At 43.2% G+C, this 62,343-nt stretch overlaps 1 protein-coding gene across 1 annotated transcript; it reads right to left on the bottom strand.

Moving 5' to 3' along the window:
- Positions 1-18,998: 18,998 nt before the first annotated feature.
- LOC113159992 (retinal guanylyl cyclase 2-like) lies at positions 18,999-61,862 on the bottom strand (the record flags this gene model as incomplete). Its single annotated transcript, XM_026356996.1, has 21 exons — positions 18,999-19,130; positions 19,271-19,356; positions 20,336-20,421; positions 20,562-20,660; positions 25,484-25,658; positions 33,780-33,848; positions 33,929-34,052; positions 43,789-43,952; positions 45,953-46,101; positions 46,182-46,325; positions 46,543-46,696; positions 47,065-47,241; positions 50,544-50,627; positions 50,716-50,832; positions 50,926-51,010; positions 51,090-51,165; positions 51,248-51,467; positions 58,730-58,879; positions 60,902-61,057; positions 61,278-61,420; positions 61,649-61,862. Coding segments are annotated over 21 exons (2,760 nt in total), but the record flags the coding sequence as incomplete, so codon positions are not given.
- Between the last annotated feature and the right edge of the window lie 481 nt (positions 61,863-62,343).

The raw sequence follows: 62,343 nt of genomic DNA, 5'->3' as shown, positions 1-62,343 counted from the left end.
TAACCCGAACCCGAACCCGAACCCGAACCCGAACCCTAACCCGAACCCACGAACCCTAACCCTCACCCCGAACCCCAACCCTAACCCTAACCCCTAACCCCAACCCAACCCCTAACCCCAACCCTAACCCGGACCCAACCCCTAACCCTACCCAACCCCTAACCTAAACCCAACCCCTAACCCTAACCCCTAACCCCAACCCCTAACCCTAACCTAACCCCTAACCCTAACCCCAACCCCCTAACCCTAACCCAACCCCTAACCCTAATCCCAACCCCTAACCCTAACCCCAACCCTAAACCTAACCACAACCTTGGCCCTAACCCTAACCCTAACCCCAACCCCTAACCCTAACCACAAACCCTGGCCCTAAACCCAACCCTAAACCTAACCTTAACCACAACCTTGGCCCTAAACCCAACCCCTAACCCCAACCCCTAACCCTAACCACAACCCTGGCCCTAAACCCAACCCTAAACCTACCTTAACCACAACCCTGGCCCTAACCCTAACCCCAACCCTAAACCTAACCACAACCTTGGCCCTAAACCCAACCCCTACCCAACCCCTAACCCCAACCCTAAACCCAACCCTAAACCCTAACCCTAACCCTAAACCCAACCCCTAACCCCAACCCTAAAACCCAACCCTTAATCCTAACCCTAACCACAACCCCCAATCCTAAGATAAAACTAAATAAAAAAATAATAATATAAAATAATAAAATAATAATGTAAACAATAAAATAATATAATAACATAATGTTACTAAAATAACTATAGGAAACTGGGGTATAAGAAAAACAATTTGGCATTTATAGGGTAATGAAAACTAAATTTACTTTATTTAGAAAAACGAATGAGGAAAGGAAAATAAAGTGGGAGGGTATAAAAAGGATTGAATTAACAAAGCCGGTTCATTTCGACTCTGACTTTTGAAGGAACAACATCTCTGCCTGCCTGAGGTCACTATATTTTATTGTATTGTTTGTGCCCTTGCCTGAGGAAGACCGTTCAGGTCGAAACGTTGCGACGGGCACACATTTAGTTTGTTGTTTGTAATTTTTGGAGTTTTTTTATATTTTTTTTAAAAAACCTAAATTCATTTCATTTTTAATATTTTATTTTTGGATATAAAAATAACACAATTGGATACAGAAAATTTCATTTTATTTTTATTAAAAACATTTTAAAAACATTTATTATAGTTTTCCTGGAAACAGGGCCTACATGGAGTGGACGGAGGTCCACAACAAGAGACGGGGACAGCGTCCCCGTTACATTTCAGGGTCTGGGCCTGGGGATAGGCCAACAGCGGGATTCCTGGGAGGGCCCGTGCATTCCCGGTCCCTCGTGAGGGGGGAACGGCTCTTCCCTTTGTTTCTAACCGGCCTGTGCCTCCCTGGGTTTATTCTGCTTCTGTTCGTCCTCTGATGCCGTCAAGATATTCTGGACCCCAAACACGGTCATACGCGGATTGTCCGTCCGGCATCTAACCCTCAACGTTTTTGGAGGCAGTGTTTATGGTTTTCAATACCAAGGGGGTGCAAGTCTGCGAAATGGACGTCCTCCAGCAGCTGGACGGCAGCAGTTTCCACCTACTGATCCCAAGTTTGCGACATTGGTGCGTTCCCTTTACAAGGTTATCAAGATGGTGCATCATCTTCAGAATGTTCACTCCAGAACCAGATCAAGCGGGTCCGCGGATGATTGCTCGTATGGTGGACATTCTGGCCTCTATGATCAAACCTGCTGTTCCGACCCAAACTACGGTGGATATGATAGCAGGGAATGCTAAGAACTGGGGCTACACCACCTTGCTTATTTTGCAGGATCATTACAAGGATGGGCTGGAGACCATGTTGAAGGAGTTGGACAAGCAGTTGGACTCCAACTGGAAGGCTGCGTTTGAGGTGGCTACGAGATGGGCCAGGAGAAATTTGGCCAGGATAACACAGGAGGTCTTGGATCATGCGGAGGCCTTGATTACGTCTTGTGAGAAGGCTGAGGGGGGACATCATGGGGACCAGGTACACTCAGTGGACACTCCACAACAAGAAGGAGTGCAACAATTGCGTAGGGGCCGTGGAGCAGTTCTCCCAGAGTCCCAGACACAGTTTCTGGAGGAGATAACAGCTGTTACCCCGGGATCCTATTCTGGTCTCTCCAAGACAGACAGCTCGTCCACGGATTGAGACGAATGTACAGCGTACATCAACAAAGGGGGTAGTTCATGTGGAGTGGTGGAGAGTCCTACTCCACGTTCAGAGTTGCCAGTGCCACGGGTTACATGCACAGTGGCCACAATGACTGTGCAGGACATTGGAAGCCCAGTGCAAGGGGAGGATACAGTTGATGGGGAGCAGGATGAGGATTCCCTGCCGTGTGGACAGGGCGCGCCGAAGTCACAGCGAGTTCCACGGGAATTTCGGATTCGGGCTTTGCAGATTGACCCCTGCTTGACTTTGGGAACGGATGTGGAACAGTCAGAGGGGGTGGTAGAGGAACCCCCATTGTTGGAACAGGATCACTTGATAGATCTGGACAAAACCCCTCCGCTGAGGCCCCAAGTCCAATTGCATGTGGCTCAGGTGCATAGAGATGGGGGATCGTTGTTGGACTTCTTGGATGATCTGCAGGATCCACGGACTCAGGGTTTGACAGGAAGTCATGTTTCCACTCCCAAACCTCAGGTCTACAAGCCAACCAGACATATTGCTACAGATCGAAAGATGGAGGATTGGACTCTTACAGTCATGAAGAAATGGGTCATTATTGGAGATTCCAATTTATCCCGGTTTCCAACACACTCCATTGCCAGTTTGCAGATCGACAGTTACCCTGGTGCTAATTTTCGACATGCGGAGGCCATTATGGCGAAGGCGACCAGCCAGGTTATGGTGGAGAAGGTGGTTTTGGCATTTGGGTTGAATAGCCGAGCACAGAAGGCAAAGCTACGGCGATTAAGCAACTGCAAACGGCGGTAAGGATGGCAAAAAGACAGTTCCCTTATGCTGAGATCTGGGTCCCGGTGATCAATTTTTCATCGGCCTTGCCTCCTCAGCAACTGGAGACTCTTCGCACATTGAATGGGTATATTGTTAAGAACATGCCGTTCATCAGTGCCCTAGAAAGGCTGACTTCCGGACGGAGAGTGACAATCTACACTGGTCTAAGGAAACAGCTCAGGTTATGCTTGATCATTGGGTCTCATTTTTAAACTTGACAAGCCCCATAAGCCTCCTGGAGGAGGGGCAGAGGGTTCCTCAGCCCCTTTCTTCACAAAATGTTCTTATAGTAGCAAAGAATTTCCATCCGACTAGAGCACACTTGACCCTTTTAAATAAGGGTTTAACATTTATACCTTCAATGAACATAGGTAAGAATCAAAAGAATCAGTTGCAGTTGGATATTCAAACTTATCATAGGAGGATAAACTAGCAGTTTATTTTAAGGATAAAGTGATGATGGGGACGAATTGGTTCCATTTATGCCGAAATCATTTTGGACACCACCGGAAGATAAATTACCTGAGGAAATTAGGTTGTTAGAGGCCAAAGATCGGGAAGATTTCCAGAAGGGGTTTAGATTTAATAAGAGCAGTTGAATTTGACACAAGAAGAAGTTGGGGCACTCAAAGATTTACGGAATAATAAACATATTGTAATTAAGCCGGCAGATAAAGGTAGTACGGTGGTGATAATGGGGCGGGATCAATATATTTTTGAAGTGAAACGTCAATTACAGGATACAATTTATTATAAAAAGTTAAAAGAACCAATTTATTTAGAAACGGTACCGTTAGTTCATTCAATTATAGATACTTTAAAGGACAAGGGGTTCATCAATAGCAAACAAAAACAATATTTAAAAGGGATAGGGAACCCAGGGAACGTAGATTTCTATTTTACCCAAAATTCATAAGGATCCTAAAAAGTGGACGGTTGCCACATGATATACCCCCGGGGAGGCCGATTGTCTCTGACTGTGGGTCTGAAACATATCAAACGGCGGAGTTTATAGACTATCACCTTAATCCATTGTCTGTTCTTCATCCTTCATATGTAAAGGATACATATCATTTCATTGACATAGTTAAAAATCTTAGTATTCCGGAACAATCTATGTTTTTTAGTTTGGATGTGGATAGTTTATATACAAACATAGACATTAAGTCAGGGTTGGCTACAGTTAAAAGATTTTTGAGAGATACCCAGACCCAACAGGCCAGATGAAGAGGTTTTACAGTTATTGGAAATTAATTTGACCAGGAATGATTTCTTGTTTGATGGCGAATATTATTTACAAATCAAAGGGACGGCAATGGGCAAGAGGTTTGCCCCGGCGTATGCCAATATATTTATGGCAACTGGGAAGAGGAAGTTCTCGCCAAGTGTTCTAAGAAACCGCTTCATTATTTACGGTACTTGGATGATATCTGGGGTGTCTGGGGTCATTCAGAGGATGATTTTATGGAGTTTATGGACATTCTTAATAGTCATGATCCTTCAATTAAGTTGAAACATACAACACATTATCAATCTATTGATTTTTGGATACCACGGTATACAAGGGACCAGGATTTGAGGTTAACAGAAGTTGGATGTTAAGGTTTTCTTTAAGGAGACGGATACCCATGCTTTGTTGTTTAAGACCAGTTTTCACCCGAAACATACGTTCAGAGGTTAGTTAAGTCACAATTGTTACGTTTTCATAGGATATGTACACAAACAAGTTGTTTTTGGGAAGCAGTCAGGATTTTATTTGGGGCCTTGAGAAAACGAGGTTATTCGAGGTCATTTTTGAGACAATGCCTTAAAACATTTAAGGATGTTAAGGTTATGTCAGATAAGGACATTATTCCTTTAGTTACACAATATTCATCTATGAGTTCATTTGTCAATAGTAAGTTAAAAACCAATTATGCAACTTTTATCAGCGATACCGAGTTTGGATAATTACCATGTTATTTCAGCATACAAGAAAAATAATAATTTGAAGGACTATTTGGTTCGGGCCAAACTGGAACCTGTTCAGAGGGCCAATCCGGGAATCAGCGTTGTTCATTTTCAGTTTTAAAATATGTTAGAAATAGACTGAATAAAACATATATAAGATTGATCAAGCATTTACGCCACAAACTCAAAATGTGTTTATATTATTTATTGTGAAAAATGCGGTTTACAATATGTTGGAGAAACAAAAATTCAATAGAACACGGATGTGGCAACACAGATACAATATTGGACATAAAAAGGAGGCAAATACTCCCTTGGTAAAACATTTTATTTTACACGGTCTACAATCACTTAGAGTGGCAGGAATACAGAGCAATTCATGTTGGACAGACAAACAACGGAAAGTCATGAGAGGAGATGGATTTACAGGTTACACACGAAAGAACCAACTGGTTAAATGTTAAGAATTGTTAAGCAGTGGGATGTAATTTCATATTTAGTAGAAATCCATCATCAAAATCTTAGTAGGAGTCAGAGCATAGATGACGGCGGGGATGACGGTTATTCTATTGGGGGGTTAACTAACTCTAGTCCCTAACCCTAACCCAACCCCTAACCCCAACCCTAACCCTAACCCAACCCCTAAACCCACCCCTAACCCCCACCCTACACCCAACCCCTAACCCCAACCCAACCCCTAACCCAAACCCTAACCCTGACCACAACCCCTAACCCTAAACCCAACCCCTAACCCTAACCCCTAACCCCAACCCCTAATCCTAACCCTAACCCCTAACCCTAACCCCAACCCCTAATCCTAACCCCAACCCCTAACCCTAATCCAACCCCTAACCCTAACCCCAACCCTAACCTAACCACAACCCTTGGCCCTAAACCCAACCCCTAACCCCAACCCCTAACCCTAACCACAACCCTGGCCCTAAACCCAACCCTAACCTAACCTTAACCACAACCTTGGCCCCTAAACCCAACCCCTAACCCCAACCCCTAACCCTAACCCCAACCCTGGCCCTAAACCCAACCTACTAAACCTAACCTTAACCACAACCCTGGCCCTACCCTAACCCAACCCTAAACCTACCACAACCTTGGCCCTAAACCCAACCCTTAACCCAACCCCTGACCCCAACCCCTAAACCAACCCTAACCCTAACCTAACCCACCCTAACCCAACCCTAACCCTAGCCTTAAACCTACCTTAACCTAACCTTAACCCAACCCCTACACCTGACCCCTAATCCCAACCCCTAACCCTAACTCTAACACCTAATTCTAAGAGAAAAACTAAATCAAAAATAACACAAATAATATATCAATATAATAATATAATTGTACTACACTAGCTATAGGAAAGTGGGGAATGAGAAAAACTAATTGGCATTTATAGGGTTAATGAAACTAAACTAAACTTAACTTACTCAGGAAAAACGAATCAGGGAAAGAAAAAGAAAAATAAGTGGGAGGGTATAAAAAGATGGAATTGACAAAGCCTGTTCATTTCGCTTCTGACTCTTGAGGAGAAAACATCTCTACCTGCCTGTGGACTATTATAAATTATTATTTTAAACTTTGTGCCCTTGCCTGAAGAAGACCGCTAAGGTTGAAACGTCGCGACGGGCACACATTAAGTTTTTTATATTTTTCTGGGGAGTTTTTTGTTTTTATATTTTTTTATTTTTTATTTTTTATTTTTATTTTTTTTTTTTTAAAAACAGACACAAGGACAATTTAATTTCATTTTTTATTGACAATACCACATTTACACATACATACAATTTCATTTTTTATTACAACACATTTAAAACCATTTCATTTCATTTTCCTGGAAACAGGGCTTACATGGAGTGGACGGAGGTCCACAACAAGAGACGGGGACAGCGTCCCCGTTACATTTCAGGATCTGGGCCTGGGGATAGGCCAACAGCAGGATTCCTGGGGAGGGCCCGTGCGTTCCCGGTCCCTCGTGAGGGGGGAACGGCTCTTCCCTTTGTTTCTAACCGGCCTGTGCCTCCCTGGGTTTATTCTGCTTCTGTTCGTCCCCTGATGCCGTCAAGATATTCTGGACCCCAAACACGGTCATACGCGGATGTCGTCCGGCAATCTAACCCTCAACATTTTGGAGGCCGTGTTTACGGTTTTCAATACCAAGGGGGTGCAAGTCTGCGAAATGGACGTCCTCCAGCGGCTGGACGGCAGCAGTTTCCACCTACTGATCCCAAGTTTGCGACATTGGTGCGTTCCCTTTACAAGGTTATCAAGATGGTGCATCATCTTCAGAATGTCACTCCAGAACCGGATCAAGCGGGTCCGCGGATGATTGCTCGTATGGTGGACATTCTGGCCTCTATGATCAAACCTGCTGTTCCGACCCAAACTACGGTGGATATGATAGCAGGGAATGCTAAGAACTGGGGCTACACCACCTTGCTCATTTTGCAGGATCATTACAAGGATGGGCTGGTGACCATGTTGAAGGAGTTGGACAAGCAGTTGGACCCCAACTGGAAGGCTGCGTTTGAGGTGGCTACGAGATGGGCCAGGAGAAATTTGGCCAGGATGACACAGGAGGTCTTGGATCATGCGGAGGCCTTGATTACGTCTTGTGAGAAGGCTGAAGGGGGACATCATGGGGACAAGGTACACTCAATGGACACTCCACAACAAGAAGGAGTGCAACAATTGCGTAGGGGCCGTGGAGCAGTTCTCCCAGAGTCCCAGACACAGTTTCTGGAGGAGATAACAGCTGTTACCCCGGATCCTATTCTGGTCTCTCCAAGACAGACAGCTCGTCCACGGATTGAGACGAATGTACAGTGTACATCAACAAAGGGGGTAGTTCATGTTGGAGTGGTGGAGAGTCCTACTCCACGTTCAGAGTTGCCAGTGCCACGGGTTACATGCACAGTGGCCACAATGACTGTGCAGGACATTGGAAGCCCAGTGCAAGGGGAGGATACAGTTGATGGGGAGCAGGATGAGGATTCCCTGCCGTGTGGACAGGGCTCGCCGAAGTCACAGCGAGTTCCACGGGAATTTCGGATTCGGGCTTTGCAGATTGACCCCTGCTTGGCTTTGGGAACGGATATGGTACAATCAGAGGAGGTGGTAGAGGAACCCCCATTGTTGGAACAGGATCACTTGATAGATCTGGACAAAACCCCTCCGCTGAGGCCCCAAGTCCAATTGCATGTGGCTCAGGTGCATAGAGATGGGGGATCGTTGTTGGACTTCTTGGATGATCTGCAGGATCCACGGACTCAGGGTTTGACAGGAAGTCATGTTTCCACTCCCAAACCTCAGGTCTACAAGCCAACCAGACATATTGCTACAGATCGAAAGATGGAGGATTGGACTCTTACTGTCATGAAGAAATGGGTCATTATTGGAGATTCCAATTTATCCCGGTTTCCAACACACTCCATTGCCAGTTTGCAGATCGACAGTTACCCTGGTGCTAATTTTCGACATGCGGAAGCCATTATGGCGAAGGCGACCAGCCAGGTTATGGTGGAGAAGGTGGTTTTGGCATTTGGGTTGAATAGCCGAGCACAGAAGGCCAAAGCTACGGCGATAAAGCAACTGCAAACGGCGGTAAGGATGGCAAAAAGACAGTTCCCTTATGCTGAGATCTGGGTCCCGGTGATCAATTTTTCATCGGCCTTGCCTCCTCAGCAACGGGAGACTCTTCGCACATTGAATGGGTATATTGTTAAGAACATGCCGTTCATCAGTGCCCTAGAAAAGGCTGACTTCCGGACGGAGAGTGACAATCTACACTGGTCTAAGGAAACAGCTCAGGTTATGTTTGATCATTGGGTCTCATTTTTAAACTTGACAGCCCCATAAGCCTCCTGGAGGAGGGGCAGAGGGGTTCTCAGCCCCTTTCTTCACAAAATGTTCTTATATTAGCAAAGAATTTCCATCCGACTAGAGCACACTTGACCCTTTTAAACAAGGGTTTAACATTTATACCTTCAATGAACATAGGTAAGAATCAAAAGAATCAGTTGCAGTTGGATATTCAAACTTATCATAGGAGGATAAAACTAGCAGTTTATTTTAAGGATAAAAGTAATGATGGGGACGAATTGGTTCCATTTATGCCGAAATCATTTTGGACACCACCGGAAGATAAATTACCTTAGGAAATTAGGTTGTTAGAGGCCAAAGATCGGGAAGATTTCCAGAAGGGGTTTAGATTTAATAAGGAGCAGTTGAATTTGACACAAGAAGAAGTTAGGGCACTCAAAGATTTACGGAATAATAAACATATTGTAATTAAGCCGGCAGATAAAGGTAGTACGGTGGTGATAATGGGGCGGGATCAATATATTTTTGAAGTAAAACGTCAATTACAGGATACAATTTATTATAAAAAGTTAAAAGAACCAATTTATTTAGAAACGGTACCGTTAGTTCATTCAATTATAGATACTTTAAAGGACAAGGGGTTCATCAATAGCAAACAAAAACAATATTTAAAAGGGGATAGGGAACCCAGGGAACGTAGATTTTATATTTTACCCAAAATTCATAAGGATCCTAAAAAGTGGACGGTGCCACATGATATACCCCCGGGGAGGCCGATTGTCTCTGACTGTGGGTCTGAAACATATCAAACGGCGGAGTTTATAGACTATCACCTTAATCCATTGTCTGTTCTTCATCCTTCATATGTAAAGGATACATATCATTTCATTGACATAGTTAAAAATCTTAGTATTCCGGAACAATCTATGTTTTTTAGTTTGGATGTGGATAGTTTATATACAAACATAGACATTAAGTCAGGATTGGCTACAGTTAAAAAGATTTTTGAGAGATACCCAGACCCCAACAGGCCAGATGAAGAGGTTTTACAGTTATTGGAAATTAATTTGACCAGGAATGATTTCTTGTTTGATGGCGAATATTATTTACAAATCAAAGGGACGGCAATGGGCAAGAGGTTTGCCCCTGCGTATGCCAATATATTTATGGCAAACTGGGAAGAGGAAGTTCTCGCCAAGTGTTCTAAGAAACCTCTTCATTATTTACGGTACTTGGATGATATCTGGGGTGTCTGGGGTCATTCAGAGGATGATTTTATGGAGTTTATGGACATTCTTAATAGTCATGATCCTTCAATTAAGTTGAAACATACAACACATTATCAATCTATTGATTTTTTGGATACCACGGTATACAAGGGACCAGGATTTGAGGTTAACAAGAAGTTGGATGTTAAGGTTTTCTTTAAGGAGACGGATACCCATGCTTTGTTGTTTAAGACCAGTTTTCACCCGAAACATACGTTTAGAGGTTTAGTGAAGTCACAATTGTTACGTTTTCATAGGATATGTACACAAACAAGTTGTTTTTGGGAAGCAGTCAGGATTTTATTTGGGGCCTTGAGAAAACGGGGTTATTCGAGGTCATTTTTGAGACAATGCCTAAAAACATTTAAGGATGTTAAGGTTATGTCAGATAAGGACATTATTCCTTTAGTTACACAATATTCATCTATGAGTTCATTTGTCAATAGTAAGTTAAAAACCAATTATGCAACTTTTATCAGCGATACCGGAGTTTTGGATGATTACCATGTTATTTCAGCATACAAGAAAAATAATAATTTGAAGGACTATTTGGTTCGGGCCAAACTGGAACCTGTTCAGAGGGCCAATCCGGGAATCAGCGTTAGTTCATTTTCAGTTTTAAAATATGTTAGAAATAGACTGAATAAAACAATATACAAGATTGATCAAGCATTTACGCCACAAACTCAAAATTGTGTTTATATTATTTATTGTGAAAAATGTGGTTTACAATATGTTGGAGAAACCAAAAATTCAATTAGAACACGTATGTGGCAACACAGATACAATATTGGACATAAAAAAGAGGCAAATACTCCCTTGGTGAAACATTTTATTTTGCACGGTCTACAGGCACTTAGAGTGGCAGGAATACAGAGCAATTCAGGTTGGACAGACAAACAACGGAAAAGTCATGAGAGGAGATGGATTTACAGATTACAAACGAAAGAACCAACTGGTTTAAATGTTAAGAATAATTGACAAATGGGATGCAATTTCATATTTATGGGAAGTCCAATCAAAACCTTAGTAGGAGTCAGAACATAAATGACAGCAGGGATAACAGTTATTCTATTTAGAGGTTATCTAAACCCAACCCCTAAATCCAAACCCTAACCCTAACCCTAACCCTAACCCTAACCCTAAACCCAACCCCTAACCCCAACCACAACCCTGGCCCTAAACCCAACCCCTAACCCTAACCCCTAACCCTAACCCCAACCCTGGCCCTAAACCCAACCCCTAACCCTAACCCTAACCCTAACCCCAACCCCAATCCTTGCCCTAAACCTAACCCCTAACCCCAACCCTGGCCCTAAACCCAACCCCTAACCCCAACCCTGGCCCTTAACCTAACCCCAACCCCTAACCCCAACCCTAAACCCAACCCCTAACCCCAACCCTAAACCCAACCCCCGACCCTAACCCTAACCCTAACCCCAACCCTAACCCCAACCACACCCCTAACCCCAACCCTAAACCCAACCCCTAACCCCAACCCTAAACCTAACCCCAACCACAACCCTTGCCCTAAACCTAACCCCTAACCCCAACCCTGGCCCTAAACCCAACCCCTAACCCCAACCCTAAACCCAACCCCTAACCCCAACCCTAAACCCAACCCCCAACCCTAACCCTAACCCTAACCCCAACCCTAACCCCAACCACACCCCTAACCCCAACCCTAAACCCAACCCCTAACCCTAGCCTTAACCCTAACCTTAACCCTAACCTTAACCCAACCCCTACACCTGACCCCTAATCCCAACCCCTAACCCTAACCCTAACACCTAATTCTAAGAGAAAAACTAAATCAAAAATAACACAAATAATATATCAATATAATAATATAATTGTACTACACTAGCTATAGGAAAGTGGGGAATGAGAAAAACTAATTGGCATTTATAGGGTTAATGAAAACTAAACTAAACTTAACTTACTCAGGAAAAACGAATCAGGGAAAGAAAAAGAAAAATAAGTGGGAGGGTATAAAAGGATTGAATCGACAAAGCCTGTTCATTTCGCTTCTGACTCTAGAGGAGAGAACATCTCTACCTGCCTGTGGACTATTATAAATTATTATTTTAAACTTTGTGCCCTTGCCTGAAGAAGACCGCTAAGGTTGAAACGTCGCGACGGGCACACATTAAGTTTTTTATATTTTTCTGGGGAGTTTTTTGTTTTTATATTTTTTTATTTTTTATTTTTTATTTTTTATTTTTTTTTTTTAAAAACAGACACAAGGACAATTTAATTTCATTTTTTATTGACAATAACACATTTACACATACATACAATTTCATTTTTTATTACAACACATTTAAAACCATTTCATTTCATTTTCCTGGAAACAGGGCTTACATGGAGTGGACGGAGGTCCACAACAAGAGACGGGGACAGCGTCCCCGTTACATTTCAGGATCTGGGCCTGGGGATAGGCCAACAGCAGGATTCCTGGGGAGGGCCCGTGCGTTCCCGGTCCCTCGTGAGGGGGGAACGGCTCTTCCCTTTGTTCCTAACCCTAACCCTAACCCTAACCCCTAACCCTAACCCTAACCCCCCTAACCCTAACCCTAACCCCTAAACCCAACCCCTAACCCTACCCCAACCCTAAACCCAACCCCTAAACCTAACCCTAAACCCAACCCCAACCCCTAAACTTAACCCTAACCCCAACCCCAACCCCTAAACCTAACCCCAACCCTCTAATCCTAATCCTAACCTAACCCTCTAACCCCAACCCTAACCCCAACCCCTAACCCTAACCCTAACCCCTAACCCTAACCTCAACCCTAAACCCAACCCCCAACTCCTAACCCTAAACCCAACCCCTAACCCCAACCCTAAACCCAACCCCTAACCCCAACCCTAACCCTAACCCCTAACCCCAACCCCTAACCCTAACCCTAAACCCAACCCCTAACCCCAACCCCTAAACCTAACCCTAACCCCAACCCCTAACCTAACCCTAAACCCAACCCCTAAACCCAACCCCTAAACCTAACCCTAACCCCAACCCCTAACCTAACCCTAAACCCAACCCCTAACCCCAACCCTAACCCCAACCCCTAACCCCAACCCCTAACCCTAACCCCTAAACCTAACCTTAAACCCCTAAACCCAACCCTAATCCTAAAGAACATAAAAATATAAAAAATATTAAAAAATTGATAAAGATAATTAATTATAATAATAGTAATTTAATAAATACAAATACGTATATTGATAGTGATGTAATAGGGAATTAGGAATTAAAGGGTTAAAAAGTATTTACAGGGTTAAAATCTAATCGGGCTTAATTCATTTCATAGGGATAATTTAAACTCTAAGGTAAAAAGACAAAACAATTCATGTTGGAAGTTAAAGTTAAAAACAGACGATTTTAAGTTACATAATAAATAAGTGGGCATATAAAAAGGGAAACACAGGGAGAAGCTCATTTCTGGTTGGAGCATCGAAGTGAGAACATGTCCCTTTCGATAGCTGTTCTTAGCAAGCCATACTTAGTTTTTCAGTGTGCCTTGACCTGAAGAAGACCGCTTAAGGTCGAAACGTTGTCTTTTTTTTGTTGGCACATCTTCCTTTGTTGTTTATTAATTTCATTTCATTGAATTTCATTTTTTAAAAAAATACAGTATTTTATCCTTTCCTTTTCTTTGGAAAGTGTTTTTTGTTAAAAATAAATATTTTTACAAAGAAAAAAAAGAAGACTTACCTTTTTTTTTGGGGTCTACGCCATGGAGGACGGCTGGACCGTGGTGCGCTATGGCCGGAGGCGCCAGCGTGACCGTTTTTCTTGGGACGGGTACAGGGGGCCCATGGGAGGGATGGACCGTGCACGTCCCTTCCCCTTTGGGAGAAGGGTTCAGTTCCCTCCTCCTAACCCTAACCCTAACCCCTAACCCTAACCCTAACCCCTAACCCTAACCCTAACCCTAACCCCTAACCCTAACCCTAAACCCTAACCCTAACCCTAACCTCCCCCCCTCCTTCTCCTAAACCCAACCCCTAACCCTCCTTGCCTAACCTCAACCTCTCCCCCTCCTTCTCCTAAACCCAACCCCTAACCCTCCTTTCCTAACCTTAACCTCCTCCTCTCCCTCTCCTAAACCCAACCCCTACCCCTCCTTTCCTAACCTCAACCTCCCCCCCTCCTTCTCCTAAACCCAACCCCTACCCCTCCTTTCCTAAACTTAACCTCCTCCCCTCCTTCTCCTAAACCCAACCCCTACCTTTCCTTTCCTAACCTTAACCCCTCCCCCCCTCCTTCTCCTAAACCCAACCCCTACCCCTCCTTTCCTAAACTTAACCTCCTCCCCTCCCTCTCCTATAACCCAACCCCTACCCCTCCTTTCCTAACCTCAACCTCCCCCCCTCCCTCTCCTAAACCCAACCCCTACCCCTCTTTTCCTAACCTTAACCTCTTTCTTCCTTAATTCTAACCCCAACTCTCCCCCTCCCTCTTCTATATTTATTTTCTTTTATATGGATACCTACGTTCAGGTATGATATCAGGTTCAGGGATATAGCTCATTGGGATAAGCACTTACCTGTGAATCCTGAAGACCGGTTCGATTCCTCGTCCCTCTTGAGTCCTACACAGGACCCGGTAAAGACACATAATAACTTCGACAAGAAACCAGACTTGCTTTTATTGTCCATCCACTCCACTTTAGGACTTTTTATTGTCTTAATTGCTTCACCCTTTGTATGTCTTTTAAATTCATTAAAAAGTTGAAAGACTTGATGGGCTGAGATATAGCTCTATGGGATAAGCAGCCGGCCTGGAACTCCAAGCTCACGGGTTCGATCCCCGCACCATGCGGGGAAGCTCATCAAGTGTCATCTCAGAACCGTAGAGCTGCCCATACACAGAATGAATGCCCAAGTTGAAATAGATCTGGGAGATGATTTTCTTGTAAATATAATATGGGTTGCATGTGATTTTATGAAATGGAAATTCTTATTTATGTATTGATATTATGACCTTGCATGTTTTATTTCCAACTAATATGGCGTGGTTTTATGTGATTTTTTAACATTTAGCACTTACATTAAGCACTTTTTTATACTATAATATTATTTATTGTATATAATTATTGTAATTTTATTATGTATTTATTATTCATAAGTGGTAAGATTACCAATGATCGGTTTTATGAGCATTAGCATATTTTATTTATTTATTTTATTCTATACCATCTCCCTTCCTGGAACCCATCTTGACTGGACATAAGTGATTTTTCGGCCTTCATCCTTTTATCCCTTTAAAAAGAACACATACATACTCCTACGAAAACATTAAAATACAATGTTATATGGAATAGCAATTTAAATATCACCTCTTTTTAAATTACACAAATGGTATTTTATGGGAGTTATAGTTTTAACAATTGGTATATAATATATATCCACACAGATCATTTTATACTTACCTCTTATACTTACCTTTTCAGCAGCAGGAGAAGGAGGGGGTCTGGCAATCTTGTGCAGACCCCTGATGCCAGTGCACTTTGGCCATAAACATGGAAAAATTAAAAATCAAACTCTCTTTACCTAACCCTAACCCCCTAACCCTAACCCTAACCCTATTCATTGATGAAGTTAATAATCAATGTATGGGAAATCTTGTAGTTGTTATTCTCTTTTCATTTTATAACCTTTTATGATATTTGTGGAGGTGTGATCGGCCTTTTTATCAGGGGTATATATATGTGTGTGCGGGTGTATATATGTGTGTGTGGGCAAATGCGCATGTGCTTATGTATATGTATTTATGCGCGCGTATATATGCACGTATGTGCATATATATATGCGTGTGTACATATATATTTATTTATGTATATCCCCCCCCCCCCCCCCCCCACAAAAAAAAGCAAAGTAGAGTCCGCTCCTCTTGAGGTTTCATGGATTTTATTTACAAACTTAGAATACACAATAACATATAAGAGACATCTCAAATTGAGATCAATACATGCAATATGTGGACATGTGAGTGACAGTGTGATTGTATGTCAGTGCGCGCGTACGTGTGTGTGTGTGTGTGTGTAGGTGTGTGTATAGGCATGTGCGTGTGTATATATATATATATGAGGGGAGAAGAAAATGAGCGTCCGCTCATATCCCTGATTGCCAGTGCAATTTGAACCATTTCATGGTCCGCTTTTTAAATTAATTTAATTTAACCTACCCTAACCCCCTAACCTAACCCTAAACCCTAACCCCCTAACCCTAACCGCAATCTGCGCAAGCTGTGGCGGGGAGAGTCATTTGAGAAAAAATAATTTAACCCTAACCCTCAAATGTACAGATTGTTGAGTTTCCTATGTAATTTTCTATACAATTATACTATATATACTGTCTTAAACTTTTCACTGTAAAGTGCCTTGAGATGACTTCTGTTGTGAGTTGGTGCTATACAAAAAAAGTTAATTAAAAAGTGTATATTGTATGACTTTATTTATGAAGAATTTGCATTTGTTAATACAGAGGAGAAAAATAAAATCACACGTCGCAGATCAACCTGAATAAAATAATACATTCTAAAACACTTTCAGTAAAACAATTATCATCAGAAACTGATGAGTGAAGCTCTTGTTAGTCAACGTCTTAAAAAGTAAAATATACAAATTACCACATCATTCATTCACTCACACATTTTTAACCCTAACCCTAACCTTTTTGTCATAGGAAAGTCAGAAGCCTTACCCAGCATGCTATGAAAAATATAGAACATAAATACGTGATCTTTCAAAGATAATCCTGGTTCATCATAATATAATATATTTCACAAATCTTTGTGGGTTGCTATTTAAGTCCAGGAGTGGAGTGAAACCAAACCTGGAGCACAAATTTTTGGGCTCCAACCTACTACAGTGAGGGAAAAAATTATTTGAACCCCAGCTGATTTTGTAAGTTTGCCCACTAACAAAGAAATGATCAGTCTATAATTTCAATGGTAGGTGTATTTGAACAGTGAGACACAACAATGACAAAAAAAATCCAGAAAAATGCGTTTCAAAAAGAATTATAAATTAATTTGCATTTCCACGAAGGAAAGAAGTATTTGATCCCTTCGAAAAACGTGCTTTAGTACTTGGTGGCAAAACCTTTGTTGGCAATCACAGAGGTCAGCCGTTTCTTGTAGTTGGCCACAAGGTTTGCACACATCTCAGGGGGGATTTTGGCCCACTCCTCTTTGCAGATCCTCTCCAATGTTTGGCAACTCGAACCTCCAGCTCCCTCCACAGATTTTCTATGGGATTAAGGTCTGGAGACTGACTAGGCCACTCCATGACCTTAATATGCTTCTTCTTGAGCCAGTGATTTGTTGCCTTAGCCGTGTGTTTTGGATCATTGTCATGCTGGAGTACCCAACCACGACCCTTTTCAATGCCCTGACTGAGGGAAGGAGGTTCTCACCCAACATTTGACGGTACATGGCCCCATCCATCCTCCCTTTGATGCGGTGCAATTGTCCTGTCCCCTTGGCAGAAAAACACCCCCAAAGCATAATGTTTCCACCTCCATATTTGACAGTGGGGATAGTGTTTTTGGAGTCATAGGCAGCCTTCCTCCTCCTCCAAACACAGCGAGTTGAGTTGATGCCAAAGAGCTCGATTTTGGTCTTATCTGACCACAACACTTTCACCCAGTCTTCCTCTGAATCAGTCAGATGTTCAGTGGCAAACTTCAAACGGGCCTGTAGATGGGCTTTCTTGAGCAGGGGGACCTTGCGGGCACAGCAGGATTTCAGTCCTTCACGGCGTAGTGTGTTACCAACTGTTTTTTTGGTGACTATGGTCCCAGCTGCCTTGAGATCATTGACAAGTTCCTCCCGAGTGGTTCTTGGCTGATTCCTCACCGTTCTCATTATCATTGAAACTCCACGAGGTGAGATCTTGCATGGAGCTCCAGACCAAGGGAGATTGGCAGTTAATTTATGTTTCTTCCATTTGCGAATAATTGCACCAACTGTTGTCACCTTCTCACCCAGCTGCTTGGCGATGGTCTTGTAGCCCATTCCAGCCTTGTGTAGGTCCACAATCTTGTCCCTGACATCCTTGGAAAGCTCTTTGGTCTTGGCCATGGTGAAGAGTTTGGAATCTGGATTGATTGATTGCTTCTGTGGACAGGTCTCTTTTATACAGGTAACGAGCTGAGAGGGCTGCCAATGTCAGCTCGTTACCTGTATAAGATCCACCTGGGAGCTAGAGATCTTGCTGACGGATAGGGGATCAAATACTTATTTCCTTCATGGAAATGCAAATTAATTTATAACTCTTTTTGAAACGCATTTTTCTGGATTTTTTTTGTCATTGTTGTGTCTCACTGTTCAAATAAACCTACCATTGAAATTATAGCCTGATCATTTCTTTGTTAGTGGGCAAACTTACAAAATCAGCTGGGGTTCAAATAATTTTTTCCCTCACTGTATCTTCAGATTTAAGAAGCTACTTGATGAGTAATGAAATGTTTCAATCTAACAAGAAGGAAGTCCAGTTACCAGGACTTAACTTCCACCTGGACGACTGAGAATCTTCACTTACAGTGAAGTAGGCTACAGTAGGCTTAAGGTACAATTACTATACAAAACCATACTTACTGTAAAAATATACAGTGCAATTACTATATAAACATTATGTACGGTAAGTATCGTGTGTCAGGCACCAAAATGGACCGTTTAATTTAAATGTAATGAAGAGACATTGGTAACCAGTCAGAGCTCGGTGTCCTCTGGAATGAAAAACAAAGTCTCTTCATTCAGATTTCACTGGCATCCATGGAGAACTTCAGATTTCACAGCCTTTAGGAAACTTCAGGACATCTGTTGATTCCACAGGTTTCAGGATTTGGCTAAAAATGTATCACAGTCCATGAGGTAGTGTGTATTTTTAAAATCATGAGTGTATTTATGTCGTGTTGTTCAACTGTCTTGCTGCGTTAATAAATGTGTGTGTACATGTTTTAATGACTGTTGGCATCATTTCTTCATCTTTTTCTGTCGATCCAGAAACTTCTGTCTTCGCTCAACTGGGATCTCGTCCAGACTGATGCCATGGTTACTGGCCCTGAGAAAGACAGACAAGTGGAAAAAAGACAGACAAAGATGAAACTGACCGAGACACACTAGAATAAACCCAGTCCTCCTTGGTCCCATCTCTCATGTCACATAATAATTTGTGACAACTTTATAATGATTTGTTCTTACCCTCCGCTGAGGTCTGGAGGAACAGGAAGAGGTTTAGTGAAACCATCTTGACCCATCAACCAGTATGTGTCCTCTGAGCCCTTTACCTACAATAATGAACCAGTGTTACCAACTTGGCGACTTTCCAAATCCCCTTGGTGGGCTTTTTTGTCAAAAGGAACTAGCAAAAAATCTAGCAACTTTTTTCTGATGTTACTGGAGACATGAAAGCACGTATCGTTCTGCAGTTACTGTCCTCACCAAGCAGTGGGTGCTGCTGGCTCCCCCTCCCCCATCTTAAAGCAGTGGCCTTGCTAAACTTTAGTCAGAGCAGAGAGGAGATCCACACCACACTGCGCCAACTGCAAATGGATCATGTGTGCGCAAAGAGATTGCTGCGCCCGGCCTGGCTACAGGGCAGGGTGTACAGATGATGGTACCCTTAACTTAATATTTTGTTGCACAACCTTTTGAGGAGATTTCTGTCTTCTCATAGAAGGCCACTTTAGAATAGTCCAATGTTTTGCTTTTATCTATTTTTGGTGTTTTAAGCTGTTTTGGGCCATTGTCCTGTTGGAGGACTATGACCTATGACAAAGACCAAGCTTTCTGACACTGGGCGGCAGGTTTTGCTCTAGAATGCCTTAAACGCCTTGACATTTCATTGAACCCTGCACAAATTTAACAAAACCCTGTGCCACATGGAGAAAATCGGTCCCAGAATATTACTTCCATGTTTCACAGTAGGTACTGTGTCCCTTTCCTTGTAGGCTTCATTTTTGCATCTGTGAACATGGAGCGGATGTGACTGAAATTTCCAGTTTTGTCTCATCTGTCAAAGAAGCTTTGTGGTTTGTCAATATGCATTTTCTTTTTTTTTCTTTTTTTATTTGCTTTCAACAGTGGTGTCCATATTCGTCTCATTTCTTCATGATGGATTTCACTGAACTCTGGGGGATTCTAAGTTCCTTGAATCATAAAATGGGATTATGACAGTGTGTACCAATGTTAACATTAACAGTATTATTTTAATTTAAACTATTACTGTTTGGTGCAGCTGAAAAACAACATCTGAACAGGTCGTACCTGTGCCTTCCGAGTCTCTATATGGTATCCAAGTTTAAGACTGGTAAGGACCTTCACAGTGCTTAGACTGATGTGGATCCTGTAGGCTGGAGACAAACCGAAACATTCTAGAGCTTGATAGTACAACAATAATACAAACAGTAACAAAGCAGAAAGCTCAGATCAGGTGGATAAATTATTTCCCGTAGAATTACATTCTAAAAGGGTTCTATTGTTTTCCACATACGCAGTCCGCTGGACTCCATGAGTGATGCTGTGGTCACAGTGTCTCCAAACAGACAGTACCTGGGCATCATGAGACCCACTACTCCTGCTACTACTGGACCTGGGGACAGACACAGAACGAGAGAAAGGTAGAGAGACATGTCCAGTCTGTGTTAAATTACCTTTTAAAACAAAAAATGGCACAAAAAATATATTTTTTTACTATGGTCATTTCAAAAAGTGCAACTTCTTTACAAAGTGATGAGGTGTTTACTGCAGCTGCTGATTGTGAGTCTTTCTGTCAGGGTTCCTGCCTCATCCCCATCCTGTTGGGGTTTTTTGTCTCCTCCTGGTGTTTCCCTGGTCTCCCTTCCTCCATTCTCCTTGACTCCTAATTGACTGACTCATTTCACCTGTGTGTCCCTTTTGTTTTATAAGCTCCCCTCAGGCTTCTGTTCAGTGCTGGTTTGTTGTCCACCACATGCAGCACTACACCCTCCATCACTCCGGTTCGTTCGTTCGTTCGTTCGTTCGTTCGTCTGTCTGTCTGTCAAGGATCGTCTTGGGTTGTTTTATGGACTTGGCCTCTGTTCGTGTTGGATTTCATGTCATTTGGAAGTAAGTGTCTTGCCTGCCATTGCAGTGCCTTTTTGTTGTCACTTTGTATTGTTTGCGTTTGCCTGCCTTTGCCAGTGATTTTTGTTTGTTACTTTGTATTATCAGTAAGTTTGTTTGTGTTCCATTAGCGTTTGTGCCTCATGCTTTGTTTTGTGATAGTTTGTTGGTTAATAGTTGGTTAGTAGTTTTGTGCATTGCTTGTTTAGTTTGAGTTCATATCTTTGCCTGCATTACTGCAGTATTTTCAGTTGGTACTTTGTATGTCTGGTTAATGGTTTTGTTTGGATTTTTCCACCGTGTTTTCGGGTCTTTTTACGTTGATACTTTGTTTGGCTATGTTTGTGCTTGTTTTGTTTTCCCTTGTTTTGTTGGTTCCCTGTGTCCTCTGTAATTTGGACCAGGTTGAATAACTTACGTTTTTTTGTACTCCAGTTTGTCCCTGTACGTCCATACCCTCACAATTTCTGGCTTCAGTTTTGTCTTTAGTAATTGAAAAGCTGCTCTTGGATCAAGTGACTGACTTGGCCATTGAAGAATGTCACATTACTTGGCCTTGAAAAACCCTAATATAGTTTTTGCTGTATGATTTGGGTCATTATGCATTTTGAGGCAGCTTCCAACAAGTTTTTCAGCATTTGGCTGAATGTGAGCAGAGAAAATAACCCTATACATCTCAGGATTCATCCTGATACTTCTGTCAGAAGTCACATTATCAGTAAACATCGTTCCATTTGCAGTCATACATGCCCATATAACACTGCCTCCACTATGTGACACATAATGTGGTTGCTTTGGATGAGCTGTTCCTTTCCATCTCTCATTCTGTTACAAGCTCTGTTTTTCATTAGTCCAAATAAACTGATTCCAGAACATGGGAGGCTTTTTAGTTGTTTTCTGGCAAAGTGGAATCTCGCTTTCCCATTCTAGAGCATTACAAGTAAATGGTCTGCACTTATATAGCGCTTTTCTACCTAGCTGGTACTCAAAGCGCTTTACATTGCGTTTCATTCACCCATTCACACACACAAGCGCGCGCACACACACACCGATGGCAGAGCTGCTATGCAGCTGACCTGACTCACCGGGGGCAACTAAGGGTTCAGTATCTTGCCCAAGGACACTTTGGCATGTGACACGGCAGCCGGGAACTGAACCACCAATCCTGTGATTGGCAGTCAACTGCTCTACCTATTGAGCCACAGCCACCCCCTAGTGTGTTTTACACCTTGTTGAGAAACCTCTGTACTTACGTTCATAAAGTGTCTCGAGTGTGACAAGGACACGTCTACCTCCTCAATAGTGTTTTTAACTTGTGGTCATCAAGTTGAGTTTTCATTCGTGGTCTTCAAGGCCTTTTGCTGTTGCTGAGCAGTCGGTTAATTCTCTCGTTTTAAGAATGATCCAAATTGTTGTATTGACCATTGTCCTAGTGTTTTTTCTCTAGGTTGGTTTTATTGTGTTCTTTTAGTCTCATCACTTAATTAGATACGTTATGTTGACATTTCCAGTGAACAGCTACCAAATGCAAATGTAATACTCAGAACTACCTCTAGGCCTTTTATGTACTTAAGATAAAATAAGGTAAACTTTAATAAACCACAAAGGGAAATTCACATGGATAGTAAAAGTAGTTACTAATCATCTGCTGTTGGCTTGGTTGTTGGTCGTGGGGATGAAGTATCTCCTGTATCTATCAGTCCTGCAATGCAGTGAGTTGAGTCATCCACTGCAGCTCCTTCTTTGGTCTATAAGGATGTTGGGTAGATGATGGTCGGTGTTCTGTGGAATAGTCTGTGTGCACTTGCTACTGTAGTTTGATAAAACATTTGTAGCATCATGTAGCAAATGGAGGACCTAAGCTGCTTTTTTTGCTTTTTTATATTTGATTGGTCATGGAATAACGAGGGAATAGGTCACACTTGACAAAATGCCTGCATCCCTGAAACCAGTCAAGCTTCAGTGATCATTCTTTAATTATCACTTATCTAAGTTGAGACTTGGTTACCAAACAGAGCTTTATCAGTAATCTCCCAGAGTTATCAGCTTTGATTGGATCACCATCTGACCATACAGAACTAGACCATGCGACTGTATATTTAGAGTCCTCATTCTGTTATATCTTAGATAATGTAGCTCCAGTTAAAAGAAAAGTCATAAGAGAAAAGAACTTGCTCCCTGGTATAATGATAACACGCTAATATTATAAAACAGACCACTCAAAAATTAGAACGTAAATTGTATCAAACTAAATTGTTAGTATTTCAGATAGCATGGAAGGAGAGCATCCTGAACTATAAAACAGCTCTTAGTGCAGCTAGATCAACGTATCTCTCCACTCTTATAGAAAACAACAAAAATAACCCTAGATTTTTATTTAATACAGTAGCCAAATTAACTAGAAATAAGACCACTGCAGATATCTTCACAACAATGTTGTGCAGTACATGCAGGACTTCATGACATTTTTCAATAACAAAATTGTAAATATTAGGCAAAAAATTCAGGCTTTTAAACCAGAAAATTTAATTTACGCAGATGATAAACTCCTCGCTTAAATCCTATTTGACTGATGGTTACAGTATGTAGATCTAAATGCCGATTACTCACATGCTCTCTGGTGGAGTTTGGTGTTCCACAGGGTTCAGTTTTAGGCCCACTGCTTTTTCCCCCTCTACATGCTTCCTCTAGGCAACATAATCCATAAGGATGGTATTAGCTTTCATTGCTATGCTGACGACACACAGTTATATGTTTCATCAAAACCAGATGAGATCAAACAGCTTAATAAAGTTGAGCAATGTGTAAAGGATATACGAGACTGGATGCTAATTAACTTCCTTCTGCTAAATCCTGATAAGACAGAAGTACTAGTTATAGGACCACATGCCACTAAAAGCAAGATTTTAGATCACACTGTAACTCTAGATGGCCTTTCTGTTCCATCTAGTGCAACAGCAAAAGACCTTGGTGTGATTTTAGATTCCAGTCTTTCATTTGAAGCTCATGTAGATAATATCACCAGGATGGCAGCAGCAAGAGTCCTCACTAGAACCAATAGATAGGAGCACATCACCCCTGTCTTATCTACACTTCATTGGCTCCCTGTGAAATTTTGCATTGATTTTAAAATACTACTTTTGACATTTAAAGCATTAAATGGTCTCGCGCCAAATGATCTAAGTAAACTGCTAGTTCCTTATGATCCGCTACGCCTACTTCGATCAAAGGATGCAGGCTGCCTGTCAGTACCTCGTATCATGAAAACTACAGCTGGGGGCAGAGCTTTTTCTTACAAAGCCCCAAAGTTATGGAATAGCCTTCCAATTAGCGTTCGGGACTCAGACACAGTCTCAGTATTTAAGTTTAGGCTGAAAACCTATTTATTTAGTCAAGCATTGTAGTAAATAGATTTGGGAAGGACTCATGGACGTAGAGCACTATGGTGAACTGGTATGTTTAGATGCTGTCTTCCCCACTCTCACTGATCACTCAGGTTTGTTGATGGTGAAGTGATTGGTTGCTCTACATCCCAGGGAGCCCTCATGTCTGTGTTTCCTTCTGGCTCTGCTTTTTAGTTAAGCTGTCATTGTTAGTCCTGCCGGAGTCCCTGCTGCACTCTACACGAAGTATGCATTCACCTCATACATTATCTGACTGTGATCACACTAACTGTTATCTCTCCTCTTCTGCTCTCTTTCCCTCTTCCTGTCTCTCTGTTGAGCTACATGTCGTTCCACCCTTTGCCTTCCGGTCCTGTGTGACTCGTCCTTGTGTACTGCTTCTGGTTGGAGATTTTGTCGCTTGGATGCCGCATGTGGTCTGTGTGGGATGTGTGTGGTGACTGAGGATGGCTCTAGTTTACCATGAAGACAGTCCTGGCCTCAGTTTATGTTGACAGCGGTTTCTCTGGGGTCTTGACTCAACATTAGTCGCTCTATAGTCAGGACTGGAATTTCCTACAAGTCTACCTGAGCCTCCAATAACTAACTGGACTCCACCATTAACTTAATGAAATCAACTGAACTGCTTGCTGCCTAACACACAGTATGTACACTCCTTGCTTTCTGTTATCACCCAAATGAGGATGGGTTCCCTGATGAGTCTGGTTCCTCTCAAGCTTTCTTCCTGTTGCTTTCTCAGGGAGTTTTGCCTTGACACTGTTGCCCTCGGCTTGCTCATCAGGGACAATCAGATTCATACACTTCCACTGTTCTCATAGTTTCTTTAAATTGAAGTTTAAGGGTTAATTTTGGAACTGAGTTTAGATTAGCATTAGTATCATGTCATTAAGAATCCTAACAACTGTAGAGAGATGAGTTTGTGTACCTGAATGCAATCCAATGCGTATTTTAACCTTCATTTCAGGCATGTGTCTGATCTTAAAGGCTGCAATTGAGTGCAGGATGTCCAGAGACATGTTGGCCACTTCAGCAGCATGTCGATTCCCATTTCTGTTAGGAACACCTGAAGCCACCATGTAGGCATCTCCAATTGTTTCTACCTGCAAACCATACAAATCACAGCAGGCTGATTGCGACATTACATCATAATACGTTTGACATTCAGTATCAATGAATGATCAAAACTACAACCTCAGTTTTCGTGAAGTTGAGTCATGGCAACTGAATTTCCTTTGTTAGATTGAAACATTTCACTACTCATCCAAGTAGTTTCTTTAGTCTGTGAAAAGTTAGTAGATATAAGGCTTTTGTTTTAGACCCAAAAATACACAGACAACCAAGGTTTCATTTTGACTGTTTTATTTGTTAAAAATAAAAAGAGTTGTGATGTTTTGACAGGTTGAAATTCTGCGAGTCTCTCTAAGTTGGAGGTCCCCTCTAACGGCGGGCACAAAATCCATTTCCTCTTTACTAAATAAATGAAATGTCCTCTTCAAAAAACAGAAAATTCTCTACATTTAGCAGACAATTATATCTAAAGTGACTTAGAAGGTACAAAGGCAAGGTAAGCGTAAGTGTAAGGAGGTCTTGCTGAAGAACCCCTACTGGAGGTGGACCATAGCTGGAACTCAAACCCCGGTCTCCAACGTAGAGAGCAGCAATCTTACCATTACACAATCACTAGCCAGACACTATTTAAAAAGAATGCACTCATCTTCATTAACAGAAAATACTTGAGATCAAATTAATGATTTTCAGTCTAGAAAACAAAAAGCTTGAGATGATCTATTGCCATTGTGAAGGTATTACAGCGGAAATTGCAGCAGCTCAATGTCAAACTGGGTCGGTGCACTGTTTGGATGCATTTGTACATGTCTTTTTTTTTTTTTGTTTCGTGTACAGTCGGGTGAACAATATCTACAGCCGACACAATCTACTTATATCACCCTTTTAGCTTGGCACCAGGCCAAGCTAAAAGGAGAAGAAGAAGATTTCCCTCACTTCTCCACCTCACTCTCCCTCTGGACTCCACCCACCGGGTGGAGTCCACTCACTCTCCCTCTGCTCACAGCAATCAGATGAACATTGGACTCACCTGTGTCCCCTTCTCCCTACAAAACTCTCCTCAGCCCTTTCCCTCTCAGTTTGTCGTCATTCTCCAACCTGTCTCCAGCCTGTGTTTCCCATGCCTGCTTAACCCTGCCTGTTCCTGCTCATCCTCCTCAGCCCTGTCTGCTTCCCTCCTGGACTCTCTGGACTCTGTTCCCCCCTCTGAACTCTTGGACCTGATTTTCCGTAAGTGTTTTCTTGCCTCTGAGCAGTGGTTTTTGTTTTGTGCTTTGGTTCCTGATATGTTACTTTGTTCCATGACGTTTTGGTAGTTCTCTGTTGTTACTTAGTGTTACCTAATAAATCGTGTTTTCTGTTCAGCCCTTCCTCGTTCCCCTTCCTTAATTGTGACAACTTAAGATCAGAGTTTACTACAGAGAAAGCGTAACAAGCGAGTTTAATCGTTTGCACAATATCCCGGAGGAAGTAGCGAGGAGCCCCCCCCCTCCCCTCCTGTAGATCTCCACCCTAATGGGGAGGAGGCGCAGAGAAAGGAGGAAAAGGCGAGGATACAGGGCTGGTGTGCTAGCCAGGCTACGGAGGAAGCCACACAGACCACCACTTCCCAGCCTATTTCTCTCTAATGCCAGATCCCTGATGAATAAGATGGAGGATATTGGAGGACGCGTGTTTTTTTCGTATGACAACAGTGGAATTTTTTTAACTCTACACAACATTTCTCCAACTCAGGTATGTTAAAATGAGTAATATTCAGCTTGTTCAGTGTGTGGAGTGCAGGATGTTTAGACCGTCTTCCTCCGTCGTTAGCGTTAATTTTACCTGTGACAGGTGTGTGTAACTTAGCACTCTGACGGAGATAACAGGGTTAGTGTTAGCGCATCCAGACAGAGAGAGGGTTAGGGAGAGCGAGAGTAGTCTTATTTCTGTAGCGGACAGTCTGGGTGCAGCAGGCGAAGATAGCCAGTCCTCGACTCCGGTGTTAGAACCCTCATAGCGGGACAAGTGGGTGACGACTCGGCGGCATACTTGCACAGCAAAAGCTAAGGCTAAGGCTAAAGCTAGCCCACCGGAGCACACCACCCCCACGCTTCACGTGTCTAACAGGTTTGCCCGTCTCAGTGATTCACCCGCTGAGAAACCTGGAAGAACTCCGGTTATAGGAGACTCCAACATGAGACACGTGAAATTAGCCAGACCTTTAGGGGCTCCAGCGGCTGTGGTCAGGTGTATCCCGGGAGCCAGGGCAACGGAGATTGAAGGCAATCTTAGGACAGGATAGCTTTTCAAAGATAGTGATATATGCTGGAGCTGATGATATACGCCTTTGTCTGAGGTTACCAAGAATAACTTTAAAGAGGTGTTTAAATTGGCGAAGGCGATGTCCGAAGTGGTAATCTGCTCTGGTCCCCTCCCAATAAGACGAGGCGACATAACTTACAGCAGGTTATGGTCGCTGAACCGCTGGATGTCCAGGTGGTGCTCTGAAAACAATGTGGGCTTCATAGATAATTGGAGTTCCTTTGAGGGCAAACGTGGCCTGTTAGGGCGGGACGGTGTCCATCCCACTCGGGAAGGTGCTGCTCTCATTTCTTGTAGCATAGCACATAGTCTGAGAACAGGCCTAGCTAGTCGCTGACTACCCAGAGCCCAGGCCAGGGAGCAGACAAACAGGCTAAACCAAGTGTCTGCTAGCTGCACAAAGTCGTCACTCAGGGTTCAGCATATTGAGACTGTGTCTGTCCCCCAAGCTAAACAAAAAGTCAGAAAAACCCAAAAAGTCTGTTTTAGTAATCTAATTAACATAGAGACCTCAAATTCAGAGCACACTGATTGTGCAGCCAGCACCTCTGATCTGAAGTGAAGGGACTGTTAAATATTAGATCTCTTACATCTAAAGCTCTTACTGTTAATGAAACTATCACAGATCAGGAGTTTGATATACCGTATTTTCCACACTGTAAGGCGCATAGAATAGATGCTACAGTAGAGGCTGGGGTTACGTTATGCAACATTAGATGGAGCTGCGCTAAAAGGAATGTCAACAAAACAGTCAGAGAGGTCGGTCAAACTTTATTAATAGATTACCATCATGCCTTTCAGTTCTAGTGATAAATGAATAACAATAAGTTGTGACAAAGGCAGCTAAAAAGTATTATAGTATTGTTCTTAAAAATTTATCAGAGTGAGAGTTGTGTATTTTAGTTGATCTTTGTTAAGATAATTGGTTGCAGAGTGAGCGCTCTTTCCACTCTGTCCAATAGTACAGCTTTGACGTATTTTCTCCGTCGGTAAATTAAGCTAGTTTAGTTTCCACAGTAAAACGAACTGGTTCATGTATATGCTGAGTGTGCTTTATACGTTTATGTGTAACGATGTGTATTATTCTTGTATTATGGCTCCAGCAACACATCCCAGACTCTTCTATCGAGCTAGCAGGCTACACCCAGCAGCGCCATGATCGAACAGCAGACTCCAGTAAGACCAGAGGAGGAGGGCTCTGTGTATACGTGAACAACAGCTGGTGTACCAACACAGTAACTATAGACAGTCATTGCTCACCAGACAGAGCACTTGACTGCCAAATACATACCCTTTTACCTACCAAGGGAGTTTACCGTCGTCCTGGTCACGGCTGTGTACATACCATCGGATGCTAATACCAACTCAGCGATTCGACTTTCGCATGCAGGCATTAGCAACAAGCAGAGCACGTACCTGGATGCTGTGCAGATTGTAGCTGGGGATTTCAATCATTGGGACTTAAAAGCAGCATTCCCCAAATTCCACTAGCATGTTAAGTGTGCTACTAGAGGAAAGAAGACGCTGGACAGCGGTCCACTTCTGGGCCAGTCTGACCATCTGTCCTTGCCTTTACACTAACGAGCGGCTGGTTAGTTTAGTGGTAACATCGCCGCCTCCCATGTGGGAGACTGGGATTCAAATCCCTACCTCCAGTAGGGGTCCTTAGGCAAGACCTCCTCACGCTCACCCTGCCTACCTACTTGTAAGTCGCGTCTACTAAATGACTAAAATGTAATTCCCACATATTCCCCTCAAGAAAACAGCTCCCACCACCATAAAGATTGTTGCCACGTGTCCAGAGGGTGCCTCCCAGCAGCTGCAGGACTGCTTTGACAGGACCAACTGTGAGGTCTCTGAACATCGGGACCTGGAAATGTTCAGACAGTGTACTATTCTACATCAAGAACTGCATAGAGGCTATCACAGTGGACAGTGGTTAATCAGCTGCTGAGTCTTCACAAAAATCCTCAATCAATCTTTGGCACAGTCCACTGTCCCACCCTGCCTGAAGTCCTCAACCATAGTGTCCCTGTCCAAGAAATCCCACATCTCCAGCCTCAACGACTACAGACCAGTGACACTCACCCCGGTGGTAATGAAGTGCTTTGAAAAGCTGGTCCGCAATCATATAACAACAGCCCTGCCACAAAAATTTGTCCCCCACCTGACTACAGCTCGGCATTTAACACCATCCTCCCACACAAGCTGGTGGCCAAGCTTGGGGACCTGGGGCTCCCTCATTCAATCAGCAGTTTCCTCTCTGGGCACAGGCAGAGAGTCAGAGTAGGTCATCACACATCCCTAAGTCTCAGTACCTGTATCTGAGCTGCTGAAAAAAGCCCAACAGAGATTGTACTTCCTGAGGATCTGGTACCTAGTATCCTCAGGAAGAATAACATCACACAAAGACCGCTGGTATTCTTCTACCGAGCCTCCATAGAAAGCATACTAACATTCTGTATAAGCATCTGGTATGCTAGCTGTACAGTGGCTCAGAAAAAAGTGCTCCAAAGGGTGATCAACACTGCTGCAAAGCCCTCTCAAATGCCCTCTCCCCACACTGGAAAACCTACACAGCTCTCATTGTCTCAAAAAAGCACAGAACACTATAAAAGACACCTCACACCCTGGTCATTCTTTATTTGAACTACTGCCTTCAGGCAGACGTTACAGGTCGCATAATGCAAAGACAAATAGACCAAAGTACAGTTTTTACTGTACTGCAAAAACAACTCTGAATCTTCTTCTTCTCTTTCAGCTTTTCCCATCAGGGGTCGCCACAGCGAATCATCCTTTTCCACCTAACTCTATCCTGAGCATCTTCTAACCTCACACCAGCCAACGTCATGTCCTCTGTTATCACATCAATATATCTCCTCCTTGGTCATCCTCTTGTCCTCCTGCCTGGCAGCTCCATCTCCAACATCCTTCTACCAATATATTCACTATCCCTCCTCTGAACATGTCCAAACCATCTCAGTCTGGCCTCACTGACTTTGTTGCTAACACAGGCAACGTGAGCTGTCCCTCTGATGTACTTGTTCCTTATTCTGTCTAACCTGGTCACTCCTAAGGAGAACCTCAACATCTTCACCTCTGCTACCTCCATCTCAGTCTCTTGTCTCTTTCTCACTACTACCGTCTCTAACCCATAGAGCAGAGCTGGTCTCACCTCAGCCCCCTGTAACCTAACGCTTCTACCTTGATCCCTCTCGTTTTAGACATGTATTCTGTCTTACTACTACTGACTTTCATGCCTCTTCTTTCCAGAGCAAACCTCCACCTCTCTAGCTGTTCCTTCACCTGCTCTCTACTCTCACTGCAAATCACAATGTCATCCGCAAACATCATTGCCCAGGAAGATTCCTGTCTGACCTCATCTGTCAGCCTGTCCATCAGCATAGTGTGACCTATGGTATCATGTCTTCTGTCCGTCTCTTTTCTTTTCTTTTCGAATGACCACTCGGAGCTGCTCTGGATGTTAGTAACAGCAGGTTTATTCGGCAAATGTAGTTTCACAAGGGATCAAAAGGCAGAATAGATCATGTGCTGTGGGCAATCTGCTCATGTGCGCTCCGTCTCTCGGGAAATCCACCGCGCTTCTGAAGATTACCCATTCATAGTTCACAACTGTCTGCAATGTGATCATATAGTGGACTATGTGTTTGCGAAAAAGATAAAAATAAATACAAACAAAAATTGTCCTAACCTTATTACAGTAAAAATAAATTAATATAAAATAAAAACATGCCTACAGTGTAGTTTACACTGGACTGTTACCTTTCTCATATTTTCATTACAATATGAAACACTTAACAAGTTACAGCTTCACTTAAAACATATAACTGAGCCGAATAACAAATATAATCTTAAACACGTTTTTACAATATAAACATTACATAAACATTATCAAGCAATATACCATGACATACCTGTAGTTGCACAAGGGATCAAAAGGCAGAATAGATCATGTGTTGTGGGCACTCTGCTCATGTGCGCTCCGTCTGGAGAGACAGCACCATTAGAGTTAGCTAGCTAGCTTAGGCTAAAGCTTCGACATTTCAAGCTAAAACACACACAAAATGGTTCATAAGTCAACAAAATCATGGCGAAAACAATCAGCAAACCACTACTATCAGCCTCATAGTGCTGGTAAAACTTTCATATACTTTTAATAAAGTTTACACACTTTGCCCACGGACACATTCACAGGCACGTTACCTCTCGGGAAATCCTCCGCGGTTCTGAAGATTACCCATAATCCCTTGCATTTACTACCGAATGTATGTGCAACATTTTACCAGCAGGTGGCAAATTGCCCCTTTTAGCTGGATTTAACCAGTATACACTTTAACTATGTTACAATAGCAAACAAGAAGGGACTCAAAGCTGATCCTTGGTGTAGTCCCACCTCCACCTTGAACTCCTCTGTCTGACCTACAGCACATCTCACCACCGTCATACTTCTCTCATACATGTCCTGAACTACTCTGACGTACTTCTCTGCCACTCCAGACGACCTCATACAGTACCACAGCTCCTCCCTCGGCACCCTGTCATACGCCTTCTCTAAATCCACAAAGACACAATGCAGCTCCTTCTGACCATCTCTGTACTTTTCCATCAACATTCTCAAAGCAAAAATGGCATCAGTGGTGCTCTTACGGGGCATGAAACCATACTGCTGCTCACAAATCTCCACCTTCTTCCCAAGCCTGGCTTCCACTACTCTTTCCCACAGCTTCATTGTGTGGCTCATCAACTTTATTCCTCTGTAATTGCTGCAGTTCTGCGTGTCACCTAGCCACATAAAGTGCATTCTGTGCAAACGGTGCAAGAACACAAAGAAAAAGTGCAGACAGACATCTGAAGACAGTGCAAAAAGAAACACAAAACAGCAGCGACCAGTAGCAAAAATTTACAATTTATATCTGAGGTACTATAAAAACTATGGTGAAAATTATGTGCAAGAACAGCAAAGTCAAATGGTGGTTATTTTGGCAATTTTTACGCCGGATGCCCTTCCTGACGCAACCCTCTCTATTTATCCGGGCTTGGGACCGGCACAGAAGTCACTGGCTTGCAACCCCTGTGGCTAGATTGCAAATAATGTATGTCCATCGCCTGTATAACCTATTGTATATGTAGGTGTGAACGTGATGGTTTTTCTTTTAGATATATTTATTCTTATTTTTGTTTTTAATGATTTTACATTTTATGACATAGCACTTTGCTTGTTTTTAGCACTGACTGGAGAGCACTTTTAAAATTTTGTTGTACCTGTTACAATGATGATACAGACTATTCTATTCTATTCTAATATGAAAAGCAGAGTCCAACAGGCCACAACATTTTTTTTAGAAGATTGCAGACCATTAAATTGGCAGGTAAACTGTGTCACTGACACAGGGATGGTAACAATCTGGCAGTAAGACTGAGGGCAGATAAATTCAGATCAATTACTAATTACTGACAAAAAGAGGTGCTGAAGAAGGTGCAAAGGCACCAGACAGGACAGGAAACTAAGATTTCAGGCAGGCACCTTGACACTAGGAACCCACAACTTTATCCTCCAGGTAAATTTCACTTCTCACCTGACCTAAAGAGGCTCATTAGACAAATGGCTTCTCACACAGTTATTTCAAACCTCCTTTTTTTTTTTTCATCATTGTCCTCAAACAAATGTCATTTTTTCTTCAGATGAATGTAAACAGATGATTTTGATTATACCTATATAACGCTGCCCTTTCATCCATCCCCAGGAAAATTAAGACCATTTCATGTCCAGTTGCCATGACTCAGCAACCAGATAACCTTATGGAGTACAACTCTTGTGAAAAGCTCATTACCTTGTAGACATCATGAGTAGCAATGATGGCATCAAACATGGTGTAAAGGTCATTCAGCAGGTCAACCACCTGCTCACAAAACACACACTTTTAGTTAAACAGTGAAGGACGTACAGTACAACACCATTAGCTGTTGAAGTAGTTTTTACCTCAATGGGGTCACTCAAGGCTGAGATGGTCGTAAATCCAACAATGTCACTGAAGTAAAGAGTGGCGTCTGAATAATGTTCCGGTTGAACCGGCTTCCCCTTCTTTAGAGCCTGAGCTACAGACCTGAAATACACACACACACACACACACACACACACACCTTTAAATATCTGAGAGTGAATACACTTTCTACATATAAACCCACAAATGTTCCTTTAGTTCCAGAATCTGTGCTGTGCTGATCTGATTATTTAGTACTGATATTCTCTTTAGTCAAAGTTCCCCCATTAAAAGTAGCAGAATTCTCTTTGATCAGCTCCTGTTGAAAGTGTATCATAAGTGTACAGACTACTATCACTATTCAACTGTGATACTAAAGACAACCTAAAACCACGAAGATTCTGAATGCAGGAAAGTGGATAGTCCGTTTCTGCTTCTTGGAGGACGCGCATGTTTTTTCGTCTGAGAGCAACAGCAGAATTTTTAAACTCTACACAACATTTCTCCAACTCAGGTACGTTAAAATTAGTAATATTCAGCTTGTTCAGTGTGTGGAGTGCAAGATGTTTAGACCGTCTTCCTCCGTTGTTAGCGACAATTTTACCTGTGACAGGTGTGTGTAAGTTAGCACTCTGACGGAGAAGATAACAGCATTAGAGGAGCGCATCCAGACTTTAGAGAGGGTTAGAGAGAGCGAGAGTAGTCTTATTTCTGTAGCGGACAGTCTGGGTGCCGCAGGCGGAGATAGCCAGTCCCCGACTCCGGCATTAGAGCCCTCACAGCGGGGCGAGTGGGTGACGACTCGGCGGCATACTCGCGCAGCCAAGGCTAAGGCTAGCCCACCGGAGCACGCCACCCCCACGCTTCACGTGTCTAACGGGTTTGCCCCCCTCAGTGATTCACCCACTGAGAAACCTGGAAGAACTCTGGTCATAAGAGACTTGATAATGATAAGATAAAGCTTTATTGTCATTGTGAGACACGTGAAATTAGCCAGACCTTTAGGGGCTCCAGCGGCTGTGGTCAGGTGTATCCCGGGGGCCAGGGCACCGGACATCGAAGGCAATCTTAGGGTCATAAGACAGCTTAGCTTTTCAAAGATAGTGGTACATGCTGGAGCTAATGATATACGCCTTCGTCAGTCTGAGGTTACCAAGAATAACTTTAAAGAGGTGTTTAAATTGGCGAAGGCGATGTCCGAAGTGGTAATCTGCTCTGGCCCCCTCCCAATGAGACGAGGCGACATAACCTACAGCAGGTTATGGTCGCTGAACCGCTGGATGTCCAGGTGGTGCTCCGAAAACAACGTGGGCTTCATAGATAATTGAAGTACCTTTGAGGGCAAACCTGGCCTGTTAGGGCGGGACGGTGTCCATCCCACTCGGGAAGGTGCTGCTCTCATTTCTTGTAGAATAGCACATAGTCTAAGATCAGGCCTAGCTAGTCGCTGACTACCCAGAGTCCAGGCCAGGGAGCAGACAAACAGGCTAAACCAAGTGCCTGCTAGCTGCACAGAGTCGTCACTCAGGGTTCAACATATTGAGACTGTGTCTGTTCCTCGAGCTAAACAAAAAGTCAAGAAAACCCAGAAAGTCTGTTTTAATAATCTAATTAACATAGAGACCTCAAATTCAGAGCACACTGATTGTGCAGCCAGCACCTCTGATCTGAAGGTAAGATTAAAGATTCCTCCCCACCCCTTACAGAGGGGGGAGGAATTGTACAGATTGATTGCCACAGGTAGAAAGGATCTCCTGTGGTTCTCTGAGCATTTAATGTTAATAAGCCTTTGGCTGAACGTGCTCCTCTGTCCAACCAACACACTGTGCAGTGGGTGGGAGGGATTGTCCAGGATTGAGAGGAGTTTGGACCGCATCCTCCTCTCAGCTACAACACGTAGAGGGTCCAGCTCCACCCCCAGAACAGAGCCAGCCCTCCTAATCAGTTTGTTTAGTCTGTTAGTGTCTGCCACCTTCATGTTGCTGCCCCAGCAGACCACAGCATAGAAGATGACACTGGCCACCACAGACTCATAAAACATCCGCAGCATGGTGCTGCAGACGTTGAAGGACCTGAGTCTCCTCAGGAAGTACATCCGGCTCTGAGCCTTTCTGTACAATGCTGATGAGTTTCTGGTCCAGTCCAGTTTGTTGTCCAAGTACACTCCCAGGTATTTGTACTCGGACACAACCTCCACCTCCTCCCCCTGTATAGAGAGAGGGATGACAGGACTCCCAGATTTCCTGAAGTCCATCACCAGCTCCTTTGTTTTATTGATGTTGAGTTGCAGATGGTTGAGTCCACACCAGTCAACAAAACTGTCCACCACTCCACGGTTCTCTGTGACATCTCCACCCTGAATACATCCTACAACTGCAGAGTCATCAGAGAACTTCTGAAGATGACAGGACTCTGAGTTGTACCTGAAGTCTGAGGTGTACAGGGTGAAGAGGAATGGAGACAGAACTGTCCCCTGTGGAGCACCTGTGCTACAGACCACAGTGTCAGACACACAGTTCTGCAGGTGGACGTACTGTGGCCGGTTGGTGAGGTAGTCCATGATCCAAGAAATCAGGGGAGTGTTGACCTGCATGTTTTTTAATTTCTCTCCCAGCAGTGCAGGCCGGATGGTGTTGAATGCACTGGAGAAATCAAAAAACATGATCCTCACTAAGCCCCCAGGCTTGTCCAGATGGATGTAGGTGCGGTGGAGCAGATGAATGATGGCATCATCCACTCCAAGTTGAGGTTGATAGGCAAACTGGATGGGGATCAAGTGAGGGTTTGACCAGAGGTCGGAGAGACTCCAGGATCAGCCTCTCAAAAGCCTTCATGATGTGTGATGTCAGAGCCACTGGTCTGAAGTCATTGAGGACTCTGGGACGTGGCGTCTTATTCACTGGAACCAGGCACTAACCTTTTTCCACCCAAGAGGAACTCTCTCCAGTTGCAGGCTGAGGTTGAAGATGTGTTGGAGAACAACACATAGCTGAGGAGCACAGGCTTTCAGCACCCTTGGGCTGACTCCATCAGGACCTGCAGCCTTTGTGGGGTGAAGCCTGTGCAGCTCTCTTCTCACCTGCTCAGCTGAGACTGTGAGGGTGGTGGCTGAGTCGGATAGTGAACTGAAGTGGGCTCTGTGGCTCAGCCTGGAATCGATTGAAGAAATTATTCAATTCATTGGCTCGGTCCACAGTCCCCACAGTCTCCTGGCTGCTGGACTTGTAGCCATTGATGGTCCTCATGCCCCTCCAAACCTCCCTGGTGTTGTTCTGTTGAAGGCTATGTTCCAGTTTTCTCCTGTACGCCTCCTTCCCCTCCCTGATCTTGACAGAAAGCAGTCTCTGGACCCTCTTTGCTGCCTCCCTGTCTCCTGATCTGAATGCCTTCTTTTTGTCATTCAGAATGGCTTCGATGTCCTGAGTGACCCAGGGCTTATTGTTTGAGAAGCAGCGAATGGTTTTTGTGGGTACGTGGGTGTCCACACAGAAATTAATGTAGTCAGAGATGCAGTCAGTCCATCAATGTCCTCACCATGAGGTTCACAGAGAGCCCTCCAGTCAGTCTCTTCAAAGCAACCCTGCAGGGCAAGGTGTGCCCCCTCTGTCCACCTCTTTACAGTTTTAATGGTGGGAGGCTGCCTCTGAACCAAAGGTGTGTATTGTGGGAGGAGATGTACCAGGTTGTGATCTGATTTTCCCAGAGGGGGGAGGGCAGTGGAGCTGTAGGCATCTTTAACATTAGCATACAACAGGTCCAATGTCCTCTCCCCCCTGGTGGGACAGCTCACAAACTGGGAAAAGGTAGGAAGTGTCTTATTGAGAGTGGCGTGATTAAAGTCTCCAGAAATCATAAAGAAGGCGTCAGGGTGTCTGGTCTGCAGGTTGGAGGTGACCGTCTGAATGACGTCATACGCAGCAGCAGCGTTAGCAGATGGAGGAAAGTAAACAGATTAATATGGAGTGAGAAAACTCTCTGGGCAAATAATATGGACGAAGTCCCACAGCCAAAAGTTCAATATCAGGACTGCAAACACGCTCTTTCACAGTGACATGACCAGGATGGCACCACCTGTTGTTAATGAGAACATCAACCCCCCCTCCTCTCCTCTCGCCTCCTGTCCCAGCGCACGGTGCTGAAACTGTCTATATTAAGACTGGAGTCAGGAATACCATCATGCAGCCATGTCTCTGTGAAACACATCAAACTACACTCTGCAAAGGTTTTCTCCATCCTCACCAGAGCTGTCAGTTCGTCCATCTTATTGTCCAGTGATCTCACATTACCCATAATCAGAGAGGGGAGATGAGGTTTGAATCTTCTCACCTTCTCTCTGCGCATCGCTCTTCTCCGTTCTTTCTTTCCTCCTTGCTTTTTTTTTACTTCCCCTACATCCCCTCGTTGTCCTTCTCCTGATCTCTTCTGGGATGTTTAAAGTCCCGGACAAAGTTTGATCTTTTACTCCGGCCGTCCTCAGTAAGATCAGCTGATCCCAGGTGTAAACAAAGGAGTTGGCTCCATGGTGATGGAGCAGCTGTTGCGCTCCGGTCTTTAGGATTAGTGAAAGTATGAATCCAAAGGTAAAAACGGAGATAAAAACTCTCTCGAACAACATGATCTGAGAGGGTAAAACTTAGTTTCAAAACTTTTAACTAATCTATAAAAAGTAATAAAAAATAATAAGATAAAATACAGAAAAAGACATCACAAGATGAGAACAGCGGTAAATCGGCTGCAGCAAGGCTCGCGCCTGCGCACCTTAAATATTAGATCTCTTACATCTAAAGCTCTTACTGTTAATGAAACTATCACAGATCAGGATTTTGATATACTCTGTTTAACAGAAACCTGGATTAAACAGGATGAGTATGTAGCAACTCCTCCTGGATACAGCTACATTCACCAGCCTCGTCTGACTGGTAGAGGAGGAGGTGTCGCAGTTATTTACAATGATAATCTGACTATCGTACAAAAACATGTACACAAATTTAAAGCTTTTGAATGTCTTTATAGTAACATAACAAGTATAGATACAAATATAAAGTCTGCTCAGCCGATCCCGCTAATTATCATTTACAGACCCCCAGGGCCCTACTCTGAATTTCTTTGTGAATTTGCAGATTTCCTTTCTAACCTAGTTGTTTCTGTAGACAAAGCGTTAATTGCTGGAGATTTTAATATTCACTTTGAGAATCCAGAAGACCCTCTGAGAACAGCATTTATGTCCATATTGGACTCGCTAGGAGTAGATCAGTGTGTCGTTGGACCCACTCATAAAGCGGGTCACATCTTAGATTTAATAATATCCTTCAGTTTAAGTATAAGAAATTTACTTACGCTCCCACTGTCTGAAGTTATCTCAGACCACTATCTTGTTTCAACTACAGTGTGTCATATTAATAATGTATACTCAGTGCCGCGCCATCGCATTAAACGTACATTTACATCAACTACCGCACAGAGCTTTATTAGTAATCTCCCAGAGTTATCAACTTTGATTGGATCACCGTCTGACACCACAGAACTAGACCAGGCGACTGAATAGCTAGAGTCGTCATTACGTTATACCTTAGATAATGTAGCTCCAGTTAAAAGAAAAGTCATTAGAGATAAGAAACTTGCTCCCTGGTATAACGATGACACGCGCGCCTTAAAACAGACTGCTCGAAAGTTAGAACGTAAATGGCGCCAAACTAAATTGTTAGTATTTCAGATAGCAGGTGTAACAGATTAGAAAAGTCACTTTATTTTAGAATTATTATTTTTAATGATGTTGTGAATTTTATTTATTATTATGAAAATTTCATTTAGTATTTGTGAATTTTATCTTATTGAGCTGTTTTTATTTGCACTTTGTTTGTCCCTTTTGGGAATCTGTATTGCTGCACATCGCCTTTTATGTTCCTCCTGAGTTTCCGTACCTCTGGAGTCTCCGTATCTCCTCCCCCCCCCCCCCTCACACTGCCGCTAGGCATCGCTGAGGGTAAGTGGTGTGTAGGAACGCGGGTGGCGCTATTATGCTAATTTCTATATAGCATAAGTTGTTTATTATGTTGTTTTGACTGTATAACTTTTGCTTTTAATGTTACAATGATATTGAGGCATTTTCGTTTAGTTTTGACCACTAGTATAAGTTTCATAGCCGTTTTTGTTTTACTCTTTAGCGCCACTAGCTTAACAGCAGGCCGCCATGTGGTGTGTCGTAAAGTAGCTGTGTAGAGTTTTTATTGAATTCTCACTGGAAACTTTATTTTTGTACATATAGGGGTCAGATGTGCAGGGCAGGCCAGAAGACAAATTGTTTTATTGTCTTCTGCAGGTATGTTTCTTTCCATTTAGTTTTCATTTATGTTATTTATATCCCGTCATCCAACCACATGCAATGGTTTAGTTTTGAGTGTATTTTCATGGTTTATATTCAAATGCTGAAGAAAATTGTTAATATTTGTTATTGTGGTTTGTAATATGTAAAGGTAAAAAAGTTGCTGCTTTTGATTATAAAAATGCTATGTAAAGTATGGATTGCAGCAAGGTATAGAGGTCTAAATATTGTATAGAACCTCTGTAATATATGTTGTAATTGTATATGTTATGAGAGAAGACCCCCTTCCCTCACACTGGCGCTAGGCATCGCTGAGGGGGTCAGATCTGCAGGACAGGCCAGAAGACAAATTGTTTTATTGTCTTCTGCAGGCATTGTTGAAGAGAGAATAAAGCAGAGGAAAACAGCAATCAGCGTGACCATCATTTGTGTCAGTTCTACACCCGTTACACATGGAAGGAGAGCATCCTGAACTATAAAACAGCTCTTAGTGCAGCTAGATCAACGTATCTCTCCACTCTTATAGAAAACAACAAAAGTAACCCTAGATTTTTATTTAATACAGTAGCCAAATTAACTAGAAAGAAGACCACTGCAGATATCTCCAAAATAACGTTGTGCAGTAGTGAGGACTTCATGAACTTTTTCAATAACGAAATTGTAAATATAAGGCAGAAAATTCAAGCTTTAAAACCAGACAATTTAGTTGACGCAGGTGACGAGCTAACCTCAGCAGATCAGTACCTAGAATACTTTACTCCTCTTGAAGAGAATGAACTAATTTCACTCATCTCTTCTGCAAAATCTTCAACCTGTACATTAGACCCTATACCGACACACTTTCTAAAACAGATAGTGCCAGAAATAATAGAACCCCTGCTGACAATCATAAATTCCTCACTCAGCTGTGGGTATGTCCCAAAGTGTTTTAAATTAGCAGTTATTAAACCGCTAATCAAGAAACCTGATCTCGACCCTTGTCAGCTGTCCAATTACAGGCCGATATCAAACCTCCCCTTTATCTCTAAGACTCTTGAAAAGATAGTAGCTGGGCAGCTATCCTCGTATCTTCATAGAAATAACATACACGAACTCTATCAGTCAGGATTTAGGCCTCATCACAGCACAGAGACGGCACTTGTTAAAGTAGTAAATGACCTCCTATTGGCCTCTGATCAGGGTAGCGTCACTATGCTTGTGCTACTCGACCTCAGTGCAGCTTTTGACACCATTGACCATAGTATTCTCCTTCACAGACTAGAAAATGTTGTTGGAATTAAGGGAACGGCCCTCTCCTGGCTTAGGTCCTATTTGACTGATCGTTATCAGTATGTAGATCTAAATGGCGATTACTCCACATGCTCTCCAGTGGAGTTTGGTGTTCCACAGGGTTCGGTTTTAGGCCCCCTGCTTTTTTCCCCCTCTACATGCTTCCTCTGGGCAACATTATCCGTAAGCATGGTATTAACTTTCATTGTTATGCTGACGACACACAGTTATATGTTTCATCAAAACCAGATGAGATCAAACAGCTTAATAAAGTTGAGCAATGTCTAAAGGATATACGAGACTGGATGCTAATTAACTTCTTTCTGCTAAATCCTGACAAGACAGAAGTACTAGTTATCGGATCATCTGCAGCTAGAAGCAAGATTTTAGATCACGCCGTAACTCTAGATGGCCTTTCTGTTACATCTAGTGCAACAGTAAAAGACCTTGGTGTGATTCTAGATTACAGTCTTTCATTTGAAGCTCATGTAGATAATATCACCAGGACAGCTTTCTTTCACCTCAGAAATATTGCCAAGATAAGAAATATTTTGTCACTAAATGATGCAGAAAAATGAGTCCATGCGTTCATCACCTCTAGGTTGGACTACTGTAATGCCTTACTGTCTGGCTGTTCAACCAGGTGCATAAACAAGCTTCAGTTAGTTCAGAATGCAGCAGCGAGAGTCCTCACTAGAACCAGAAGATATGAGCACATCTCCCCTATCTTATCTACACTTCTTTGGCTCCCCGTGAAATTTCACATTGATTTTAAAATACTAATTTTGACATTTAAAGCATTAAATGGTCTTGCGCCGCAGTATCTAAGTGAACTGCTAGTGTCTTATGATCCACCACGCCTACTTCGATCAGAGGATGCTGAATACCTGTCAGTACCTCGTATCACAAAAACTACAGCTGGGGGCAGAGCCTTTTCTTACAAAGCCCCAAAGTTATGGAATAGCCTTCCAAATAGCGTTCGGGACTCAGACACACTCTCAGTGTTTAAGTCTAGGCTGAAAACCTACCTATTTAGTCAAGCATTTGAGTAAATAGATCTGGGAAGGACTCATGGACGTAGAGCATTATGGTGAACTGGTATGTTTAGATGCTGTCTTCCCAACTCTCACTGATCACTCAGGTCTGTTGATGGTGAAGTGTTCGGTTGCTCTACATCCCAGGGAGCCCTCATGTCTGTGTTTCCTTCTGGCCCACCCTTTTAGTTAGGCTGTCATAATTAGTCCTGCCGGAGTCCCTGCTGCACTATTCTACATATACATTCACCTCAAACTTTATCTGACTGTGAATACAACTAACTGCCATCTCTCTCTTTCTCTACCTCTCTATTTCCCTCTTCCTGTCTCTCTGTCGAGCTACACGTCATTCCACCCTCTGCCCTCTGGACCTGCCTGACTCGTCCTGATGCCCAACTTCTGGCTGGAGATCTCGTCGCCTGGATCCACCGTTTGCCCTATGGGATGCGTTTGGAGACTGGAGTTGGTCACACACTACTATGAAGTCAGTCTTGGCCTCGGCGGACGTCAGAAGCTGTTTCTCGGAGGTCTCGACTCAACGCTCGATAGTCCAGGACTGGAACGAGTCTGTCTGCAATTAACTAACTGGACTCTACATTAACTTAAAGACATTAACTGTTATACTGGACTGCCTGCTGCCTACATTGCATGTAATCACCCATATGAGGATGGGTTCCCTGTTGAGTCTGGTTCCTCTCAAGATTTCTTCCTGTTGCCTTCTCAGGGAGTTTTTCCTTGCCACCGTCGCCCTCGGCTTGCTCATCAGGGACAATCTGATTATTATGATTCATACACATTCACGTACTGTTCTTAGGTTGTGTAAAGCTGCTTTGTGACAATGTCAATTGTAAAAAGCACTCTACAAATAAATTGAATTGAATAAGTGGATTTCTGAAGATTAGAAATGATAATATAAGTTGGGGTGGCAGCTAGCTCAGTTTGGTAGAGTTGTTTGTATCCAGGGCTTACTGGTTTGATTCCTAACCCTAACCCTGGTTCCTCCTGGCTACAAGACACCAAAAACCCACACTAGTACTATCATATACTGCAATAATAACCACAATTTCCCCAAGGGGATAAATAAAGTATGCCACATTATCATCAGGAAGTGGAAATCATATCAGTATATTTCATGTTTTTTAATCTAGGGTGTGTTTACAGTTCACCGAGTTAGTCACCAGGTGTCTGTGGTTCTGTCAGATATCTAATTTATTTCAAACAGAATGTCTCTTACTTTGGCAGAAGCTGTCCAATGAGCTTCTCTGTCTTGTTTCGTTCAACTTCTAGTTCGTCTGTTCGTTCTCTGATCAGATCCTCCAGATTTGAACTGTACTGCTCCAACATCCGCAGCATGGAGTCAATGATGTTTGCTCTCTTCCCTCTGTTACTGCCCCGAAACTGCAAACGCACAATCACAACACGTTAGGAGTTTAGAGAGAAACCTGATAACACAATGCCAGAACATGTCTGGTAGAACTGTAACGGCCTGGCAGCCAGCCAGCTTTGGATTTTCTCCAGTTCTTGCCCTCCCTCTCCCCCTGTACTCCGCCCACCACTTCTCTCCCTGTGCTCATTAATCGCATATTGGCCTCACCTGTGTCCCCCCTCTCCCTACAAAAACTCTCCTCAGTCCTTTCCCCCCTGTCTGTATAAAGCGCCAAATCACAACAGAAGTCATCTCAAGACACTTTAGAGTGTTTGAGACATTACAGAGTATAATTGTTTAAAGAATGACATAGAAAAAAAATGTCTCAATGGTGCCCTACCTCTCTGAGCTCCTGCACCCATATGTTCCACCACGGTCATTTACAGTGGCAAGAAAAAGTATGTGAACCCTTTGGAATTAGGTGGAGTTTTGCATGAATTGGTCATAAAATGTGCTCTGATCTTCATCTAAGTCACAATAATACAAAAACACAGTCTGCTTAAAATAATACTACACAAACATATGTTTTAATGTTTTTATTGAACATAACATGTACACATTCACAGTGCAGGGTGGAAAAAGTATGTGAACCTTTGGACTTGATTGGTTGACCAGTCTTTGGCAGCAATAACCTCAACCAAACTTACCTGTAGTTGCAGATCAGACCTGCACAACGATCTGGAGTCATTTTGGACCACTCCTCTTCACAAAAGTGTTTCAGTGTAGTAATATTCTTGGGATGTCTGGTGTGAATGGCTCTCTTAAGGTCATGCCACAGCATTTCAATCGGGTTGAGGTCAGGACTCTGACTGGGCCACTCCAGAAGGCATATTTTATTTTGTTAAAGCTATTCTTTTGATGAATTACCTGTATGCTTTGGATCATTGTCCTGTTGCATCACCCATCCTCTGCGGAGCTTCAGTTGGTGACAGATGGTCTTAAGTTTTCCTGCAAAATGTCTTGATAAACTCTGGAATTCATTTTTCCATCAATGACAACAATCCGTCCAGGCCCTGAGGCAGCAAAGCAGCCCCAAACCATGATGCTCCCTGCACCATGTTTTACAGTGGGGATGAGGTTTTGATGTTTGTGTGCTGTGCCTTTATTTTCTCCACACATAGTGTTGTTTTTTCCAAACAACTCAATTTTGGTTTCATCTGTCCACAGAATATTTTACCAGTAGTGCTGTGGAACATCGAGGTGCTCTTTTGCAAACTTCAGACGTGCTGCAATATTTTTTTGGACAGGAATGGCTTCCTCCGTGTTGTCCTTCCATGTACTCCATTCTTGTTTGATGTTTTCCTTATTGTAGACGTGTCAACAAAAATGTTAGCATGTGCCAGAGATTTCTGTAAGTTTTTAGCTGACACTAATTCTTCTTTACCTCATTCAGCATTCTGCTCTGTGCACTTGCAGTCATCTTTACAGGACGACCATGCCTAGGGAGAGTAGCAACAGTGCTGCAACAGTAAACCCAAAACTGGTGTGGGTTTTTAAGGGCAGGACATCTTTCAGCAACACATCCAATATCATCACACTGATTGGACTCAAGGTTGGCTACTCTTGGCTACAATTAGCTCTTGAAGACGTCATTAGGCTAGGGGTTCACATACTTTTTCCACCCTGCACTGTGAATGTTTACATGTTATGTTCAATAAAAACATGAAAACATATAATGTTTGTGTAGTATTTTCAGCAGACTGTGTTTTTGATCAGAGCAGATTTTATGACCAATTCATGCAAAACTCCATGTAATCCCAAAGGGTTCACATACTTTTTCTTGCCACTGTAAATGACCGTGGTGGAAGCAGGAGTGCAGGAGCTCAGAGAGGTAGGGCACCATTGAGACATTTTTTTTCTATGTAATTCTTTAAACAATTATACTCTGTAATGTCTCAAACATTCTAAAGTGTTTTGAGATTACTTCTGTTGTGATTTGGCGCTTTATAAATTGAACTGAATTGAATCTCACCTGTTTGAAAATGTCATCAAAGCTCGGCCTCTTGTTGGGGTCTTCGTTCCAACATTCATTCATCAGACTGAGACAGTCGTCAGGAGCTTCGTCCACCGAGATGATCGGCCTGCACAGAGGTGGAGGGTTCTTCAGACGATCTATGATCTCTGACAGACAGACAGGTAATCAGGGAGGTAACAGACAAGTGGTGACAGGTAACCAAAGACAGTTATAGTTCCTGTCTCACCGTGAGCAGGCATGTCCATCATGGCATACGGCTGTGTTCGTGAGATCACTTCCTGTGTGATGATGGAGAAACTGAAGACGTCTCCAGCAAACGAACCTCCTCGGACTGGATTCCTCAAGAGCTCCGGTGACGTCCACAGCAGCTCTGAGAGACAGGAAGGTGGAAGAGACAGGAAGGTGAAGAGCCAAGTAGACGACCAATCTGTTCAACTTCAGCAGAAGAAACTAAACTTTCGACTTTCAAATTTAAATTCTCAGATGAACATAATTCAAGATAAAAATATTTAAATACATTTAAATAAAAAAAATAGTATAAAGTGATATTCCACTCAATGAAAAACATCTTGTTTAAATGATTTTACCCTGGGGATCCTCAGGAAGGTTCAGGTTCTGAGAGTAAAGGATCATGGGGAGACCATAGTCAGTGACCTTCAGGACAAAACGTCCATCAACCAAACAGTTTGTGGACTTCAGACGCCCATGACTTAAACCTCGCAGATGAAGGTACTTCATTCCCTGAAACACACACAGACAGATTTTTGTTACCATTAAATAAAGATTATAAAGCTTTGATCACAGTCAGAGACTAGAAACTGAAATATGAAGATTTGTCATTGAAGACATAAAACCTTAATCTTTGTGTCTCATTGACTTAAGCTTTAATCTCTTTAAGAGATAAAAAGATTGAAACTCAGACACCTTCCGATTTTAACTTTGAAAGTTGGACAGGAAGTTCCTGCGTGATAGACTGATGTTGGCTCAGTCGATGAAAGGATCAGCAGAGTCATGAACAATCTCCAACCCCCAACCATAGGTTTGTGTTGAGGTCTGAGGATTATGATTTATTATTATTATAACTACTAGTAAAAGTGTCTCTGCAGTACCTTGATGAGATCCATTAGCAAGGAAGACTTAAACATCCAGTCCAGCCTCATGTTACTGTCCGCCAGCAGGTCAGCCAGACTTCCTCGAGGACAGTGTTCAACCACCAGAGCAAAGATCCCACAGTCCATGAACAGACCCAGGTACAAATTCAGGTTCTCATGTCGCATCTCCCTCAACTGGACAAGAGACAGTACATGTATGAACATTTGTATATGTTTACATTGTCAACATTTTATTCTGATTTATCAATAAGTCAAAATATCATAAACATCATTTGTACTATACTAAACTGTCAGAATAGAGGAAAAATATATGAAACATTTAAAATAATTGGGTTTTCAATCTCTTGTTTGAATAACTCATATCTGTGACTCACTGACATCAAACAGTTATTAACATTATTCTTCTTTAGATTTGCTTCTCAACACTTTCACAGCAGCCTCCTTCATTTCTTTGTTTTGGGAGTTTTACCCTAATTTCCTATTCAGCAGGTAAAACATGTTCAGTTGGTTAAGTTCTGGTGATCGACTTTCCAGTTTAAAACCTTTCACTGTTTTCCTCTGATCAAGTCTCATGTTGAGTTGAGTGTTTTCGGTCGTTGTCTTGCTGCAAGTTGAAGCCCCTCCCAGTTTGATAGTCCTCCAAACTTTGGTCTTTCCATCACGTTCGTGGAAGTTCATCTTGATCTCATCAGCTCCTGGCTTTCTGATTCTGCAATTTGTGTATTGAATCTGATACCTACAATCTTATTGTGTGGAGGTTGTTGCTGATTTCACTGACATTTTGGATTTTTCTTCACAGCTCCCACATGCTTCTGCCATGAGCTGTTGTTGTTTTACTTCTTTTCACATTGTAAATTGTTGTAATTTCTATGTCTAGTGTTTGTGAAGGGCCTCCGATTGTTTACTCTCTTTTCTGTTATTCAAAATGGCTGCAACAATTACAGTCTTCACAGGTAAAACCCAAGGCTAAAACCAAGACTAGTCATTCAAAGCTAGTTATTGTTTGTCAGTCTGACAGAGCACACCTTGATAACTAGAAACACCTGTCAGTCACATGTTCCAATAAACAAACACATGAAGACACAATGCACACGCACTGGTAGTACAGCAGTAAACATACAATTTCATATTATAAATTATATTTATAATATTTAATTTCTCCTAAATCGGGACGACTTTACATTAACTAGTGATGCAGATGCATCTGAGCACCGTGGTTAAGCACAAGAAACGAGGTGGAGGCTGAGGCTGTAAACGTATCTGTGGGATCAAATCAGACAATTGGTTTTACACACAAAGATCATACCGAATCCCATCGCATCATGATTGGTTTGTGAATATTCGCATGCGTCTCTAATGTATCAGTGTATCGAGATATGAATTGTACTGGCCTCACAACAAAGACACCAACCCTACAGCAAACCTCCACCTCCACCACCCACCTGTCTCACAGCTGACGACTTTGCCTCCTTTTTTACCAACAAGGTGGCAGCCATCAGCTCCCAGTTCACTCCTCCTGACAATGACATTCTGCTTACTAAACCTGACGATGCATCTCACTTCACTTTTTCAACACTGTCAGAGGACGATGTATCCACTCTCCTCCTCTCCAATCGCCCGACCACCTGCTCTCTGGATCCGATCCCCTCTACTCTTCTTCAAGCTATCGCACCAACACTAATACCAGCCATTACACAGATCATCAACACCTCTCTCACAACAGGCACCTTTCCCACCTCGTTCAAGCAGGCCCAGATTACTCCACTGTTGAAGAAGCCTTCTCTGGATCCCTCCCTTGTGGAGAACTACAGACCAGTCTCTCTTCTTTCATTCCTGGCCAAGACTCTGGAACGTGCAGCCTTCAATCAACTCTCTGACTTTCTTTCCCGGAATAACCTCCTTGATGTCAATCAGTCTGGCTTCAAGAGTGGTCACTCCACAGAGACGGCACTTCTGACTGTTGTGGAATCCCTACGGGTGGCAAAAGCTGCAGGTAAATCTTCTGTCCTTATTCTATTAGATCTATCTGCAGCCTTTGACACTGTGAACCATCAGATTCTCATGACTGCTCTCTCAGACCTGGGCATCTCTGGATCAGCTCTAGCCTGGCTTCAGTCATACTTGTCCGAACGAACCTTTAAGGTATCCTGGCAGGGCCGTGTCTCTGACTCTCATAACCTCTCCACCGGTGTACCGCAGGGCTCAGTCCTTGGTCCTCTTCTTTTTTCAATCTATACTTCTTCTCTAGGCTCTATCATCCATTCTCATGGCTTTTCTTATCACTGCTATGCAGATGACACACAGCTCTTCCTGTCTTTTCCGCTGGATGACTCAACTGTCTCATCTCGCATCTCTGCCTGTCTCTCTGACATCTCTGCCTGGATGAGAAAAAGACACCTTCAACTCAACATACCCAAAACTGAACTTCTAGTCTTCCCTGCCAGACCTTCAACTCAACACAACATCAGCATTAACATTGGATCTGCGGTGATTGCCCCTACTAAGTCAGCCAGAAACCTGGGGGTCATCATTGACGACCAGCTGACCTTCACAGATCACATCGCCAAAGTCGCTAGGTCGTGTAGATATGCCCTCCACAATATCAGAAAGATCAGACCCTATCTGACGGAGTACACAACCCAACTCATTGTACAGGCGTTGATCTTATCTCGTCTGGATTACTGCAATGCACTACTGATGGGTTTACCGGCATCCACGACCAAACCCCTCCAGATGATCCAAAATGCGGCAGCACGCCTAATTTTTAATCAACCTAAAAGGTCTCATGTCACACCGCTCTTCAGATCTTTGCACTGGCTTCCTGTGGCTGCAAGGGTCAGGTTCAAAGCTCTGTCTCTTGCCTACAGAGTGGTTAACTCCACAGCTCCATCTTATCTCAATTCAATCGTTCAGGTCTACATCCCCTCCCGTCCACTGCGCTCAACCAGGGAACGTCGACTGGTGGTACCAGCACCACACAGTCGACACCAAGGAAAACTGTTCAGCTCAGTGATCCCACGATGGTGGAATGAGCTGCCTATCTCTGCACGCTCAGCCACCTCACTTGCAATCTTTAAAAAACTGCTGAAAACAGAACTCTCCCGCATCTTCCTTTAAACTTAAAAAAAAAAAAAAAAAAAAAAATTCTACCCTTTCTTTCTAACATCTCTTGAAACAGAAACACTTTTTCGAGAGCACTTTGCTTTGATGTTGTTTCTTCTTGACTTAGATTTTGTTTGCTTGCCTTGTTCCTCACTTGTAAGTCGCTTTGGATAAAAGCGTCTGCTAAATGACAAAATGTAAATGTAAATCAAATGAAATCAAATGTGAAGTTCTCAACTTTTGTCTCACAACCATTGTTTGAGCTTAAACCCAGCAAACACAAAAAAACACTGCGACTCCAATACTTTTGAAGGGGAGTTTGTATCACAGATGTGTATCTACTGTGTCTACTGTGCATCTAGTGTGTTTCGTACATGACTGAACAGACTCTGGGTGTGTTGATTGACAGCCGTCATCAACTTTCCAACAGACACCTTCTTCAGCCAAACCCAGTCGCCCTGGTAACAACACAACCAGAGCACAGAGTCAGTGAATTGGAGAGACAGGTGAACAGACAAGTGCATACAGGTAGAAGTACAGGTGTACCTCCAGTATTCCGATGTTGGAGCTCTCTGGTGTTGTCAGAATGTAACTTCGAGCAATCGAACGGAACGGAGTTTTAATTTCCAGAAGACTCCTCATGATCGACTCATCATTTAGTTTCTACAGGAAAAACAGCAGCAGTTCATCACTCTGGAAATGTTTGATGAAGTCATGAACGTACGCGGTCTACGTAGTTCTGTAAGAGTGTCGGACCTTCCTGCTGACTTGAGTGTCGATGAAGACTATGTCATCCAAAGTCAGGATCAGTTTGGTAATGTTTGCTGCTCTCTTGTACTTCCTGTAAACACAGGATTATTGTCATTGTTGATCCAGATCAAGTACCTTTATTTACTATGTGCTTCACAGGGTGTACTTACTTTATCCAATGGAAAAATGCTCCAATCAGAGCACAGAGCAACAGGAAGATCAAAACCATTGTCATAAAGTCGACACCTGTAAAGAAAGAAGAAATAACAGTTTAACATCAGATTAAAAATATCTTTATATTCTAACCCCTGTGAGTCAGTGAACTCACCCCCAGTGCAGGCCTCCTCTCGACTGAACCAACAGAAACTGGCTGTGGGGGGTTTTCCTCCGGGGAAGACAAAGGAGCGGCCAAGTGATCTCAGCCCTCCAACTTTGCCATCAGTGTGTGTCGGAGCAAGTGAGTGTGTCGGAACAAGTCTGTCTCCATCACTGTCCAACACCACATACCTGGCCTGCAGACCACGCCCTTCTTTACCTCCATACAACACCTGAAAGAAAAAACAGAAAAGGGAAACTGAAGCTGAGTTTATTATTTTCATCTTCATACTTAAAATTAAGTCAATTTGTCCAAATACTACTAAGCCCCTGAAAAGGGGGGTACTTAAAATGACTAATTCCTAAATGGTAAATGCCATATTTTTGTGATGCATCTTAAAGCAATGGTTAAGGGATAAACATTAATCATATCTTGATTGTTTAATTTCAGGTCTACTGTGTTGATGTATAAAGAAAAATATATATTTGAAAAACTATTCGTCCAAATACTTCTGTACCTAACTGTAAAAAGCAATTTCAATTTAGTTCAATTCAGTTTTTTTTGTATAGTGCCAATTCACAACAGAAGTTATCTCAAGGCACTTTACAGTGTAAGGTTTAAGACCTTACAGAGAATAATTATACAAAAAATGATACAGAGAACCCAACAATCCCATTTCCCAGACTCAATTTCCCTGTTGAGTCTGGTTCCTCTCAAGGTTTCTTCCTGTTGCCTTCTCAGGGAGTTTTTCCTTGCCACTGTCGCCCTCGGCTTGCTCATCAGGGACAATCACATTATTATGACTCATACACATACACTGTTCATGTACTGTTCTTTGGTTGTGTAAAGCTGCTTTGTGACAATGTCAATTGTAAAAAGCGCTCTACAAATAAAATTGAATTGAATTGAATTTGAGCAAGCTTTAGGCAACAGTGGAGAGGAAAAACTCCCTTTAGAGGAAGAAACCTCCAGCAGAACCAGGCTCATAGTGGGCGGCCACCTGCCTCGACCGGTTGGGGTGAGTGGAAGGAGAAGAGAAAAAGGAACATCAGGCAACAAAAACAACAACAAGCACATTGGGCAGGTCGACTGGATTCTGGAGATGTACAGTTCCAGGCCAATGATACCTGCAGAAAAGTACAGAGACAGGGAGACAGAGAGGAGGAAACAACTACAGGAGAGAGAAGACACAAAGTTAATGACATGAAATGGTAGAATTTGAATGGATAGAGGAGAAAGGAGAGAGGAGAGGAGCTCAGTGTATCAGTAGAGTTCCCCCAGCAGACTAACCTATAGCAGCAGAACTAAGAGATGGTTCAGAGTCACCTGATCCATCTCTAACTATAAACTTTATAAAAAAGGAAAGTTTTAAGTCTAGTCTGAAATGTAGAGAGGGTGTCTGCCTCCAGATCCTGAACTGGGAGCTGGTTCCACAGGAGAGGGGTTTGGTAGCTAAAGGCTCTGCCTCCCATTCTACATTTGGAAACTCTAGGAACCACAAGTAAACCTGCAGCCTGAGAACGTAGAGTTCTGCTTGGAAGATATGGAACTATGAGTTCTTTATGATGAGATGGAGCCTGATTAAGTGATTTATTGGAGGACATCCAAGCCTTTATGTCTTTTAAGCAGCTTGAAGTTTGACCAATTGATCAGTTTCTCCTGGTTTCATAGATAAGTATAGCTGGGTATCATCTGCATAACAATGGAAATTTATAGAGTGTTTCCTAATAATATTGCCTAAAGGGGACATATATAAAGTGAAAAGAATCGGTCCAAGCACAGATCCCTGTGGAACTCCATAGCTAACTTTGCTGTGCATCGAAGATTCATCACTAACATGTACAAACTGAAATCTATCTGATAGATATGATTTAAACCACTCTAGTGCTGTTCCTTTGATTCCAATGACATGTTCCAGTGTAATAAAATGTTGTGATCTTCTATAGTGTCGAATGCAGCACTAAGATCTAACATGACGAGTATAAAGAGTAGACCATTGTCTGATGCTATTAGAAGATCATTAGTGACCTTCACCAGTGCTGTTTCTGTACTATGATGTACTCTAAATGTCAAAAACCGAAACCGAAACCGGGCCCGGATGCCGCAGACCTGGAGAGCCTCAGGCGGACGAGCGGGATGCGGCAAGCAGGACAGGAAGACCCTGGGCAGACGGCCCGGAGGCGCCAGACGAGAAGACAGTAGAGCCCCGGGCGGACGTTCCGGAGGCGTCGCCAGGAGATCCGCTGACCGGAGGGCGTCGGCGTACACAGAAGAGACGACAACGACCTCTGCGTCTTCCCGCCCGGAAACAGGACAGGCTGGGTAGGCGTCGACCCGGCCGGAAACAGGACAGGCTGGGGGGGCGGCGACGACGACCTCTGCGTCGACCCGCCTGGAGACAGGACAGGTGGTGAAGATGACCTCAGTGTTGATGTGTCTGGGTACCGGACTGGATTAGTTGCCTTGACCAGGGCGGCAGCGACTACAGCAACCAGGGTAGCCGCGACTGTGGTGACAGCAAGAGCAGGAACGGAGCCAGGAGCGAAGACAGGAGCCGGGATGGCTGCGGTGACAGGAGATGGAGCCATGACAGGAACCGTAGCTGGGGTGGCGACGGTTGCAGGAGCGATGATGGCAACTGGAACAGCAGAAGCGGCCGTGGCAAGCGGGACCAGATCCTGAAAGGCTGCAGGATCAGAGATGAGAGCAGCTGCAGGAGCAGGAGCCGCAGAGGCGGCTGCAGGAGCAGGAGCCGCAGAGGCGGCTGCAGGAGCAGGCGACTGGAGAGGAAGCGACAGTGATGCCCTTGATTTTGGCCTGCTTGGAGATTGTGTTGCTACTGTGACTGGAGCTGGAACCTGTAGGAACAGTGCCAATCCCCTTGATGTAGGCGAACCCGGGGATTGGGCAGGTGTCAAGGCGGCGGCAGCAACACCGACAGCAGGATCAGCAGACACAGTTGGAGCGGGAGCGACGTCCGCCATGATGACAGGAGCGGGAGCGACGTCCGCCATGATGACAGGAGCGGGAGCGACGTCCGCCATGATGACAGGAGCGGGAGCGGAGGCCGGAACCGGAGACGTTGTGGTGGCGACAGTAGGGGCTGGAGCAGCTGCGGTGGCCGCAACTGAAGGAGCTGGGGCTGGAGCAGCTGCGGTGGCCGCAACTGAAGGAGCTGGGGCTGGAGCAGCTGCGGTGGCCGCAACTGAAGGAGCTGGGGCTGGAGCAGCTGCGGTGGCCGCAACTGAAGGAGCTGGGGCTGGAGCAGCTGCGGTGGCCGCAACTGAAGGAGCTGGGGCTGGAGCAGCTGCGGTGGCCGCAACTGAAGGAGCTGGGGCTGGAGCAGCTGCGGTGGCCGCAACTGAAGGAGCTGGGGCTGGAGCAGCTGCGGTGGCCGCAACTGAAGGAGCTGGGGCTGGAGCAGCTGCGGTGGCCGCAACTGAAGGAGCTGGGGCTGGAGCAGCTGGAGCAGCTGCGGTGGCCGGAACAGGCGCCGAGGCTGTGACTGGAGCAGCTGCGATGGCTGGAACAGGAGCCGAGGCTCTGACTGGAGCAGCTGCGATGGCTGGAACAGGAGCCGCGGTGGCAGGGACTGAAGCTGGTGCTGAGACAGGAACCAGAGCTGGAGCTGAGGCGACCTTGGCCATGGAATCCGGAACTGGAACCGGAGCGGGAGCCGAAGCTGGGGCTGAGGCGGCCTTGCCCGTGGTATCCGAAACTGGAGCTGAGGTCTGGAGATTCCACCGCTTCTGGTGGAACCGCCGCAGGTACCTGGATTTAATGTAACTGACCGGTCTTGGGGCAATAGCCAGTCGTGTACCGTAATACGGAGAATCCAGGTAATCATCATCATCATCATCATCATCCAGGTACGAGTACTCCTCCCGGTAACTGGGCGGGTAGGTAAGTCCCCCCCAGGCCAGGTCTCTGACGGAGTCATTTTGTGGCCAGATAGTTCTGTCATGAGCTGGAGGTTGGACTCCATGGCCAGAAATCCGACAGGACAGAACTGGGTAGTCAATCTTTGTTTATATTGACAGAACAGGGTAAATGAATGAATTGGATGAAACAGTCACTAGATGCAAGGAGATGACGTTGGGTGAGTATGGTGGACTGGGTGAAAACCGGAAGTGACGTCACGACCAAGATGGCCGACCAACAGAGAGCACATGGACAGAATGGAGGACAATGTCAAAAACCAAGATGGCCGACCAACAGAGAGCACATGGACAGAATGGAGAAAGTTCAGGACAGTCACACAAGAGTCACACAAGAGTCACACAAGCACCACGAAGAAATAGTCCACAGGGCTAACTCAGAGGTCAAGGGTAATCCGGGTCATACACAAGAAGGCAGTTCAGGGATAAATCCAACAGGCAAAATCCACAACAGTAAAACAATCCAGGTCGACACACAGGGAGATCCAAACCAAAACAGAGCAGGGAAGGGAACAACGAGGGAGCAAACAGACCACAGGGAAAACTCACTGAACCAGAGGGGAAGCAGGGTCAGGTCAGGTTGGTCCAATGAGGGGGAATCCAGGGTAGACAGGGTACAGGGGTACAGGTCCAGGTACAGGTCTGGTACCGTGAGCAGGGGGCAAGACAGGGAATAAACAGAACTCACAGTACCAGGGGGTCAGGCAAGAGACGGGGTCCAGAACAGGCAGAGTCTGAAAAATCCAAATAAATCAGTCCACAAGAAATGCTGGATAGTGTCCGGGTGTCAAGAACAGACTATCTGGCAGGGGAAACAGGTGAGCAGGCCGGTATTTATACTGTGGGGGGAAACCAGGTGTAACCAATCAGGTGAGTGCATGTGATCAGACTGGGAAGAGGAAACAGGAAGTTGCCAAAATAAAAGCACGGGGGAAACACCAGCAGCAATGAGGCTGGAATCATGACTGGAAATCTTCATACAAGTTATTGCTACGCAGGTGGTCGTACAATTGCTCATAAACAACCTTTTCAAGGATTTTAGAGATAAAGGGCAGACTGGATATTGGTCTGTAATTCGCTAAGACCCCTGAGTCCAGAGTAAGCTTTTTGAGTAGAGGCTTGACTACAGCAACCTTAAAAGCCTGTGGTACGTAGCCTATTTGTAAAGATAGATTGATCTGATCTAATATGGACGTGCTGATCAAAGGTAAGACATCCTTGAGGAGTCTAGTCGGGATGGGATCTAAGAGACATGTTGATGGTTTAGAGGAATTAATTACTGAAATTAATTCAGAATGATCTACGGGGAGGAAGCAGTCTAAGTACGAGCGTGGATCTAGAGTTGTTGTACAGTCCATGCTATATGCAGGGATGATCTGATCATTTTTTTCTCTAATAGTTATGATTTTATCTGTAAAGAAATTCATGAAGTCATTACTGCTGAGAGTTGAGGGAATACTAGGCTCAACCGAGCTACGACTCTTTGTCAGCCTGGCTACAGTGCTGAAAAGAAACCTAGGGTTGTTCTTATTTGCCTCTATTAATGAGGAGTAATATGAAGTTCTAGCTTTACGGAGGGTTTTTTATATATATTATTAAACTATCTTTCCAGACTAGGCAATATTCATCTAAATTGGTGGAACGCCACCTCCTTTCCAACTTACGTGATTTCTGCTTTAAGCTACGGATTTGTGAATTGTACCATGGAGCTAACTTCCTCTGACTCACTAGTTTCTTTTTCAGAGGAGCAACAGTATCAAGTATTGTTCCAAGTGAAGCACCAGTACTATTAACAAGATAGTCCACTTATGCTGGAGTAACGTTGAATAACTGCCTTCCTCTGTGTTGGTACATGGCTCTGAAATAAAAGATGGAATCAGTTCCTTAAATTTGTCAACAGCATTTCCACATAAACATCTACTGTAGTGAATCTTATCTGTAGGTTTAGTAAAGTCTGGTACTGTAAATTCAAACGTAATTAAGAAATGGTCAGATAAAAGAGGGTTTTGGGGAAAAACTACTAACTGATCAACTTCCACACTGTATGTCAGAATAAGATCAAGGGTGTGATTAAAACAGTGAGTGGGTTTATTTACATTTAGAGTCTAATAGAGAATTAAAGTCAGTGTTGAGGCAGTTATCATCAACATCTACATGGATATTAAAGTCACCCACTATAATGACTTTATCTGCACTAAGAACTAAATCAGATAGAAACTCTGAGAATTCAGTTAAAAACTCAGAGTAAGGGACAGGAGGACGGTACACAATAACAAACAGGACTGGTTTTTGATTTTTCCAGTTAGGATCAGAGAGGCTAAGAGTGAGGCTCTCAAATGAATTCAAACTATGTTTAGGTCTGGGATTGATTAACAAACTTGAGTGGAAGATTGCTGCTACTCCTCCACCCCGACCTGTGCTTCTAGGAACATGATAATTAATATGACTTGAGGGGGTTGACTCATTCAGAGAGACATATTCATCCTGCTGCAGCCAGGTTTCAGTAAGACAGAATAAGTCTATTTGATGGTCAGTTATCAAATCATTTACTAACAGGGATTTAGACGAGAGAGATCTGAAATTTAACAGTCCACATTTGATTGATGTCTTTTTACTTTGTTCTTTATTTTTATTAGGTTCTTATGAATCACTCCTCTTGTTGGTTCTTGGTATAAATAATTTAGGTAGTCGGGGAGCAGACACTGTCTCTATGGGGTTATGGTAGTTTTGGGGGGTGACGGCTGTAAGGAAGCTGCAGAGAGGTGTGTAAGACTGCGTCTCTGCGTCCTGGGCTCCACTCTGACATGTCAGGGTTTAGGTCGTCTAATAAACTCTGACATATTTCTAGAGAGTAGAGACGAACCATCTACAGTGGGATGGATGTCGTCTCTTCTAATCAGCCTAGGTTTTCTCCAAAACGTTTTCCAATTAGTTCTGCTGATATAGCTTAGTCTGCTGGGGGACCTCTACTGATACACTGAGCTCCTCTCCTCTCTCCTTTCTCCTCTATCCATTCAAATTTTACCATTTCATGTCATTAACTTTGTGTCTTCTCTCTCCTGTAGTTGTGTTTCCTCCCCTCTGTCTCCCTCTCTCTGTTCTCCTGTGTACGTATCCTCGGCCTGGAGCTGTACATCTCCAGAATCCAGTTGACCTGCCCCATGTTCTTGCTGCTTTTTGTTGTCTTATTGCCTGCTGTTCTTTTCTCTCTTCTCTTTCCACTCACCCCAACCGGTTGAGGCAGATGGCCGCCCACTATGAGTCCGGTTCTGTTGGAGGTTTCTTCCTCTAAGGGGAGTTTTTTCTCTCCACTGTTGCCTAAAGTTTGCTCAAATGGGAATTTTTTAAATATAATTTTTTATATAATTATACTCTACAGTGTTTAAGGTTTTAGACCTTATAAACTGCCTTGAGATAACTTTTGTTGTGAATTGGTGCTATACAAATAAAACTGAATTGAATTGAATTGAATTGAATTGAATTGAATTGAATTGAATTGAATTACTTTGCTGTAGTAATTAAACCATTTCACAGTAAAATTGAAAACTTTTCTCACCTGACTGAAGCCCTGGAAATCAAAGCCTCCGTCTGACTGGACGAGCTGTTCACCTGTCACCCAGTGTCCACCTCCTGCCTGACGACGTTCCTCCACTGACTTCGCAACGAAGTACACCATGTTAAAGATGGTGCCAAACAGTGGAGACACCTGCAGACATAGTTCAGGACAAACCATCACACAGTCTGTTTGACATTAGATTTAGAATTGAAAATCTTTGTTATGTGATAAACTTGTACACCAACTGCAACTTTGAAGAAGAACAGTCTGAGCAAAAAAGGAAAATGTCAATGTTCATTAGAGGAACCCAGGATCTTAATGCATACTGCACATACTTTGTCAAAAGTAGGTAAAGATATTAAAGACTAGGTGTCCTGATAAGCAATGAATATTTACATTTACATTTACATTTAGTCATTTAGCAGACGCTTTTATCCAAAGCGACTTACAAGTGAGGAACAAGGCAAGCAAACAAAATCTAAGTCAAGGAGAGACAACATCAAAGCAGAGTGCTATCGAAAAAGTGTTTCTGTTTCAAGAGATGTTAGAAAGAAAGGGTAGAATTTTTTTTTTTTTTTTTGTGCAAAGTGCAAAGGAAGATGCAAAAGAGTTCTGTTTTCAGCAGTTTTTTAAAGATTGCAAGTGAGGTGGCTGAGCGTGCAGAGATAGGCAGCTCATTCCACCATCGTGGGATCACTGAGCTGAACAGTTTTCCTTGGTGTCGACTGTGTGGTGCTGGTACCACCAGAGTATTGTGCATGCTGTCATTTTTCCAGTTATTTTACATTGTTGTTTACAGTTCTTCTTGATGCATAGAGGATGTGTACATATGTGATGCTCACCCCTAAACATGACTTTTATGCAGCTGGTTTCCTGAGAGTTATAGGAACGACCTTTCAATTAATGGTTTCTTCAATTCAAATGTTTTTTTATTTGTATAGCACCAATTTACAACAGAAGTTATCTCAAGGCACTTTACAGTGTAAGGTTTAAGACCTTACAGAAAATATTCATACAAAAACATGGTGGAGGCCATATTGAAATTCCTGTAATACTACAAATTCTCCATGACAGACACCAGTGAAACACACAAACCCATTTCAATATGGCCTCCACCATGTTTGAAGTTGTTGTCAATTACACAATTTGTCTTATTATATCACCTGCAAAACACCCACAAACGGAACACACAATTTTCAAGACTGTGCATGCGATTTACAGTTTGCTATTTGGGATCTTGTTAGTTTGTTGAAATTGTTCACACATTAATCACAATCTCAATATGACAAAGGAGCAGAAATCGTCTCTCAAACAACAATGTGAAGAATGTCTCTTTCAAAACTGAAGCAAAGCTAAACACATATAGAGTCTAGATGATATACAGTCATTGTTGAAAAGAGGACAAAACAAGTGCTTAAAAAAAACGATTTTTAGTGAAAATAATCAAAAGTACTTAATTTATCACTATTAATAGTTTGTCCCAATAACTCATAAAAAAGCCTCCAGTTAATCCAAAATGCTGCAGCCAGAGTCCTGACTGGAATTAGCAAGAGAGATCATATTTCTCCTACGTTAGCTTCTCTCCATTGGCTCCCTGTAAAATCCAGAATTGAACAATTAAATGAATAAAAAGCTCTTATATCGGTCTGTCGTCCAGGTGAAGTTCTCTGGAAGTTTCACTACTTATCAAGTAGCTTCTTCAGTCTGAAGATGGTTGGTTAGAGACACTAATTTATACTCCAGGTTTGGTTAGCAGGTGTCCTTTCATCCATCTGGAGCATTAATTTGTGTTTTTAACCAAGTATGCTGAGACTGAAGAAGCTATTTGATGAGTAGTAAAACATTTTGACCTAACAAGAAGGAAGTCCAGCTGGAATGACGCAACTTCCAGAGAATAATTCACTTAATATCCAAGCTCCGCTATATTTTAAATACCTCATAGTTCTATATTTTCCCAGCAGAACACACATTTTTGAGACTTAGAAAATATCAAATATAGATTCACAGTTATTTACAAATCATTATATTCAGTTTTTATACAGTGTCATAACTTATTTGAAAATAGGTTTTTATATAACTCAGGCTCATTGCCGTTGTGTTAGTACTAGCCCAGATCTCTTGGCTGATTGTTGCTGTGTAGTACTTGTGTATTTGTTGTGTAGTACTATTTACCTCTGTAGCACTGACCGTCGTCCGGATCTCTCGGCTCATTTGCGCTTGACGAAAAGCTTCATAGAAACTCTGGTCTGACGCCATGGTAACAGTCAGGACAGCGGAGTAGGCGTGACGAAGCTGCGTACTGTTGGTCAGCTGAGGGAATACTGTGTCCTGATTGGACAGAGAGTGAACCAGGTAACACTTCTGGTCCATCTTAAACTAACTTCACATATAAACTGTCATAGTGTTGTGATCAGTTATAATCTGTTTTATCATTGGTGATAAAGTTTATTTCACTGTGTCTTTGTTTTGCTCAAACATCAACAGCAGCACCTCCTCAGGTCACAGCTGGAACTACAGACAGATTCATCACTCACTCTTAATCAGTTACCTGGTACGGCATGGCGTATAGAAGTGCGTCGTACGGTATAAACACATAACCATCAGAAATCATTCCCATGTCCAGAGCAGCCAATAGGAGTCTTCTCTGATGCTCTCCACCAATCAGGACAGAGCTCATGCACATGATCACCACTATAACATAAAGAATAAAAACAGGTAACATTGTAAATGTGATTCTATTGAAACAGTTTAATGTGAGATGTTTTGTTGTTGTTCCTGGTTTCTGGATGAAGTTCATTTATAATTAATTATGATTAAATGTTTTAAATCTTCTCTGTAACGACTCCGACACAAACGGATGGTTCATATGAAGACATTAATGTTTATCCAACAGCAGCTTGGTCATCTGTCAGCTCTGACCTTTGACCTTGTCAGCTTCTCTGACCACTTTTAGTGCCTCACGAGCTCCATCATCAGTTTCCATGGTAACCACTGGATCAATTGGCAGGCCCAGAGCCTGGAGCGCAGAGGCCACTTCCTGGCCGGTGCTCTCCCAAAGGTCAGTTGGAGCTGATAAAGGAAAACAAGTGACAGAAGATAAGCACAGACAAAAATACAGATTATTATCAGTTTCCTGAGAAAATATTAATATTAAGGTGAAGAATGTTTATAAAAACTGGTGAGAGGTTGATAGTTTGCCTAATTAATTTAAGACAAGACAGGTTTGTCTGGTAAACGTAGACACACAATGGAGTCACAGCATAGAGGCAAATACAAATACAAGTTTGGTTAGAAAAGCATTAAAATAGATTGTGAATTTCTGAGCTTTCAAATGAGGTAAAATTGATTAGTGCTGCTTAAAATCTCATTGAGAAATTACCAAAAACAACAAAACACATAAAAAACATAATGCTAAAGAAAATTAAGTCAGATTTTTTTTTGTGTTCTGTGGTGCCCTTTGATCTGCTGCTTGCCAGTATATAAACTCTTGAATAGCAGCCAGTGCTGTGTGAACTTCAGGTCCAGGGACAGGTGCAGAGCAGTGAGAGGAGAGAGAAGATTAATGCACCCGCAAACCATCACAGAATATACCCAGCTGAAGCAAGGTTCGGGTG

The sequence above is a fragment of the Anabas testudineus genome, unplaced genomic scaffold (genome assembly GCF_900324465.2).
Source record: "Anabas testudineus unplaced genomic scaffold, fAnaTes1.2 Contig205arrow_ctg1, whole genome shotgun sequence".
Taxonomy (NCBI): Eukaryota; Metazoa; Chordata; class Actinopteri; order Anabantiformes; family Anabantidae; genus Anabas; species Anabas testudineus.
The sequence above is the reverse complement of the archived record's forward strand: the minus strand, read 5'-3'. Positions and strand labels throughout refer to the sequence as shown.